Source organism: Crocuta crocuta, unplaced genomic scaffold (assembly GCF_008692635.1).
Source record: "Crocuta crocuta isolate KB4526 unplaced genomic scaffold, BGI_CrCroc_1.0 scaffold80, whole genome shotgun sequence".
NCBI classification, from domain to species: Eukaryota; Metazoa; Chordata; class Mammalia; order Carnivora; family Hyaenidae; genus Crocuta; species Crocuta crocuta.
Genome location: NW_027527559.1, coordinates 3,487,039 through 3,559,127, shown reverse-complemented (window position 1 = coordinate 3,559,127; position 72,089 = coordinate 3,487,039). Strand labels below are relative to the sequence as shown.

The following is a 72,089-nucleotide window of genomic DNA, read 5'->3' as shown; positions in this document are numbered from 1 at the left end:
CTAGAGAGTGAACAAGTGTGAGTGAAATAGGCAAAGATGTCAGTGGACTTGGAGAAGCAAACAAAAACATCCCAAACAGGTGATTCTATATATACATGACCGATCAAGGCAGTAGAACGTATTAAGGACAGCAAGCCAGATGGGTCCAGGAAGGCTGAGTGAAAAGTCTGCAGTAGTAAATGCAATAGGAAGTCATTACCTTGAATTGTAAAGTATGGCTGAGGGGATCATAAGAAAAAAAGAGAGAGGAGAGGGGGCAAGATGGCGGAGAAGTAAGGAGCTCCGTACTTGCACTCGCGCCCATACGTCACACAGAAAAGATCTGAAGCCACTGGAAACCTTACAAAACCTGAGAGATTGGGAGAAAAAGGACGCAGAATCCACTGAGAGAGCCTTCTAACGTGAGTGCGAACCGGGGAAGATAAAATCGGGCCGGGATTGGAGACTCCAGGGTCGGAGGCGATCCCCCTCTGCCCTCTACGGGGAGTGAGAGGGGAAAAGGAGAGAGTCCGAAACAGGAAAACCTCCGCTCAGGGGGAAAAACCTCTGCTCAGGGCATAGAAAGACCGTACTTGCCAAATACCTGCACGCCAGGTCCCCTCGCGCCAACTGGTCCCGGGGTGACTGAGCGCACAGACTGCGTCTTTGTGCTGCTCCCGGCGGCTGGACTTCAGAGCAGCGGCGCGCCTGCCGCCATTGTCCTCCCGGGCGGCTGGGGCCCTGGAAGGGCCGCGGGGACACCCGGCGTCCGCCCTCCTGGCTGCCTGGGGCTCTGGAGGGAAGGCAGAGAGCTGAAAACTGGGAGGTTTGCCTGTGAGTTCGTGTTTCGGGTGACGAGCCATAGAAGGACCTGGATTTCCTCACTCCAGTGGGCTCGGCGCCCCCGGCAGGCAAGCCCCGCGCATGCGCACCAGCCCGACCGGAGAAGGAAGCAGCGATTCTGACTCCGCCCCCAGAGCGCGGCAGGGGGCCTGGAATTGCCCGAGGGGGCTGCCTGGGAAGCTGTGTCTAAGGCAACTTCAGCGGGGCACGTGGACTGGGATCTGGAGACTGGAACTGGCCTGGGCTGAAGAGTGCAACCAACTTCGGCTGCGCCCCCGGGGAGATTACACGCCCAAAAAAGCGAGGTGCAGCGCTTGGTTCAAGAAGGGACTGGAGCACCGTCACTCTCCTCCCCACAACCGCCAGGGCAGAGCTCCCGCCTGAGGCATTGGATCACGCCACGCCCATCCCTGCCTGAGAGCTGCCCTCCTCCCTTTTTTTTTTTCTTTTTTTCCTTCTTTCTCTTTTCTCTTTTTTCCCCAGGACACTGCCCTGATTAACTCTGGTCGCCGGCTTGCTTAAACAATCCCAACAAGTTNTGGATGTCGGGGGAAGGGAGGATGGGCATGGAGGAGGACACTTGTGGGGATGAGCACTGGGTGTTATGTGGAAACTAATTTGACAATAAACTATTTGTAAAAAAAAAAAAAGAGAGAGAGAAAAATGAGAGAGAAAAAAGTTGGAGCATGAGAAGAAGACAGGGAATGAAATGGGAAAGGGTTTTAACATAGTGGGTCATAATACATGCTGAGTTGGGTCAGTCAAAAGGCCCCTCCATCTGTGGACACCATCACGGAAAGTAGAATCAAATGACAATTGAGTAGGTGTTCTCATGTTTATTATGCCATCTTTACTCTCCGTGAGAAGTGTGCCAAGTCTTAAAATATGGTACAACCCTGGGAACTAAGAAGTAGGGACTAATATGAAATATATAATGAGAAGGAAAATGACAGAATTTGAAAACCAAAAATAGAAGAAATTGAAACATACAAAGCATGGTTTATAAATATGTTCAATTTTTGCTGCTATCCAAGATAAGCATTTGTGTGGCATTATTTAGGATGTTAAGCTGTTTATCTCATGGAGCCAGAAGGGAAGGCCATCTTGCTGTTATTATAGGTTTGTAAGTTCTGCTTACAGTATGATATAGTTAGTTTGCAATAGGCAGACATTAGGGCAATTTCTGTTGTTTGTCGAATAGAAATTATGGCTTTTTTTTCCTTTGATTAAGAAGAGTTCAAACTTTTGGCTTGAAATTCTGAATAGCAATTGATGTTGTTTCATTAGCACTTATAATTACTGTTTTAAAACATGCAGCATTATTAAGTGTTTGAAATCAACTGAGATTGGTGTGATTCTAAAGGAAAAATGTATTGCAAGCTTTGTCAAACATTTTCTTGTATGTATTAAATAATTTTCTTATTCTGTCATTCAATACATATTTTTTTCTTTGGTCTAATTGTTAATTATTTATAAATACATACAATAAAATGTACAAATCTTAATTACATAGCTCAGTGAATTTTTATGTGTACATTCATGTAACTACCACCTCAATTTGAAAAATTGTATAGAACATTTTCATCCTAATCAAAAATCATAACAAATCAATTTGTTTGTCCTTGACCTTCATCTAAAGGGAATCACATCTTATGTACCCTTTTGGCTTCTTCCCCTAATTATAATGTTTTGAGATTCTTCCATACTTTTGCATATACCAGTTGTTTGTAGTATACTCACACCATTATCCATTCTCCTGTTGATGAATATTAACCTGAAGCAAGAGAGGACATCAGTCATTGACACTGCAGGACAATTGTCCTGAGGCCCTAGAAAGCAGTAAATGCAGCCACCTCTGGTAGACGGTGTGTCTGACGTGCCACAGAGCCTGCAGGCTGAGTGCATGATCACACTAGTTCTGGTTCTGAAGAGTTTCACAGAGTAAAGGATGCCTACTAACACCCTTAGCTTTTCCAGGTGTTATAGAGAAGGTAGAATCTTGGTGAGAACACAGATGATAAGAGCCCATGCATAAGCCTACAACACAACTCAAGCCCTAACATGTCCTGTGTCCAGCATGAGTGGAAGTAGCTGCAAATCAGTGTGTCAGCTTGGTTCCGCTGGTCTAATCTCAAGGCTGGCTGGAGAGATCCACTCGGCAGATTGGAGTCAGAGGTGGCCTCCTGGGATAAGGGTTCTTACAGGTGTGAGGTAGCATGAGGGCTCCCGAATCTCTCTATAGGTGCAAGTTTCAGAGCTTCTGGAGGCAACAGATGGAACCTACATGTGTTGGGTGGTTCATGGAGAGAAAAGGGGGTTGGAGACCATGTACATCTCAATCTGGGCTTGATATAACCTTGTCAGCATGGCACTACCTGCCCAGGCTTGTCCCAGGCACTTTGGGGAGATTTAGAAAATTTCCCAGGCAAATACTTTTAGTGGGGTCTCTTGAGACAAAAGTCTAAGGAAAAGGGTCACCCCATTTGCCTAGGTCTAAAGCTGGCACTGGAGATAAAACTAACATCACTTAAGATGGGATATGGGAGTTGAGGGGCGCCTGGGTGGCTTAGTCGGTTAAGCGTCCGACTTTCGCTTAGGTCATAATCCCACGGTTCGTGGGTTCGAGCCCCGCGTCGGGCTCTGTGCTGACTGCCAGCTCAGAGCCTGGAGCCTGTTTCAATCTGTGACTCCCTCTCTCTCTGACCCTCCCCTGCTCACGCTGTCTCTCTCTCTCTCTCCTAGAAATAAATAAAACATTAAAAATTAAAAAAAAAAAAAAAGATGGGATATGGGAGTTGAGAAAAACTCCTGGTTTTTTGGCTTGAGTGATTGGATGAATGATGTCATTCACTGAGATGGGAAGCCTCCAGGAGAACCATATTTTAGGGAAGGAGTGATTAAGAGTTTCATGGAAGTAAGGGAAATAGGAGAGGTTGGTAAAAGGGTCTACACTTCTGGCCATAAGTTGAAGATCTAAGGTAAAACATGGTGACTATAGTTGATAACACTATCATGTAGTTTCATGTAGTTGAAACCTGTGAAAAGAGTAGAACTTAAATGTTCTCTCACACACACACACACAAAAGATATATCAGGTGATGAATGTGATGGGTGTATCAACTAACTAGATAAGGGGAATCCTTTCACACTATATATGTATATTAAATCACCATGAGGTACACTTTAAATATCTGACAATATATATCAATTATATCTCAGTAGAGCTGAATTTTTAAAAATGAGTTTTATGTTTATCATTTAAATTTGAGATGCCTACTAGATACAGAAATAGGGATGTAGAGTAGGCTATTGGGCACAGAAGTCTAATATTTAATAGAGCTGTCCTATGTAGGAATTTAATTTGGAAATCATTAGAATATCATGATATTTAAATTAATGGAGTTTAATAAGACTGATTCTGGAAAAGATATAATTAAAGAAGGAAAGAAGGCTCATGACTCAGCTTCATGACTGAAGCATTACAATATTAAATGTTAAAGTCAAAGAGCAGAAATACTGTAAGGAAACAGTATCTTTGAACAACACTTTAGGCCACATGGACATAACAGATATGTATAGAACACTTCATCCTAAAGCAGCAGAATACACATTCTCTTCCACGGCATATGGAATACTCTCCAGAATACATCATGTTGGGCCACAAAAGAATTCTCGTTACATTCAAGAGGATAGAAATCATATGATGCATCTTTTCTGACCACAACAGTTTAAAACTAGAAATAAATCACAAGAAAAAGTTTGAAAAAATACATACATGGATATTAAACAACATGATACTAAACAACCAATGAGTCAATGAAGAAAACAAAACTCCATGGAGACAAGTGAAAATGAAAACACACTGGTTCAAAATCTCTGGGACACAGCAAAAGCAGTTCTAATAGGGAAATATACATTAATACATGCCTACCTCAAGAAACAAGAAACAATTTAAATAAACAGCCTATGCTTACACTTAAAGGAATTAGAAAAAGAAGAACAAAGCCTAAGGTGAATAGAAGGAAGAAAATAATAAAGATGAGAGAAGAAATAAATGACAAAAAGACTTTAAAAAATGGAAAATAATCAAAGAAACAAAGAACTGGTTCTTTGTAAAGATAAATAAAATTGATAAACCCTTATCAAGAGTCATCAAGAAAAAAGAGAAAAGATCCAAATAAGTAATATCAGGAATGAAAGAGAAGTAGCAACCAATACCATAAAATACAAAGGATTATGAGAATTCTATGAAAAATTATATGCCAACAAACTGGACATTCTAGACAAAATGGATAAACTTCTAAAAAACCTACAATCTTTGAAAACTGATTTAGGAAGAAACAGAAAATCTAAACAGAGCAATTATTAGTAACAGGACTGAATCAGTTATCAACAACTTCCCAACAAACAAAAAGTCCAGGAACAGATGGCTCACAGGTAAATTCTATCAGACATTTAAGTAAGAATTAATATCTATTCTCCTCAAAGTGTTCCAAAAAATAGAAGTGGAAGGAAGGCTTCCAAATATCTTCTACAAGGTCAGTATTACCCTTATATTGAAACCAGACAGACACCACAAAAAGGAAAACTACAGGCCAATATCCCTGATAAACATAGATGCAAAAATCCTCAACAAAATCTTAGCAAACTGCATGCAGCAATACATTAAAAGGATCATTTACCACAATCGGTTGGACTTACTCCAGTGATGTAAGGATGGTTCAATATTCACTAATCAGTCAATGTGATACACCATATCAACAAGACAAAGGACGAAAATTGTATGATCATCTCAATAGATGCAGAAAAAGCATTTAACAAAATTTAACAATCGTTTATGATAAAAACTCTCAACCAAGTGGATTTAGAGGGAATATACCTCAACATCCTGAAGACTATATATTAAAACCCCATAGCTAACATCACACTCAATACTGAAAACCTGAGAGTTTTTCTTCTAAGATCAGGAACAGTACAAGATTGTCAACTCTCACCATTTTTATATTACATAGTACTGGAAGTCCTAGCCAACACTATCAGACAATAAAAAGAAATAAGAGGTATCCATACTGGTAAGGAAGAAGTTAAATTGTCACTATTTGCAGGTAACATGATACTGTATATAGAAAACCCTAATGACTCCACCAAAAACCGATTAAAAGTAGTAAATGAATTCAGTAAAATTGTAGTATACAAAATTAATACCCAGAGATTAGTATAGGAATAGAGTTCCTATAAACTTATAACAAAGTAGCAGAAAATTAAGGAAACAATTCCATTTACTATTGCACAAATTAGAATAAAATACCTAGGAAGAAACTTAACCAAGGAGATGAAAGACCTATACTCTGAAAACAACACTGATGAAAGAAATTAAATACAAACAAATGGATATTCCATGCTCATGGATTGGAAGAATTAACATTATTGAAATGTCCATACTATCCAAAGAGTTATACCGACTCAATGCAATCCCCATTAAAATACCACACTGAAGGGGCGCCTGGGTGGCTTAGTCGGTTAAGCGTCCGACTTTCGCTTAGGTCATGATCTCGCGGTTCGTGGGTTCAAGCCCCGCGTCGGGCTCTGTGCTGACAGCCAGCTCAGAGCCTGAAGCCTATTTCAGAGTCTGTGTCTCCCTCTCTCTCTGACCCTCTCCTGCTCACGCTCTCTCTCTCTCTCCTAGAAATAGATAAAAATATAAAAAAAATACCACACTGAAACCAATGTAATATTGTGTGTCAACTGTAATCAAATTTAAAAAATTAAAAAATAATAAATGTTAAAGCCAAAGAGAGGAGTCCAGCAAGTAATTCTTAAAAGGATCCATTCCTGAAGCTGTTGGAACCCAGGGCTCAGCCTTGTGTTCTCCCANTATCTGATATGTCATTTGCAACTATCTTTTCCCATTCCGTTGGTTGCCTATTAGTTTTGTGGGTTGTTTCCTTTGCTGTCTGCACACACTTCTAATGACACATTTGCCCATTCATGTCCCCAGGCTTGGGTGTTCTTGACCAACTTAGAAAGAAACCTAGTTTGTGATGACCTTTAGGGCTCGATTCCTGATTGTTAGTGCTTCCCTACATCCCCTTATTTGCTCCAAATTTTATGAGCTTACTATAAGCTACCAACAGTCTTGGTGTTCATGAAATCTAACCCTTGCTAAAAGTATTACCAGATAGTGACTATAAAACTAACAGTAATGAGCATTTCTTTTAGTGGTTTTATTTGGGGCCTGAGGTGGTGATGCTGAGACATTATGTGTTAAGCTGACACTAGCTTAGAAAGTTGATCTCTTTGAGAAAAAATTATAATTAGGGGCACCTGGGTGGCTCAGTCGATTCAGCGTCAGACTCTGGCTTAGGTCATGATCTCAGTGGTTTGCAAGTTCGAGCCCCACGTTGGCTCTGTGAAGAGAGCGCAGAGCCTGGAGCCTGCTTCAGATTCTGTCTCCCTCTCTCTCTGCCCCTGCCCTGCTAGTGCTCTCTTCTCTCTCTCTCTCTCAAAAATAAAATAAAAACATTTAAAACATTAAAAAAAGAAAAAAATTATAATTAGCCTTTTCTTTACTAATATTTAATATTAGGATAAGGTAAGTGAGCTATGTGTGTATTCAAAATATCCTACACAAAGCTGTTTATATTCTGAAAAGTGTTTTTACAGTTGCTATTTATAAACATATATTCATGGCAATTTTTAAAAATAATTTCTGTTATATTCCAGAACTTTTGAAGATCTATTTTGGTATAATTATTTAGATTATACATATTTTTTGCTCTAATTTGATTATACCCATGATTTCAATGTGTTTCTAGACTTATCATAACATTGGAACTGTAATGACTCAGTGGACTTCTAGGATTCATGTCAGAGGTAGCACTTGATCACTACCAACATCTTACAACACATTGTTCCCCTCTCCGCCCAGTTCTCAGGGCCACCTGCCACCCAAAGAGTAAGGGCTGTTACTGAGTTAAATGATGATTATGGTGGGCAGCCTCTGAAATGGCCTCCAAGATCCCTCCCTCCTGTATTCACGCTGTGTGTGACGCTCTCCCCTGGAGTTTGGGCGGGACCTAGTGACTTGCATCTAAAGAACAGAATATAACAAAAGTGACGGTGTATCAGTTCCAGACTCAGCACCTGTGACGTTCACCTCAGAAACTCTTTTGTGAACACTCACTTGTTCTTTCTTGGATTGCTCGCCCTGAGGGAAGCCAGCTGCCATTTATGGGAACACTCAGGCAGCCCAAGGAGAGTCCATGTGGCGAGGTACTGGACAATGTCCAGTGAGGACGTGGCCTGCCAACAGGCACAGAAGTGATTTGGAGGTGAACCCTTCAGCTCTGGTCAAGTTTTGAAATGACTATTATCCTAGGCTACTGTTTAGCTATAACTGCAGGAGAGAACTCAGGACGGAGACACCTGGCCAGGTCACACAGGATTCCTGATCAGGTAATAAACATTCACTGCTTTAGGCCATGTGAGTTTGGGGACATGTTGTTACACATCTGCAGATAACTAATGTAATGAGTAAACATAGTCATCCTAAAGGACTGTTGACTTCCTCTCTAAAGCCTTCCATAACACTTAATTTCTTAAGGGCTTACAAGGGCATAATGCTTAGTCAGGAGTAGAAGTCTAATGGCCTGCTGGTGGTCCCTAAGTCCAGCCAACCCTGCATGTATCCACTGTATAGAATGCCTGCAGTTAATTCTTTTTGCATTGAAAACCTCAGAGCAAGGGAAGGTACAGGTAATACAAATCATGGATTAAGAAATTACCTTATTCATTCATTTATTTGTTTGTTTATTATTTGAGAGAGAGAGAGCATAAGCAGGAGAGGGGCAGAGAGAGAGAGAGAGCATGAGCAGGAGAGGGGCAGAGGCAGAGAGAGAGAGAGAGAGAGAGAGAGAGAGAGAGAGAGAGAGAGAATCCCAAGCAGGCTCTGCGCTGTCAATGAAGATCCCACTGTGGGGCTCAAACTCACAAACCATGAGATCATGACCTGAGCCAAAGTTGGATGCTTAACCAATTGAGCCAGCCAGGTGCCCCTGAAGTCATTAGATCTTTAAAATGGTAATTTGTCAGGGCTCCTGCGTGGCTCAGTCGGTTAGGCGTGGGACTCTTGATTTTGTCTCAGCTCATGATCTCACAGTTGATGAGATCAAGCTCCATGTTGGGCTCCACGTACTGACCGCACAGGGGATTCTCTCTCTATTTGCCCCTGCCTCCCTCTAAGTAAATATTTTAAAAAATATTGTTAAAGATCTAATGACTTCAAAAGACTATGAACAATATAAATACTCCCATGTTACCACTCTCTACCTGCAATTGCAGTTGGCTAACTTCACTCATGAAGTGATAACGACCCTTGAGGGTGCTGGTTTCTTTTTCTTATGATGAAGTATACATCTTGATATCTTGATGTTTATATCTTGCTATATTTTCTTTAATTTTCTTAAAATGTTTATATATTTTTGAAAGAGAGACAGTGTGAGAAGGGGAGGGGCAGAGAGAGAGGGAGACGCAGAATCTGAAGCAGGCTCCAGGCTCCACTCTGTCACCACAGAGCAGGACACAGGGCTCAAACCCATGAACCGTGAGATCGTGACCTGAGCCCAAGTCAGACCCTTAACCCACTGAACCACCAGCCACCCCTATAACTTGCTATCTTAACATCATTGATGCAATCTGCATCCTGGGGCACTAGACCATTAGTCAGGTTTCAGTTATATTGCCCAGCAGGCCTTTATTTTTGTAGATATGAGTCTCAATGATCAGTTAACTGTGAATGTCACCTTAAGAGCTTTTTAAAGACCTAACCTAGTTTTTGGCCTGGAACAACTGAGGAGGTCTAGCGTTGGTTCAAGTGATACAGTATCAACGTCCTCATGCAATTGGTGTTTCTGATGTTGCTCCTCTGTTCAGGTAGATGCTTTTCTTTTCAATTTGCACATAAAAAAAAAAAATCTTGCTACCCTTAGCCCTAGTCTATGTACCGCTAACTGCTTCATTCCACACATTCCCCCACACTTGACCTGCCCTGTCTCACTGGATTTAGACTTTGGTCCTATCCTCTTAGCTGGGATGTGCCAAATTTTCAATGTGATATCCCCTCCAGGTGGCCAGGATTTACATGCATTCATCTCTTTGACTCATTGGTCACCAGCCTATCCAGAGAGTCCATGGGTCATCCCACGGAACCAGCCTAGATCAGCTGCCGGTGTGTTTCTATGGAAACCATGCTATTCTGGCCTGGCTGGACTGCCCCTCCTCACCTCACTGCATCTGTTATCAAGGAGCAGCCAGCTCTGTTGGATTGTCTATTACCTTAGGGTCAGGTCTGACGACCAAATCAGCTCTCTTCTACTTGTTGACAGCATCTCACAAATTCTCTATTCCAAATACTATGTTCTCAGGATAGTTAAGACTTCCATCTGTGCTCAAATCCAAACTCTATCCAGGCTATACTCCTTTAGCCCTTCCTCCTGCCTTCCCATTCCTTTCTCTTTCCTTCCTTCCTCGGTCTAAGGATTCACCCTTCACATTTGCTGTATCTCTCTGGGTTTCCCCTTCCCCCATGACTTGAAGTGTTCCCTCATTTCCTTGCTCTCTCTTCAAACAAGGTCTCATTTGCATTAATAACCTATTGCATCTCAACATAGGAAAATAAATGTAGGAGTATCTCTCTCTCTCTCTCTCTCTCTCTCTCTCTCACACACACACACACACACACACACACACATCACACACACACCCCACTGGTATGTGACATGGATTCCAAAACTTTCACAAGGTGTTTATAATAGTCATCCCCCTTTTCTACTAGAGGACAGATTGATTTTGGCCAAACTTTATTTTAGCATCTATTCCTAGATTCCTTCGGTCATGAAGAATCAGCATATTGGAGGAATGAAGAGGTCAGTTTGGATAAAGTATGAAGAGTGACTGTACATACGAATAAGATGAGGTTGAAAAGATGAACAGGGGCCACTTTAAGCAGATGTTAAAAATCACCTTAGAAGTTCAGATTATATTTATCATGCAAAGGAAGACACTAGAGGCTTTAAGCTGAGGAATAATAGGCTCATGCTAGATGCCATACGAAAAGTAGACATGGAGAGCCAGTGGGACGTCAGGAAGAGTAGCAGGAATAGAGGCTAACACAGTACTTACACCAAGTGGTGTCAGTGCGGATGAGCAGAAGCAAGTAAGCGGAGAGGTACCGTGGTGGTAGGAAGTCTAGTACTTTCCGATAGAGTGGACAGGGAGAGTAGTAAGAAGGAGGAATCAAGCAGGATATCAGAGCCAATGCTCCAGAACACTTCGGTAGATTATAATGACATCTATTGTGAAGGAAGAGACTAGGGGAGAAATAGATGGGGGTGGTTTAGGGAAATTTATTTGTGGTTTAGGAGTCCAGCTTTGAACACACTAGGTGTGAGATACCCAAAGAGTAGACTAACAGGCAGCTGCCTACAGAAGTCTGGAATGCAGAGGCAAGTTTGGTCAAGAATGGAGACCCGTGAGCCACGTGGAGCGACAAGAGAGGAGGGGTCTCTGAGGAGAAGAGGAGCAAGTACCCAGCAGATGCAGGGAACAGCTGGCGTAGAGTCATAAACACCAGGAGAGGACACTGCTGAATTTTGTCAAGTGCGTTTTTTGCATCTATTGACAAGATTGTATACTTATCCTTTATTCTGTTTAATGTGGTTAATAACATTGAGTTTTTATTGTTAAACCAACATTGCATTCTTAAGGAATAACGAGACTTAGCCATGTGTTGCCTTTTTTTTTTTTTTAAATAATAATGGGCTGGTTTGCTAATACCTTGTGAAGGCTTTTCACATTATATTCACTGCTCACGATAGATATTGTTCTATAATTTTCTCTTGTCATGTGTCTAGAAAGTTTTGTTTTTCTAATTAGGGTTGTACTGGCCTCATAAAACCAGTTTGGCATTGTGACTCCTTCCTATAGTTTGAAATAGTTTGTATAAAATTACTATTCTTTCTTCCTTACATGTTTGTCACAATTGAAACAACTAGGTCTATAGTTCTTCTCTTTGTTAAGAATTCTGGTCAAAAAAAATTCAGTGTCAGAAAGATAAAAGGTTATTCATATTTCAATTTCATCTTGTGTCTATTTTGAAAAATTTTTTTCAAGAAATTTTTCTAATTCAGTGAGTTGTCCAACTCATTTTCAAATTTATAGTTATTTATGCTAGTCTCTTTTTTACCTTGTTAGGTCTGTAAAGGTGGTAGTTAAATTGTTAATACCAGGAATTAAAAAGGAGATATGTGTTTCATTTTGTTTTTTATTTCTTTCTGGATTTACCTGACCAGATATTTAAACATATATTTTATTAATCTCTTTAAAAATGGACTTTTGGTTTTGTTAATTTTATGTTTTGTGTGTGTGTTTTCTATTGATTTGGCTTTCATTTGTACATCTTTTTGAAGCTTTTTAAGTTGGAAGGTTAAAAAACAGGTTTAAAATTAATGATATACAATATAAGCATTTGCTGTCACATGTCACAAACTTTACTCAGCACTATTTTTGCTGCATCCAACAGCTTTTATATATTGTTCTCATTTATCTTTAAATTTTGAATACTTTTGGGGCTTCTGGGTGGCCCGGTCAGTTAGGCATCCAACTCTTGATGTCAGCACAGGTCTTGATCTCAATGTCGTGAGTTCAAGCCCTGCTTTGCGTTCCACACTGGGCATGGAGCCTACTTTTTAAAAAAAAGATTTTAAATCTTTTAAATTCTCCTTTGTTTTTCCTTTTATGCACAGGGTATTTATTTTTTTAACTTTTTCAGTTTATTTTTTGAGAAAGAGAGAGAGAGGGAGAGTGAGTACAGAGGAGGGGTAGAAAGAAACGGAGAGAGAGAATTCCAAGCAGGCTCCACACTGTTAGAGCTAGAGCTCAACATGGGCCTCGAATGGAGGAACTGTGAGATCATGACCTGAGCCAGAATCAAGAGTTGGATGTGTAACCAACTGAGCCACCCAGACACCCCTATCCACAGGGTATTTAAAAGTGGGCTGCTTAATTTCTCCTTTTTTGGGCTTTTCTAGACAATTATTTTTTTTAATATTTATTTTTGAGAGAGAGAAAGAGAGTGCAAGTAGGGGAGGGGCAGAGAGGGGGGCTGAGGGGAAAGAAGATCCAAATTGGGCTCTACACTGACAGCAGCAAGCCAGATGCAGAATTTGAACTCACAAACCGTGAGATCATGACCTGAGCTGAAGTTGGACTCTCAACCGAGTCACCCCATGCCTCTAGGTAATTAGTTTTCAATGATTTTTAATTTAATGTGATTTTTGCCAGAGAACACCCTCTGCAAGAATCAGTCTTTTTTAACTAATTAAGGATTTTTTTATGGCTCAGCATATAATCTTCAATGATGTGTGTATTATGTGTGCTTGAAAGGGGTGTGTATGTATCCTTTTGTTCTGTTTGTTGGTCTATGCACATCAGTTGATCACATGGCTGATTATGCTGTTAAACACATTCTAGATTCCTGCTGTTTTGTTGTCCAGTTCTCCTGCTAATTAAAGAGACAAGGATGGTAAAATCCCACACTATGATCTTGGATTTGTCTGCATCTTGATTTGGTTCTGTCCNTGTACATATATATATATATATATATATACATGGTTATGTCTCCCTGATGGGTTCTGTACACATAAATATACATGGTTATGTCCTCCTGATGGGTTCTGTACACATAAATATACATGTGTATATATGGGTATATATATACCTAGTTATGTCTCCCTGATGGGTTATGTACATATATATACATGGTTATGTCTCTCTGATGGGTTATGTATATATATACCTAGTTATATCTCCCTGGTAGGTTATGTACATATATATACATGACTATATCTCTCTGATGGGTTATGTAATATATATACATGGTTATGTCTCTCTGATGGGTTATGTACATATATATACATGATTATGTCTCTCTGATGGGTTATGTATATATATATATACATGGTTATGTCTCTCTCATGGGTTATGTACACACATACATACATGACTATGTCTCCCTGATGGGTTATGTACATATATACACATGGTTATGTCTCCTTGATATGTTATGTACAAGTATATACATGGTTATGTCTCCCTGTTGGGTTTTCCCTTCTATCATTATGAAATGCACTGTGTTACTATTCTTGCCTTCAAGTCTGTTTTGTTGGTATTTAGATAGCCACACCAGCTTTCATACACTTACTTTGTGAATGCTGTATTTTTTCCACCCTTTTACCTCCTACATACATGTGTCTTTATAATGATAGTGTATTTCTTGTACACTACAAGTCACCCATATTACTTTTTTTTTTAAATAAAAAGCCATTTGATAATATCTGCCTTCTAATTGGAGTACCTACTTCATTTACATACAATTATTTATATGGCTCTGATCAAGTCTGTCATTTTACATTTTGATTTCTATTTGTCATTTTGATTTCTCCCCTGTAGCCTTTATTTAATATTAATTTAGCAACTGTATTATTGCATTTTAATTCCTACTATTTAGGTATACCTCTCCTTTTTAAATTGCAGCTCTAGGAATTATACCATGCACTTTAACTTGTCACATTCTACATAGAATTAAAATTCTATTGCTTTTTATAAAATGTAAGAATATTGCAATATTACAATTCATTTACTCCTTCTGTGTTACTGTTTTCGTATGTTTTGTATCTGCATAGGTTGCAAATTGTTTTGTTTTATTCTATTTTACTTGATTCTATGTATTTTACAAAACTCAGAAGAAAAATTAGCTTCTATTATACTTACCTGCCTATTTAAAGTCTTGAGGCCCACCTGGGTGGCTCAGTCGGTAAAGCGTCCACTTCGGCTCAAGTCAGATCTCACAGTTTGTGGGTTCTAACCCCGCATTGGGCTCTGTGCTGACAAGCTCAAAGCCTGAAGCCTGTTTCGGATTCTGTGTCTCCCTCTCTTTCTGCCCCTCCCCCACTCATGCTCTGTCTCTCTCTGTCTCAAAAATAAATAAACTATAAAAATAAATAAATAAAGTCTCGAGTGCTCTTCATTCCCAACCACAGATCAGATTTTTCATGTTGGGTAATTTCTTCTGCCTAAAGACGTCTCTTCGGTGTTTCTTGTAGCATCAGCACTGCTACTAAAGAATTTTCTCAGCTTTTACTTATCTGAGAAAATTCTTACTTGTTTTTACTTATCTTTATGTATTATAGAAGGATATTTTATTGAAGGAATTCAGAATTGACCTTTTTTTCTTTCACTATTTTTAAAGATGTTATTACCTGAGTTCTGGTCTCTGCTAGTTCTGCTGGGAGGTCAGCATATGATAGTCACCCTCTAAGATGAATCATCTTTCCTTTTCTGCTTTCAAGATTTTCTAACACTGATTTTCAGCATTTTGACTATCGTGTACCTAAGGACAACGCTCTCCATATTTACCTTTTTCAGAGCTGCTGAACTTTTGTTTTCCCACGTTGGGAATTTTCCAGCCATTATTTTTTTTAAATATTTTTTTGCCCCATTTTTCTCTTCCTTGTCTCTTTCTGAAACTACAATTATGTACATGCTCTATTTTTGTGACAGGATTCCACAGAGCCCTATGGTGCTCAGCCCTTACTTCTTCATTTTTTGTTCTTTCCCCTGTTCAGAGAAATATAGTCATCATCCAATTTTAATCTCAGACTCGCTCTTTTGTCATGCAGTCAATATGTTTAATATGCTATTAACTCCATGCCATGAATTTTATTTTAGATATGTTATATATCATTTATATTATCTCAGTATTTATTTTATACTTCATTTATTTTAGCTTAGAATCTCTACTGAGATATCTTGTTCATCTTCAACAAACTTTATGACAATTGTGTGTTCATTTTAAATACGTTTTGTAGTTCAGGGTCCAGTCACGAGGTAGAAAACACACCAATAATTTGAATAGGAAAAACATAATAGAAAGGATTATTAACTAGTGTCAGGGGATTAACTACTAAGAGGTAAAGAGTATTCTAAGGACTATATAAATAGCAGATATTGGGAGCAGCCACTGCCTCTAGGGCTGAGGCATGAATAAACAGAGGAAATCACTTCCACCCCCTAGGCTAAGATTCATACATCATTAGAGAGGCTATGGTGTTAACACATGGGATTACAGGTAAGTTCACAGTGTATCCCAGGCTACGGATGGTAAGCCAGAAATCACCTGCTGCTGTGCCTCCCCCCCCGCCCCCCCCACTCCATGGGAAGACGTGAGGGAAGCTATCTGCTGACCTGCTGCTGAAGCTCACAGGGAGAGCCACCTGCTGGGTGTCACACAGTCTTCTGGCTGCCTCATGCTGCAAGAGCCAGAATTCCTTTTTAATTAAAAGCACAACAGGAAGTGAAACTCCTTCCTCCTGCAGCATCCCCATTCAGTACCTTCTATTACCAAAGCTCAATATTGGGACAGCTGGCAAAAGAGAAATGTTGACAGACTCTTGCTCCAGTGTCACAAAGCAAGTCACAGAAAGGTAAAGTCAGAGCTGAGAAATGGTAAGTTGAGAATGTCCAGCTTGAGCACAGTTACAACAGATACTTAAAATTCTTGTCTGTTTGCTCCAACATCTATGCCATCTTAGGGCTGGTTCTTCTGACTCATTTTTCTCTTGACTGTGAGCCACATTTTCCTGTTCCTTTGCATACCTACTGATTTTTAATATGTACTAGACCCTGTGGGTGATGTATGGCAGAGACTCTGGATTCTGTTATCATCCTTGGGATGGTGTTGATTTTTGTTCTGACAGGCAGTTAAGTTATTGGCTGATCACACTGAACTCAGAGAGACTTGGTTTTATCCTTTTTGGAGTAGGTCTCATGGTTTCTGCATAGGCCTAGAACCCTATAGATGTGCGACACAGTCTTTGCTCCCACGACATCAGCCTTATGGGGTGTCTGTGAATAGGGTCAATTTACCAAGTCCTCCAACGTGGCCAGACTTGAATTCTAAACTCTATCTCCTTTCTGAAGAGCAGCAACTGAAATTTCTTTCAACCTTTCAGCTGTTACTTTCTGTTGGGTTTCCCCCATGTGGATGCAGATCAGGGGTTAGCCAAGGACTTCAGGGAACTTTATACACAGTTCTGAGACTCCTCTTTCTGTGACTTCCTTCCTGCCAGAATTTCTCAATTCAGCTTCCAGCTTCTCTAGTGGCTCCCAGCTCTGTCTTCAGATATCTCAAGTCAATAATGCAGCAGCCTTCTGCTTATTCCCAGCTGCTCTGTGCCTTTCAGACTAAACCCATATTAGAGTGTATCCTGTCCAGTGAGGCTTTCCTTCTTTAAGGGTGAAATCATTTACAGCTTCTATCTTGCTCTTTGTCACTCTCAAATTCCTGAGATAAGCTTCTCTGCTGCTACTGGAAACAGAATCAGACAAGATGATTTCTAAGGAACATTCTTATTCTAGGTGCTCTGGATCCAATTTTAAGCAGTAAATACACTGTAACATACATAGAAAACAATCTCTGCATTTATTGAAGAGCTATAAATTGTTATTTTCATAAAGTATGGTACTGTATGGTGTGTGGTACATCAGTACATACTGCTGTTCTGGATGGAGTATTATCCAGGAATATAATAAAATGGAAAACCAGGATCAATGTGCCCATATAATGAGTGGTCGGACTCCCTGCTTTCAGAGTCAGTCTGGAGTATTATGTCTTCATGATAATAAACTGTTTAGTAAACTGAGCAAAGTTAAGTGTAAGCACATAAAGAAGAGATCAGCACAATGTAAGAAGCCATGTCATTCTCAAACCTGCATAATCCTCCCCTTCGGAGACATAGAAGTGCTTCTGCACTGGTTCTCTGCTGCTGCCCCACGATCTGCTGAATATGGACGATCTCCTGGGCACCGGGTCACAGCGCACAGCTGGCAGGAGGGGAGTAATTGGGGAAAGGATTTATAGCTCAGTGACCAGCAGACATCTCCAGTGGCCTGTTTCTGACTCCTCTTATTAGTTCGTCTGAATTCCTATTTCCCTACGACTGTAAGCAGCTGTGCGTGGCTCCCTCCTTGCTCAGACAGACCTCTAATAAACCTGGTCTCAGGTAGTACTCAGTCCAGGTGCCAGAGACAAGGTTAGTAAGAAGGGCAGCTCTTCTCTGTGAGGATCAAGGCCACCAACCTCCATGTGCAGAAAGGATGCTTAGAGGCAGCCTGTCTGGATTTCTTTCTCCTTTATTAAGTACTTCTCTTGTTCTTCTTTTCTTACTTTAAGATAAACTCTTACACACTGCAAAAAATAATGCAGAAAAAAACATAATGAGCAAATTTTTGAAGATGGCCCTTCACCTTACCACCCGGAGGTAGTTATAAACGTTACGCTGTGCAAACTCATACACACACTCAAATGCACGTATAGTTTCCACTTTGCCCAGATGCACATCATCATTAGTTTTAGTGGCAGCATACTGAATGGATGCACCAAACATAATGTTAGCAACCATCTAGTGAGAGGTATTTTTTAAGACCCCAACATATATATTCTTAAATTTTTATTTTACTCATTCTTATTTTTTTTGTTGAAGTACAATTGACAGAATTGTAATATATTTAAAGTGTACAACATGATGATTTGGTACACATAGCACAATGTAGCTAATTAACATGCCCATCCCCTCACACAGGTATCCCTCAAGCACTTTTTAGGCATTTACTCTCAGCAAAATTTCGGGTATACAGTAAAGTATTATTAACTATGGTCATCATGCTACACATTAGCTCCTCAGAATTACTGATTCTTTAACTGAGCGCTTGCACCCTTCCACCACCCTCTCCCTATTTCCACCCTCCCCCCAGCCCCCAGCAACCATCAGTCATTCTACTCTGTGTTTCTATGTCTTTGACTTTTTGATTTTTTAAAATTCCACATGTAAGTGATACTTTACAGTATTTGTCTCTCTCTCTTCCTGGCTTCTTTCACTCAGCACAATGCCCTCCAGTTCCACACATGCTGTCACAATTGGCAGGTGTTGATTGACACTTAGGTTGTTTTCATATCTTGTCTGTTGAGAATAAATCTCAGTATGTATTTTAATTCTTCAGAGATGTTTCTTAGTTACTTAAGCTTAAGTTACTCATTAATATCATAGCTTATTTTAATTCCCTACAATGCCTCATGTTTTTATGTTTGCTCATTGATTTACTTGCTCACTGTGATTTTTTATAGATTATAAATGACAAGAGACTAAGGACATTCTTTTGTTCATCCCTCTATCCCAAATACCAAGAATAGTGTCTTGCACAAAGAGAGGTTTCATAAATCTTATTAGTGTGAATGAAAAGTTATACTGTGTTGTCCTAACTGCTCTGAGAAGAGAGGGTAGGAATACTGGCCAATATGCCTGTAACTTCATACTTGGAACCTGTGGGCCAACATTAGAGCAGACAGATGGCCTGGAGGGTGGGACAGGATAAGGCAATCATCTATCAGAAAACTGTAGTTTCAGGGAAGCAAATCATTTGTATAATCTCCAACAACAGTGGTGGGAACGTAAGGAGGAAGGATTTCAGGCAACAGCCACAGACAAAAGCATGGCAGCAGGAACCCCAGGCAGCTCAGCAGAATTCTCATCTCTCTTCCCTCCCCCTCAGCAGCCATGTCCCTGGGGGCTCAAAGCCCTATATATTCCCCCAAATATTTCACCACTGATTGAAATTCTCACCCAAGTTATTTTTTTGGCATTGACAAAATAAGGTCCCAAGACTGTTGCTTGAGACCTAGTCTTAGACTTGTACTTGTACTGGAATATTCTCTGAGGAGAAACAAACACAACCTGAGCACGTGAGGCAGGTTGGCATCAATAAGATCCAAGAATGTTAAAGCCAGTACCCAGCTCAGGTCTTCACCGAGTACTTATTATGTGCCTGTGCTAGTATTCCTGGTTGTCTGACCTCGGCACAGCCCAGGCAACGATGTAAGAGTGCCAGGCTGGGGCTGTGGTAGACAGGATGTGACCTAGACCCAAACAGTGAGACAAGGCAGGCATCAGGGTGAGTCCCAGCTTTAGATGGTAATAGGAGCAATATGCTAACCAGGAACATAGGGACAGAGAACGGGATCTTCCCACACAAGGACCTGGCATCAAAGATGCAAAAGGGAGTGATCGGTGTCCCAAAATGGAGCCAGCACACAGTGATAGGGATTCCAGAACAGGCAATAAATCACTGAGTAGAAGGGAGACAGGCACTGGGCCAGGACTCTGACCCAAGAGTTTTGGGAACCGAGGGAGGAGATGAAGGGTGAAATCAGTCAAAACAAGTCCCGAGTACTGTTGATTGATTCACTGCACATGCTACCAAGGCAGGAACTCTGGCAAGTCCACATATGGAACTTTCCATGGTGAAGATGCCTCTGCCAGCACAGGCAGGAATCAACATGTTTTCCCTGCTTAGGATGGCTGGCAGCCGGCCTCAGAGCATGGTTTCCTTAGGAGGTCAGTAATGGACAGGGCACTTCAGCATTTAGTTGCAGCAAGCCTAAAGGAGCTCCCAGGGCCCGTTGGGCAGAAGCAGCAAGTTATCACCCTTCCTTCCTTCATAAAAGAACCCCTAATTCATCTGGGCAACAACAGCTCCAGTTAGGAACCGCATTTCCCAGCCTCTCCCTCAGCTGTGTGTAACTCCGTGCACATGGCCCTCAACAACACGTGTGGTGCGTCCAAACCTCGCCCAGCTCTGCGGGCCCTGCAGGACGGCTGTGGGGGCTGCTCCGGCCCTTTCAACTTTTCCTCTGTCTGCTCTTCCTCCTTTATGTTGCCGATGGCTGTAACTATTAACAGCCGTGTTGGGCCATGAGGTGACCCTAAGACTAGAGGCTGTGCCTGGAAGATGTGCTAAAACTTGCACAGAACGAAGAGAGAGGGGAGAGGCCCCAGAAGCACAGGGGGAGCTGCCAAGCCCGTCATGTCACGCCTTCCTCCGAATTTATTTTGTTTCCAGGAGAAAGAAATAAGGCTTGTTTAGCTTTAGTCGCTGGTTTTTTCCATTATATGCTGCTCTCCCTATTCTGCGTTGATACGGACCAGTTAGGGGTAGGGTGAGCGGGCTCTGGGGTGGACCCATGATCCCCACCTTCTAGCACTCAGGGCCTTGTACACCTGTCTTCCCTTGAGTGTGGGCAAAGCCTGGCCCTTGCTTCTGTCTAGTAGAGAAGAGCAGAGGTGAAGGGAGGCACTTCCATGTTTACATTACGTCCCTAAGACTGTGTTTTGTTAGCAGAGCCACTCTAGAGGCGGTCTCCCTAGCTTCCTGTGAAGAAGTGGCCGTTCTGGCACGGCACCTCCCTGGCACAGGGCTGAGGGTGGCGTCTGGGATCTGAGAGAGGTCTGCACCCAATAGCGGCAACAAACCAGGGTCCTCAGTCCTACAACCGAAAGGAAATGATTTCTGCAGCCAACCTGAGTCAGCCTGGAAGTGAATTCTTCCCCAGTCAGCCTCCAGACAGTAACACCACTTAGCCAACACTGTGATCACAGCTTTTGGAGATCGTAAGCGAAGAACCTAGGTAAGCTGCTCCCAGACCTCAGGCCTCCAGACACGGCGAGATGATGAACGGGTGCTGTTTTCAGTCCCTGGGTGTGTGGATGCAGCAGGAAATTGCTAATGCAAGGACTCTAGGCTTCATCTGTGGGTCTCAAAAGCTTCCTGAGGCTGCAGTTTGCCTTAGCCTACGAGTTTATCACTTCATTAGCTTGCAGAATGTGTGGATGTGGAGTTCACAGTTACTTGGCTTCACCTATAAAATGACAAATATTAAATAAACATTAAAAAGTAGAAGTGTGATCTTCATCCCCAAGAAGTCTGTGAGATGTTTTTGCATGTTCGCTAACATCATCACCAAGTGCAGGCAGGAAAGTCGCAAGGGCCCATTTAGTCCCGAGAACAACAGAAGGTGAGAGCCTCTTTTTTTGGCACAATATGCCACACAAATGCGATGCTGGACAAAAAGTGGGCATTTTGAATCAATGCACTTTTTATACTTAAAAAGGAAAAAGCAAAAAACAGAGACTCGCTTCTCCCTGAAGACAGGCAAACACTGAGATTTTCAGACAAAAGCATGCTATGGAAGTGAGGAACGTTGTTATTAATTAACGTAGTTGTAAAATTTTGAGTTTCAAGGAGAGAAAAATCTTGGAAGCAATTACAAAAGTCATTGTATAACATTTAGATTAAATAAACATTTCTCTTAAGGAAAACAAAACATTGAATTTTCCTTTGATTTTCCAAATATGAGTAATCCAGTTCGCCACCTCTCACCTAACACTCAGTGGTACTGAAAAACTTGCAGATGACCCAGTAAACACAAAGCTCCTAGCAATATCACCCCAATCAAATATATTACGTTAAATCAAACATAATTGCTCCCCGTGTCATAACAGGATAACATAAATGTCACAGAGGCAGAGGGAAAGGACATGCATTCACTTCCTCTTGACTTAAAAAGTGAATAAATTCTACATAATAAAGCAACCTGTGAGCCAGTGTTTTCCCACACATTATTTTGGGGGAACAGGCATGTATGAGAATGAAGGGTGTTTGTATTTAATTTTTTTTTACTTTTCAAGAACTGGAGGTTCTAAGTATGTTAATTATCCACCTTCCATGCCCCAATTAGAGACGAAATACATGAAGAGCTAGTTATCAGACCAATATTTATAACTAAAATAAATCTTTTGACATGCAGCTTAATTATCTAGGTCCAAAATATTTTTCCAACTAGGAATTTTACAACTGCAAGTTTGTCTCATATATGACATACATCAGTCTTTGCTTCCTCCTCCTTCCCCACCCCACCAAAAGCAACCAAATGCTAGAAAAATTGCTATGCTGATCCTAAGTGTTCCACATGATTCTGTGGAAATAAAATTTTTTAATGAAAAAAACATGTCAGCCAACAGCTGTAAATCTTAATTCTTTTCCATACGCCTTATGGTTGGTGGGAAAGTCCTCCACATTCTGGAAACAGACTAACCATTCTCAGCTATTGGTGATGGTATGAGCTGTCAACATTTTGTATCTTTGAGAGAAATTATGTACTGGGAGGGCCAGGGAAATACCGTGGGGACTGAAGCTGGTGGTGTTTGACTCATACCAACAGAAGTGGGATATGAGATTGGTATTATAAAAATTAAATTTCCACATGCTTCTAAGTTTCTGACAAATGATAACATAGAATCCTCATGTATTTTATGCCAGATTACTCCTCTTTCCTGAGCTTGGGAATCTGGTCCCTTTTTAGCATGATGTTTCATGTTAAATAATTGTCTATATTAATGATAATAGTTTATTGTTAAGTCTTAATTTATAAAGAGTTTTTTTTTTAATGTTTTATTTATTTCTAGGAGAGAGAGAGACAGCGTGAGCAGGGGAGGGTCAGAGAGAGAGGGAGTCACAGACTGAAACAGGCTCCAGGCTCTGAGCTGGCAGTCAGCACAGAGCCCGACGCGGGGCTCGAACCCACGAACCGCGAGATCATGACCTAAGCGAAAGTCGGACGCTCGAACCCACGAACCGCGAGATCATGACCTAAGCGAAAGTCGGACGCTTAACCGACTAAGCCACCCAGGCACCCCTCTTATTTATTGTTTTGAGAGTATCCTTTAACATTGCATTTCTTTATTTACTTATTTGTACTTATGGTAGATCTTTTCTACACATTTATTCTGTGGAGACCCTGAAGGAAGAGACCATGTATCCATCATTGCATCTCACACAAAACATGGAACATTGTAGAAACTATACTATTGATGTTAGCAATGGGCCTAAGGGCCCCCAAATTTCTGTGTGTGTGTGTGCACATGCATGCACATATGCACATACACATAAATACAGTGAAGGCAAAGTAGAGTCTCAATAAAATTCCAGAAAGAAACCCCTGCATTACTACCAACCCCTTGACTATGTCCATGCTCATAATCATCCTACCTAATATAACAAGAAATGCAGGAAGGGCCTGGAGAACTCAGAGCTTCACAGTTTGGGAGAGACTATCTCATAGGCCAAGTATGTAAGTAATGAATAAGTAGCAGAGCCTAATCTGAGTGTTCCTGAGCAGTGTTTCTCAAAGCTTACAGATCCTAGATTAGTAAACAGTCTGCGAGTTCTAACGAGCTTCCAGGTGGTGTTGACGTTGCCAGTTCCGTGCATCGCACACTTTCATCAGCGGAGTTTCAGACCAGATACCGTGCTCTTTCCATTAGTACGTGCAGTCTCCTCTCTCCTTTCCACAGCTGCTGTCATTTGTACCAATGTTTTGTCACTTAAATATGTCATCTGTTGTGTGCATTACTTTTTTCTATTTTCTCACGTATAAACATATCACTCTTCAGTAAAGCATCTAATAAAGTTCTCTTGAATAAATAAACTATCTTGTAAGAATCTGAAGGGTATAGTTTGTGTCACATGAGCCTTTGACTTCTTCAAGGCTGACATATGACATAGACTATATAAAATCTGAAAATCAAAATTAAAAATGTTTAAATAAAGACCTGATATAAAATTTGAGCTGATGAGATATTCAGGGAAGTAGAAGAGAGCCTTGGACTGAGAAGAGCCTGGGCTTTGAGGTAGAGACAAAGAACAGAGCGCACCTCTAGGTCAGAGTCAGGATTCACAAGGCTCATGAAGCTGCAACCCAACCTCTCATTACCCACCTGCCGTGGTTTGTCACTTTTATCAATCCTGACAGCGGCAGGAGGGCAGGAAGGTTTCTCATCAAGGTTTCCACCAAGACACACGACACAACAGACTCTGTGTGCCTGAGGGAGGCGCCCGAGCACCACATGCAGTCTCCTGACCCCTGGACTCTTTACCCAGCGTTTCTGACACCACCTCAGGCCTCGGTAGTGGGCCTGCCTGAAACAAAGATTTTATTTTGTGTGTGACACAAGGAGACAATTCACCCTGCTGTCTGTTCAACAGATTAAATAGTGACAGACACTAGGAAGATTGTGACCCTTTTATAACCTACAAGTCACCTTTGTGTAGGATATCCTTCGTGCAGTCTGGGTGGTTTGGGCTGAATTTAACAGGGCCGTTGTGAAAGCACTTTGGACTACTCACAACGAGGACAAAATAAGGGGTGAAGGGTGAAGCTGTGATGTCATGCTCATCGGCCCAGGAAGGGGCTTCCCATCTTGGCAAAGCAGGGAAGCAGGTCATGTCACACCACAGGTACGGAGAACCAGGGTGGACGCCCGAAGCTCTTGCCTCTTGGGCCACTGAGCGAACACTAATCAGAAGATTGATATTTTAAAAGTGTTCTAGCAGCTAATAATTTTTAAATTTATGACCTAGTTTTTCTACTCAATGTGGAAATCTTACTGGTTTAAAATGAACATACCCAAATGACTCACAAGATAAATTAGCCTCAGAAAGATGCACTGCCTAAAATGGACAAATGCTGGAAATGTTTACATTTTATGCCCTTGTGATCCATTAGGTGCGCTGTGTGGAGCAGCATTTTCCTTTCCCGCAGGACATCAAAGCAAAACATCTTGAAAACAAAGCAATGATAAATAGGTATTTGGCAAGATGATACTGAAAAAAAAAAAAATAACCGAGTCAGTTATTTCAGATGTTTTTTGGACTAACCCAACTGCTCCCTTCGGTGATTCCAAGTTACTACTTGAAATATTTACATATTTATCAACTTGGATTTAGAGTTGACTCTAAGTTGATAAATTTAGTTTTAAGCCTGTATTTGCATACAGATATATGAAAGATGTAAATGTTCAAACAAAGAAGTATTACTTCCCTAAAATGGACTTCCCTAATACATGGAAGGTATTAGCAATATGATTTAATATAACTACTCAGATTCTCTCATTTTAAGAGGAAATAGTTCAAATCATTAGTTTCTTTTTCACTGTGAAATACAATAACCATTCTGCATATTGTAACTTATTTTGAAGAGACCATGCCATTTTTGGGGAAAAGACCATTTTGCTTAAGTTTCTTGGTTAGACAGCAATGCTGACCATCACCAAACATGTTAGAACAAATTATACTGATGGGAATTCAAGAAAATGGAAAATAAGGCAAATTTAGACTTAAGTAGATTTAAATTATCAATATTTTATTAAAGAATAATAGGAAAAATCAACTAAGAATAAATAGCATGTTCTCTATTTTTAATTATTTGGAATAGTAATATTAAGGACGTTTCACTGTATACAGTATTTTATGTGTAAGATCAGATGGTTGAAGACAACTCTTATGAATGTTTTTGCTTGAAATAAACTCCTTACATAAGAAAAAGAGCAAAATACGAAATTTTATTTGATTTTTTCCTTAAAAGAAGTTATTCTTATGATAAATTTTCAATCCATTTTAATTAAAGTAGGTACTTCTAAATTACTTTATATGATACTTGGCTCTATATTATCAGGCATTCATTAAAAATGCATTTGACATATCACTGATATCAAGATAAATATCTAGAAGGGAAATAAGATTAACACAAGGAACTACAAGCAAAGTGCTGAAATCCATAATGGAGATTCAATAATTAATATGGAAAACAAGAAAGAGATACTAGTGTAGGCAAGTCTGATCACAAAGAGCTTTCTTACAGATTCGTGCCCAAATCACTAAGTTATTCTACCTTCGATCTGTTCTTTTTATAGATGTGAATAATCTATTAAACCTACTTTAAGTTAAACTTCTCTTTCAGAGCTGACAGTATTCTGCACAGATCAAAGTCACTCCCAGCACCACATGCCTCTGCATGCGAGCCACCTAGTTCATCACCTGGTTAGTATGCAGAGGTGCTCTGGAGCACCACAGACACCTCTCCAGCTGTTACTTGTGTCATTTGTTAATTCAAGCTTCTTTAGGACAAAGGGAATCCTGTACTTAATCATCCATTTTAATTTCCCGGATTCTCTTACTTTTGACTTGCTGGTGGGAAGAACAATAAAGGACAGCCTCTCTGGGGACCACTCCATCCGCAGGGTCCTTATTCAGCTCCTCCCTGTACCTTTTGCTATTCTTATTTTCCATATGTTCCTCCTTCCCTCCCTCCCTCCATTCCCTCCTTAATTCCCTTTTTTCTCCCAATCAAATACATGGCTGAGCACTTTCAGAAATGTGAGTTTGGGAATTGGAAAGGTAGCAAAAAAAGTCTTGGGAAAAGCCCTAGGTTTGAAAATCACAAATAGGTACTATGGAGATTCTATTATTTACTAGCTGTTTGATTCTGGCCTGGTCTTCTCTTTCCTCATCTATAAAATGAAAATAATAAAAGTTTTTTATAAGCTTCTTATAAATATTAAATGATAAGACATATCTGAAAACACTCTTGAGACTTTAAAAGCTTATACAAATTAAGGAACTATTTTAAGTTGCATATGCCCTCAAAGTAGGTATTAATTGGCCCTTGATGCCTAGGATGTTTTTTAGGACGCCATATTTGCCTTAAAATGCCTGGAGTTGTCACTCTTGATGTTTACTTTTAAATGAAAGCTGGAAGGGAAAACACCTTTTAAGATTCATAAGTAAACTTAAGTTTTTTCAACAATGTTGTCTAGTAAAAGGCAACCTATCTGCTTACTAACATATTAGGATTGTTTTTTTTTTTATCATTTCAGAATGAATAGCAGACTCTGAAAAAATAAGATGGAATTAGGTATTGATAGAAGAGCAAGAAGGGTGGCAGATGTGAGAGAGTAAGCCAAGAAGAGAAGTCAAGGACCACGAGAAGACTCAAGATTTAGACAAACCTGGGAAGGAAAGGGAGGGTCCCAAAGACTCGGGCTTTGATTACAAACCACCTCCCACAATATAATGTAACTTCCTGTTCACTGTCTGTCTCCCTAAGTAAAATGTAAGCACCCTGCCTGCAAGAATTACATTTCCTAACTTTGTGATCCTGTATATAATTGGCAAGGAACAACTGAGTAAGTCAGACAAAAGTCTGTTCCCATTTTCTGAGACCTGCCCTTCCACCCAGCTGTCCATCATCTCATCCTTCTTCCCTCATCACCTTCTGAGCTCCCAAGCACGTTCAGAGTGAATACCAGGAGGGGACAGTACAGTGAGCGCTGTCACCTAAGCGGAAGGAACGCAGGTCCTGTATAAATGGAAATTTGCACATTTCAGAAATCACCTAAATTTCACTGAAATTACTGATGTGGAGTACACTGAGGACTTGTTACCCCTTGTGCAAAACTGAAATTGGGGCACAAAATAATCTGCTCCAATAAGATTTCGATCTACGAATGACTGTAGATGAGGATTAAAGACGGTTTGACAGATGGACAGTTCTTCTTTTCCAGTGACTAGTTTCAGAAACGTCCATCTCAGAGTGCTCAGGCCCAGACGGCTTCCTCAGGCCAGGGAGTTGGGTACATTACAGTTTGCTTACCTGGTCAGAGGAGAGTTAGTATGTTTGGCTGCCTAGTACTGCTATGTGCATGGTTATTTGTTAAGTGTAGTTAGCATCCCTTCACAGTGAAACTCATTTCCAGCAACTGTGATAGATGGGGGAAATGCCTGCAGCTTGGACAGATGCCCACCATGTGTCTTTCCCTAGGACAGTGATGAATGACTTTGGCTTTGAGCCAGGCTCACTGGCATGCCTGAGAAAATGCTAGAACAAATCATGGTGAAGTCAATTTGCAAATGCATCTAGAAGAACATGGCTCTATGAAGAACAAAGGTTGGAAAATTAATCTTATTTGCTGGAGTCCAGAGTGACATGAGTTTGGTAGTTTAAGAAGATCAGTTGTAGTTAAGTCTATAAGGTTTCGACCCTTCCTGAATGAAACTACCAGCCCACTGGAAAACTAATGGAGATGAGCCAGGGAAACAGAGGTGTGCCCTCCTCTGCAGGGATCCAGTGAAATCATGCTGTAGACTCCAATAACACTGTATGTGGGACATCTGGTCCCAGGGGGAGATAGTCCCAGTCAACCCTGCTCTCTGGTGCTACACAGGTACCTCCACACCGTCACAAGCAACGTCTTAAGTTTAAAAACACTTCTGTGACTGCACTTCCTCCTCTGGCTCCATTTTTCTGATCGTATTTATGAAAATTTCATTCAAAGGGTTGTCCATAATCATTGTCTCCAATTCTTCTTCTGTTGCAGAATAAGCTACATAATTAGCTGAGGCCGGTGCAAAATACAAATGTAGACCTCTTATTCAAAATTATTAAGAATTTCAAGACAGTGATAGCAGGGCATTAGGCTACATGTGAAGTTCTTCTGAAAGTGGGGCACTGACTGGTTGACTCAGTCAGTTCAGCATCTGACCCTTGATTTCGGCTCAGGTCATGGTCCCAGGGTCATGGGATGGAGCTCCACGTTCAGCGCAGAGCCCGTTTGGGACTCTCTCCTCTCTCTCTCTCGGTCCCTCCCCTGCTCACACCCTCTCCCTCTCTCTCTTGCTCTTCCTAAAAAAAAGTGGGACACTGTGTGACTGGACGGGTCATCCATCCATGCAACTGGCCTGCTCTACTGTCCTCCGAGCCTGAACTCCAATCAGGCTTTCATCTGTCACCAGTTCCAACAGAGTCTTGTCAGCGTCAGCAATGGCTTCCATTCATGTAAACCTAATAGTCACTTCTCACCTTCATCTTCCTGGATCAATGAATTTAGCAGAGCGATTACTCCCTTCTTCTTGAAGCACTGTCTCTAACTCGTTCTTTATTTTGAACTTCTGACTTCCAGTACAGCAAAACACTGCCTCAAGCCACTGAATTTGTGGTAATTTGTTCCAGCGGTGAAAGTAGCACACTGGCCTCATCAACACAGTCTCCATATGTTGGTCTGCCTCAGGCTCATGCCTAGGACATCCTGCTCCTCTATCTACATCCATCCCCAAGGGCTTTAAAATACTACCTACCAAAGTGAAAATCAAAACCACAATGAGATATCACCTCTTGTGTGTCAGAATGGCTAGAATCAAAAGGACAAGAAACAGGTGTTGGTGAGGAACCAGACAAAGGGGAAACTTCTTGCACTGCTGATGGGAATGCAAACTGGCGCAGCCGCTCTGGAAAACAGTTTGGAGGCTCCTCAGAAATTTAAAAATAGAACGAATATGATCTAGCAATTCCATTTCTGGATATATCCTATAGCCTCAGATGTATCCTTGGCTCCTGTCTTTTTCTCCCCTCCACCAGTTTGGAAATCCTGGGCTTCCACACTAAATCCAAAATCTAGCACTTGCCACAGCCACTGGTTCCACTTCTGGATGAAGCCACCATCACAGTCAGCTGGAATATTACAACAGCCTCCAAACTGGCCTCCCAGCCTCTAACTGTCCCCCACAATCTAGGGTCAACCCCACAACCTGAGCCATTCTCTTCCAATATTTGCAATGCAGCCTCACTTTTCTGAAAACCTCTTTTAATGGCCTTTCATTGCACTCAACAGGCGTAATCCCTACAATGACCCAGAGGCTCTATGTGATTTGGTGTTTTGCTGCCTCTTTTCACCTGCTCCACCGCACCACCCCCAACCTGACTCACCCACTGTTGCTTCTGCAGCCTCGTTGCTCTTCCTGGAACATTCTCAAGCAAGCTCTTGCCTCAAGGCAGTTGTTTTTCCTTCTGCCTAAAATGGAAATGCAGATAATCTGTCTTCCTTCCTTCCTTTTTTCAGGTCCTCTGTTCAGCTGTCATTTTATCCCTGTCACTGTCCCTGAAGACTTTCCCCACTCCACTCCTTGTCTTTCACATCCTGTTTTGTCTCCATTGCTCTTTGGCCATGTAACACCCTGTAAGCATGTTTCTGTAATGTTTAGTTCCTGCTACAAGAACATGGGCTCTGTTACGGCAGAGCATTGATTTGGTCTCTAATATGTTCCCAGTAGTGGAAAGGTAACTAGCTGATAGAAGACACTTGAAAACACTTGTTGAATTAAATGAATGAATGTGGCACAAAGCTAGTAGTACTGGCCTCACCATTTGCCAATTTCTTTTTTTTTCTATTTGCCAATTTCTAAATCTTTTTTAAATGTTTTACTTATTTCTGAGAGAGAAAGAGAGAGAGAGAGAGAGAGAGAGAGAGAGCATGAACAGGGGAGGGTCAGAGAGACAGGGATACACAGAATCTGAAACAGGCTCCAGGCTCTGAGCTGTCAGCACAGAGCCTGACACGGGGCTCGAACTCATGAACCGTGAGATCATGACCTGAGCCGACGTTGAATGTTCAACTGACTGAGCCACCTAGGGGCCCCTCCGTTTGCCAATTTCTAACATATCAGTGGAATTCCATGAATAAACCATAGCCCATCCCACATTTTGAAATGAAAGTGAGAAAACTATGACTAAATTCTGAAGTGTCTATTAATTTCAAGACAGCCTGAGACCACTGTGACCCAGGGACTGACTTGATGACAAAAGTAGCTAGCTTTCTCTCTCCCCTAAATGCACACATCATGGCAGAGCTATCTTGTAAATCAAGAATTTTCAAGTGGAGGTGATTCTTTCCCGGAGGGAACATTTGGCAATGTCTGGAGACATTTTTGTTTGTCACAAGTGGGGGAAGGTCTTCCCAGCATTTTGTGGGTAAAGGCCCAGGATGCTGCCAAACATCTTACAATCCACAGTCCTACAGGGCAGCCCTATAAGGAAGTATCTGATCTAAAATGCCGTAGTGCCAAGGTTGAGAATGTGTATTCTATTGTTTGGTAGAGTGTTTCTAAAATGTCAGTCCAGTCACACTGATCAATAGTGTTGTTCTAGGCTTCTCTGTCCTTGAACTTGTACTGTCGGTTGAGACATGGTTGGTGGCTCTTTGACTATCATTGGATATTGATTTCTCCTTTTAGTTCTATCAGGGAGGCTTTATGTATTTTGAATCTCTTGTTATCAATATACAAACATTTAGAAATGGAATGTCCCCTGGATGAAGCTACCCTTTTATCATTATCAGATCACCCTATTTATTGTTGGAAAGATTCTCAAATCTACTTTATAATAAATATAGCTGCTCCAGCTTTCCTTTGGTTAGTGTTACAAAGTCTGTCCTTATCTGTCCTTTTACTCTTTATCTGTTTGTGTCTTTATATTTAAAACAGGTTTCTTGGGGCACCTGGGTGGCTTAGTCGGTTAAGCGTCCGACTTTCGCTTAGGTCACGATCTCGCAGTTCGTGGGTTCGAGCCCCGCGTCGGGCTCCGTGCTGACTGCCAGCTCAGAGCCTGGATTCTGTTTCATAGTCTGTGTCTCCCTCTCTCTCTGACCCTCCCCTGCTCACGCTGTCTCTCTCTCTCTCTCTCTCTCAAAAATAAATAATAATAAAGAAAGAAAAAAAAAACAGGTTTCTTTTTTTTTTTTTTTTACAAATAGTTTATTGTCAGGTTGGTTTCCATATTAACAGCCAGTGCTCATAGACAGTACATAGCTGAGCCTGTTTCTTTGCCCAGTTGAACAATCTCTACCACTTGACTATTCTGTTTAGATCATTTAAATTTAACGTGATTTTTGATATGGTTTGGTTTAAATCTACCATCTTGCTATTTGTTTTATATTCACCAATCTCTTCTGTGTTCACTGTTTCTTTTTCTGTGGTGGACAGGACTTGCAAAGATGACGGAACTTCTCCCCCATTATTAGGTTACACAATGGTAAAGATGAAGAGGTTTTGCTGCAGTTAGGGTCCTTGATGATTTGATTTTGAGTTAATCAAAAATGAAATTATCCTTGGTTGCCTTAACCTAATCAGGTAAGCCTTTTAAAAAAGTATCCAGTTCTTCCTTGAAGAGGGAGATTAGAAAGAAGAAAGATTCTCTTGCTGACCCTGATGGCGTAACGATGTAAGTTCCTATGAAGGGAGCAGGACTGAAAAGAGCACAGTACGAACGTAAGGGCAGCCCTGGGACTTGAGAGCGGTCCCTAACTGACAGCTAGTGGCAGAGGAGGGGGGGGGGCGCCTGCAATGAATTCTGCAACCTGAATGAGTTTGGTAACAGATCTTCCTTCATCAAACCTCCAAATGAGAATGAAGCTAAGCCAACCCCTCAATTTTAGCCACATCGGATCCCAAGCAAAGAGCCGAGATAAGCTGTGCCTGGTTTCCTGACCCACAGAAACTGCTAGATACTCAATATGGTTGTTTAAGCTGTTAAATGTGTGGTAAGTTTTATACAGCAATAGAAAATTAATACATCATTTTAGTTCCTTTACTGGCTTGTTAGAGACACCTGTTTTTTCCCTATCATTGCTTTAGGGGTAATAGTGTACACCTTTACCTGAATCCACTTTTGAGTGGTTTTATACCACGTCATCTGTAATATAGGGACTTAGAGCAGGCTACTTCCTTTTAACCAATCCTGATCCTTGTGCCATTGTCTACAGTTGACTTCTACATGATAGAAACCTATAATACTCTTATTATTTTTGCATTAAGCTGTCAATAATCTTTGAGTTGTTTTTTAAACAACAGAAGGTCTCTCTTATCTGCACCTATTTTTACCATTCCCTGTGCTCTTCAATTACCATATGGTGTCATTTTTAATTTTTCTGAAGGACTAACATTCACATTTCTTGTAGTGCAGGTGTTAAATTCTTGTACATTTTGTATATATGAAAAAGTCTCTATTTACCTTCATTTTTAATGATCCTTTTGCTGAGTATAGAATTCTAAGTCAGCAGACGGGTTTTTTGTTGTTGTTTTGTTTTTCCTTCAGACCTTTACAGATACTGGTTCACCGTGTTCTTGTGGGCACGGTTTCTGATGAGAAGTCTGATGTCACTCTCAGCTATTCCCCTCTGGCTGTTTTTAAGTTTCCCTTTATTACCTACTTTAAGCAGTTTATTATGGTGACTTGGTGTAGTTTTCTCACATTTCCTGTTTGTGGCTTACTGAGTTTTGAGGATTCGTAGATCATTTATAGTTTCCATGAATTTTGAAAAATTTCAGCCATTATTTCTTTCCTTGTTATTTTTCTGCCATTTCCCAAATTCTCCTCTCGTCACACATCTTAGGCAGCTTTCTGATGTTCTGTTCATTTGTTTTCAGCCTTTTGCTTAATTTGAGGCCATTTCTATTATTTCTTGAAGTTTGCTAATTTTTTCATCTGAACTGTCTTACCTGAGATTAATACCTTCTTAGATATTGAATATATCATGTCTAGAAGTTTGATTTTGATCTTTCTGTTATGAAGTATCTTCTATATCTTTTATTAATATCCCCATGCTTTCCTCTACCTTTTTTGATATAATATTTTTGTAATAGCTGTTTTAATGTCATTATCTAACAATTCTATCATTTGCATCATTTCAGACTCTATTTTTATTAATTTTATTTTTTTTTCTGATATGGATTATATTTTCCTGCTTCTCTTCATAACTGGTAATTTTCACTGAATGGCAAACCCTGTGAATTTTACATTACTAGGTGTGAAATTCTTTTTATTTCTTGAAGTACTTTTTTATCTTTTTTCCGGGGACCCAGCAAAATTATTTGGAAATAAATAAGCTTCTAGGCTGCTATAAAGATTTGATAGGGAGCAGGGAAGGCTCAAGTCTCTGGGCTTTTTAGATCTTCCTGGGGTAAAATACCCTCTGAGTACTTTACCCAATGCCATAGGTATAATGAGATTCCTCTACTCTGGCTCTTGGCCACATGAATTACTCCAACCCTGTGCGGGCTCCAGGAATTTTTCACCTGCTTCTTCACACTGGTTCCTGTCCTGGACCCACACCATCTCCTCATATGCATGCTCCAATCAGCACGTGGGTGAAGATGGAGAGAAACCCTCCCTGGGTCTCTAGTGCTGTGTCTTTCCAGGTATCCTCTCCCTGGCATTCCTGCAGCCACCTTGTTCTCCCTGAATTCTCTTCTCTGTCTTCACAACTTGGGGAGATCACACACTCTATTTTGATTCCTCCTCTCTGCACTGTGGCCTTGGAAACTCCCTCCAGATAGTAAACTGAGGCAATCATAGACTTCATTTCATCCATTTCCCTTCTCTCAGGAATCACTGTTCTATGCTGCCTGTGTCCAGTGTCTAAAAACCATTTCCTATAATTTCATTGCTTAAGGCAGGAGAGAAAAAACCAATCCAGTTACTCTGTCATGACTAGAAGCAGAAATCTGTATCTAAGTCAATTTTGTAAGAGAATAGAACGGGCAACTGGCTTCACCATATATCTAGCTAATCTTATAAGACTATAACAATTTAAAGAATGTAATAGCAGTGGGGGGCCTGGGTGGCTCAGTCAATAAAGAGTCTGACTCTTGATTTCGGCTCACCATTCGTGAGCTCAAGCCCCCATCAGGCTCTGTGCTGATCACACAGAGCCTGCATGGGATTCTGTGTCTCCTTCTCTCCGTCCCTTCCCCACTGGTTCTCTCTCTCTCTCTCAGAAAAAAATAAATAACCTTAAAAAAAAGATAAGCCTCTCTTTTCCTCAAAAACTTAAAACTAGAAGTACCATATGACCCAGAAGCCCCAGTTCTGGGACTTCTTTCAGGAGAATTGAGATCGGAGTCATGAAGAGATATCTGTGCTCTCATGATAGCCAAGACATGGAGACAGTGTACACAGCCCTTGATGGATGATGCATAAAGAAACCAGAGTACACATGCATACCGTGGAGTATTATTCAGCCTTTAAAAAGAAGTGGATCCTGCAATATGCAGCAATACAGATGAAACCTGGGGACACAAAGCTGAGTGAGATCTGTGGTTAGGGAAGGACAAGGGACGATATGACTCCACTTCCATGAGGCGCCTCGAGTGGTCAAACAGGAGCAGAGTGTAGACCGGTGGCTGCAGGGGGCTGGGGGACGGGAGTGGACTTGCTCTTCTTACAATCTGTCCAGAGGGTAGATCCCGTGTTCTGTTCTCAGCACAAGTGGTTTTAGGAAAGAGCTCCTCTCCTATACAAGCTTGAGTCTACCATCAGTACGACTGTGCCCCTTGTCCCAGACTTCTCTGACGTGCCTTCTGAAAGCCTGCGTCTAGAACAGCTCCCAGGTCATCATTCCTCAGAGCTGAGCGGATACTGCCTTTATGCAATTGTCGAGCCTCCTGTCATCGGTATCACTGTCACGTGACAAACATCCGCTTGCATGTGCTCCCCTTCTTCTTGCACGTGCCACCCTAACTTTCGGTCTGAAGCGCAGATGCTCGGAAGCAGGAGCCATGTCTTTGTCTCCACAGTGCCAGACACGCCAGAGATGCTCACGAATGCGTGTCAGACGATTGGATCTGTGACTTCAGGAGTCAGCTACGCGGCTACCCACTGCCAATCCACCTCTAGCTTAGAACAGTCTCACCTTTATCTCCGGAACTGGGGGTGGCTGTTCTCATGGACAGCACAAGGGATCTTTTAGGACACGAGTGCAAGGAAGACTATTAATTTTAAGTATCTGGGCTCCAGATCATGAATTGCTGATTCATTAAAAAATATAATACACATTTGAACAACTTTTTACCTTCTATACACTGTACATTCAGACTGAAGAATGTCGACACAGATAAAATCATAGCTGGTTCAAGTAAGGATACTTACACTCAGAATATGGTACAGTTTTAATATCCAGATTTTCAAGCATCCATCCCTATATTCTATGATGACAACAGGGAATTGCTGAAGGCATTTAGGTAGTACTTTGTTGTTACTCTAAGTCAAGAACTATTTATTGTATGCTTTAGTTTCATATCACTTTCGAAAATTAAATGAGAAAATACCTCCAAGGCTCTACAAAGACTACTTGCAGGGGAGATCATTTCATTAGCATTTTACAGCTGAGGCTGTCTAGGCTTCTAGAAGGGGTGTGCCCTGTCCAAGATCACATAGAAAATAGCAGAATTTGAACTAGAACCTAGATCCACCATCATTCCCATGGCTTATTGCATTTTAGCTCTGTCCAGTCTCTCCACCAAGATGATAACAACACTGGAGCTGGGTCTGGGGTGTAGGGCTGTCCCCGGGGGAGCCTGGTGGGGCACAGTGACAGGATGTCATTGCATGGCTCTGTCTGCGGCCAAGGGTAAGGTAGCAACTGAGAGCTGGGGTCGAATCAATAGATCATCATTAAGAGACTCTGAGCTAGAAAGCCAGGCATACTATCCAGCCAAGCCTCTGGTCCGCAAAGGGCTCAGCAAAGAGAAGAAACAGACCACAGGCTGGAGAGGTAAGAACAGGTGGAAGCTCCAAGCACAGGCTTTGAGGCCACACCTGAGGGTCACTCTCAGTGGGAGGACACAGCTCTGTGCTTCTGGCAGTGGGCAGGTGGCTACCACGGACCAGCTAATGTCAGAGGCCGGCTCCGGCAGGTCCAGGGGTCCCTGAAGGATGGACGGTGTTGGCGAGAGAGAGAGTGAGAGAGCCCCGAGATTCTTTCTGGTCACCAGGCAGGCATCTCTGCTCTGACTGGGGCTCAACTTTATTTTATAAGTGTTTGGGGGATGGCACAGAAGTGGCATTTGCCTTAGACAATGATTTCTGATAACAAACTTCTTTGATATGTAAGAATTTCCCAGAACATAGATTTGTAGAAGACTCCTGCATAACCTTTATCAATAGTGAGATAGGTGATTTAGATGCAGCATGTCAAAGAATGTTTTTAGCATAAAAGAGTGAGGTTACTTCTCTGTGAGCAGGGGTCAAACAGGTCTTTCAGGAAACACCTTTGCTCTCATAATCACAAAAGAAGAAGTTCCTCAATAGGTTCCTCCACAGGGAGCAATCAGCATATTCAAAGTCATAGTAAGTCACTCCAAATACTCAATAACAAATGCCTTGAGGTGGGGGGCATCTAGTGCTCCAGGCAGAAACAATTGGGTGGGGGTGGATATCTGCCCTTAACTCTAAATTAGGCTCTTTGCCTCAGGGCCAGACTCAAGCCCCCTTTAGTATGTAAGTCTTAGATCTGCAAGGCCCTTAAGAAGAGCCTTTTGACAATCATCCATAATGCTATCATCTGAAGTCTCTTTGGAAAGGCAAGGACATGCCTTTCCTTATGAGGAATCTGTGTGGGGAATATCTCGGTCTGATCTGGAATATTGTGAGACCTGGTCAATACCAGCAGCCTCATTTCCAACATGAGCCAGTAGTAGCAGAAGGATATACCAGTTTTCGTTTCTCATGGCAGGAGCTGTGCAAACGCTACCATATCCTTGCTGTGACTGTCAACCAGCGAGGCCAGTGCGGCTCCCAGCAAGCTAACCTGCAGATAAGCTGCTCCCCTCCACTGTAGCTGTCCCTCACAGGACACTTAGGGGGAATGTTCCTCTTAGCTGCTTTGAAACCTCACACTCCCCAAAGTAGACAGACTGAAAAGCCACATTTTCGTTCCGTGTTTGGCTGCCCCAGAGTGCAAGGTAAAGGGTGCAAGCATAACAGAGGGGGGAAGTAATTCCCTCAGGACATATTTTCTAGAAAATTTTAAGTGAACAGTTAGTGGTCTACCCTCGTAGCTTATCACAGATTACACCCTTCCACTAATGAACTTGAACACATCAAGGATGAATTCAAATATTATAAAGGGAACTATCAAATACATTTGCAGTGGGACATTAGAATGGGATTTTCTTGCATGGCTACCACTCAACTGTAGTTTGAGTATTATTGGCCTGAGACCAGCTTTAATTCAAAACACTGTTTGAAACTAGGTCAGATGACATGTCACAGTAGTGGGATTGGTCTCTACTTGTCTGTTTCACGTTCTGTGACAAGTTGGCACACATTTTATGTCTAGTGTGTCTGACTGTCACCTTCTGCATAATTTACAGTTTCCTCAGTCAGAACAACATGGCGCTATCTGTGTACTGGGTTATGTAACTGTTCATATTCTATTTTATAAATAAAAATTTTGCTGACATTCCAACTCAGAAGACACTCCCATCCTCAGTGGGAAGGAAATGTAGGTTTGGAAGAGCTTTGATATTGTGTTTCTCAAGCAAAATCCTGCACACAAAGCAGTGAATGAAATTTATAGACTTCAAAGTGATTTTGCCAGGGACAGGGAGCTGACATGTTTAAGGAATTGAAGAATAAACACTAAAGTGAGAACTTAGTGAGGCCAGAAGTCTGTTTTTTAAAAAATTTTTAATGTTTTATTTATTTTTGAGAGAGAGACAGCGTGAATAGGGGACAGTCAGAGAGAGAAAGGAAGAGATACAGAATCTGAAGATGGGCTCCAGGCTCTAAGCTAGCTGTCAGCACCGAGCCTGATGCGGAGCTCAAACCCACAAACTGTGAGATCATGACCTGAGCTGAAGTCGAACGTTTAACCGAGTGAGCCACCTAGGCCCCCTGAGGCCAGAATTCTATAAATATTTTTTGTTTTATAACAAAACAAAATTCTTATTTAAAAATTTCAATAACCCTAAAATATAGTTATACTTATATCTACTTTTAAAATGGAAACAAAAAAACAAACAAAAAATCCCAAGCCTCCTAAAAGTTAACTAATTTGATCAAGTTACCTGGAAGGATGAAGTTTTATTCAGGGCTTGATCTAGATGTGCCTGGCTTCATGTGTGTGACAAAGCGGTTCAAGGTGACATGGGAGACATCATAGGCCACCTACTAGCACCCATCCTCTCCCTTCCTTCTTAGTAAAGCCCAGTGTTGGTAAGGTGTCCCCCCCCCCACTTCAGTGCGCAGGTCGGTGCATCTCCATCTGTCACTTGAGGCCATCTGACTGGACGGTCCTCACCACTCACCTTGCAAGGCAAGTGTAGAGTGGGAATGCNGTGAGGAAATGCTTTGAGGTAAATGTTTCCTCTTTCTTTAGAGAGAATAAACAAGACACAGTGGTCTTCATCTTTGGGATATGGAGTTGCTGGAGCTGCTGCTGACACCTGACGCCAGCCTGGGGGAAGCCTCTGCTGAAGAGGGCAGGTCAGAGGAACAGATCTCTGCCTTGGAGCTGATCTCTCAGGTAATCCTACAGAGCACTGCCCTCCCGGACTCCTCTTCATGACATCACATATGACCTGCATTCAGCAGTCAGACCACAAAAAGAAATAAAAGTCATGCAAATCAGCAAGGAAGAAGTTAAACTTTCACCATTTGCTGATGACATGATACTCTATGTAGAAATCCTGAAAGACTCCACCAAAAAAATGGCAACACTAATACATGAATTCAGCAAAGTCACAAGATATGAAATCAATGTGCTAAAATCTATCGCATTTCTATACACCAATAATGAAGCAGGAGAAAAAGGAATTCATCCCATTTGCAATTGCACCACAAACAATAAGATACCTAGGAATAAACCTAACCAAAGAGGTAAAAGATCTATACTCTGAAAAATATAGAAAGCTTATGAATGAAATTGAGGAGGACACATAGAAATGGAAAAGCATTCCATGCTCATGGACTGATAGAATAAACATTGTTAAAATATCTATCTTACCCAAAACAGTCTACACATTTGATGCAATCCCTATCAAAACAACACCAGCATTCTTCACAGAGCTAGAACAAACAATCCCAAAATTTTATATGGAACCACAAAAGACCCCAAATTGCCAAAGCAATCCTGAAGAAGAAAAACAAAACTGGAGGCATCACAATTTTAGACTTCAGGCTATATTACAAAGCTGTAGTCATCAAGATAGTATGGTGCCAGGAGCCGCACTGGCCTCTCTGGATGGCAGTCACATCAAGGAAATGGCAGTGTTTGCACAACTCCTGCCATGAGAAATGAAAACTGGTATCTCCTGCTACTACTGGCTCATGTTGTGCTGGTATTGACCAGGCCTCACAATATTCCATATCAGACCCATATTCTGAACACAGATACCTCATAAGGAAAAGCATATTTCCTGCCTTTGCAAGAGAGATTTTAGGTGAAAGCTCTGTGGATGATTGTCAAAAGGCTCTTCCTATGGGCCTTGCAGATCCAAGACTTAGGGGGTTAGGAACACAAGAATTACAATTGAGCCTGGCCCCGAGACAAAGAGCCTAATTTAGAGTTAAGGTACAGATAAGGGCAGAACTTAAGTTAATACTTACACCTTCTCCTAATTGGTGATGGATGGCAGTCCCTTCCCCAAGGCCTACTTTCTGCAAACACCCTCCCTTACAGGTGGCTAGGATGAGGATAGATAAGAGTAGCTAAAACATTACCCACAAACAAAAGGCTGACACATTTAGGGCCTCCATGGTGTTCACACATTCAGCATCAAATAGGTTTCCACAAACAACTTATTAACCAACTCAAAAACATTCATTTGAGAGCCAGACAGAATGACTCTTAGTCCATCTATACACTTAACCTATGACCTAACCTTAGCGTTATTAACTTAGAACAAATATGTATCCTGTCTTTTACTAAGAATACCCTAATTCTTTAGTTATAAGATTTACTTAACCTCACTATAATTGGAATAGTTCTGCAAGAATATTTCTGTAAAACCTGCTTCTGTACACTTTCCAAAGCATCTTATCACAAAGAGTTATCCATTGTAAAAATTCCTTTTTCTGATGTCATGTTATCATTTAACCTATAAATAAAGACACCAAAACCGACAGGACAGAGATGCCTGCCTGGTGATCAGAAAGAATCTCGGGGCTCTCTCACTCTCTTTCACCGACACCGTCCATCCTTCAGGGACCCCTGGACCTGTCAGAGCCGTCTCGGCCTCTGACAGTATGGTACTGGCACAACAGCAGACACTCAGATCAGTTTAACAGAACAGAAAACCCAAAAATAGACCCACATATATATGGTCACCTAATCTTCGACAAGGCAGAAAAGAACATCCAATGGAAAAAAAGATAGTCTCTTCAAAAAATGGTGCTGGGAAAACTGGACAGAGACATTCAGAAGAATGAAACTGGACCACTTTCCTACACCATACACAAAAATGAAATCAAAACGGATGACAGGCTTGAATGTGAGACCAGAAACCATCAAAATCCTAGAGGAAAACACAGGCAGCAGCCTGCTTGACCTCAACCAGAGCAACTTCTTACTAGACATATCACTGAAGGCAAGGGAAACAAAAGCAAAAATGAACTGTTGGGACTTCAAGATAAAAAGCCTCTGCACAGAGAAGGAAACAATTAACGAAACTAAAAGGCAAACTATGGAATGGAAGAAGATACTTGCAAATGACATATATGAAAAAGGGCTAGTATCAAAAATATATACAGAACTTACCAAACTCAACACCCAAAAAACAAACAACCCAGTGAAAAAATGGGCAGAAGACATGAATAGACACTTTCCTAAGGAAGACATACAGATGGCTAACAGACACATGGGAAAATGCTCAAAATTAGCCATCATCAGGGAAGTACAAATCAAAACCACGGTGAGATACCACCTCACATCTGTCAGAATGGCTAAAATTAACAACTCAGAAAATAACAGATGTTGACAAGGATACAGAGAAAGAGGATCCCTATTGCACTGCTGGTGAGGATGCAAACTGGTGCAGCCACTCTGGAGAACAGTATGGATGTTCCTCAAGAAAATTAAAAATAGAACTACCCTACAATCCAGCAATTGTACTATTAGGTATTTATACAAAGGATACAAAAATGCAGATGTAAAGGGGCACATGCACCCCAATGTTTATAGCAGCATTATCGACAATAGCCAAAGTATGGGAAGAGGTCAAGTGTCCATCAACTGATATATAGATAATGAAGATGTGGTACGTATATGATGGAATATTACCCAACCATCAAAAAGAATGAAATTTTGCCATTTGCAATGAGGTATATGGAGCTGGAATGTATTATACTAAGCAAACTAAGTCTATCAGAGAAAGACAAATTTTCACTCATATATGGAATTTAAGAAACAAAACAGATGATGTTATGGGAAGGGGATGGAAAGGGAGAGGGAAACAAACCATTGGAGACTCTTAAATATGGAAAACAAACTGAGGCTTGATGGAGGGAGGTGGGTGGGGGCTGGACTAGGTGGGTAATGGGCATTAAGGACAGTGCTTGTTGTCATGAGCTCTGGGTATTGTATGTAAGTGATGAATCACTGAATTCTACTTCTGAAACCAAGAGTGCACTGTATGTTAACTAACTAGAATTTATGAAAAGAAAAGAAAAGAGAGAAAAGAAAAGAAACGAAACGAAAAGAAAAGAAAAGGAATAAAACATGTTATGTTCCCATCAGAGAAAAATAAGTCACTTTAGGCATTATATAGGCCCTATAATTATAATGTTCAGTAAAAGCTCTCTTAATGGAGTATCCACTCCCTCACTCCATGTTCTCCTGACTCTTGCACATGCTGAGCTCTCAAAGTCAGCATGATGCTCTCCAGGACACTCCAGCATTAATGGTCCCAACAGTTGAGTAATGTTTACAAGGCTTCAGCGCTGTTTCCCAAGTTTGTGCATGCCAGCTGCACTTATTATTGTTATGCTGTAACTTAATTAACTAGTATATAAATAGTTGAAATGGGAGCAGGGAAACAAAGAAAACTGCTGTTTCTAAGAACCAAGCTGAAGCTTTTGAAAGGACTCCATCAAATCTAGTCAGTTAAAGGAAGGAAGGGAAGAAGGAAGAGGAAGGGAGGTAGGGAGGAAGAGGAAGGGAGGGAGGAAGGAAGGCAGAATTTGCCTTACTATGTGAGGCTAACAATGTAAAAGAAGGGGGTGCAAGAAGGATAAAAATATGGAAAGATTCAGCACTCCCATTACTTTGTGTGTTTAAGTTCTCCAACACCCTGAAGATTAATGGATGCTGAAAGAGTAAATGCTGTCCTATTGGTATGACTTATTCAAGAAAAACTGTGAATAACCCAGTCAACGGGCCTGTACCAAGAGAAGAGATATGACCTGGGTCCCATATCAAAAGATTGGTGAAAAATGCACAGAGTTTTAATTTAAAATAAAATGTTTAAAATCTATGTTTTTGTGTATGAATTCCCAGCCCAGATTTTTCACCAAAACTGACAAGAATATTGGACATCAGCCACATCGTGCTGTGAACGTCTCATGTTTAGTCTGGATTATGGTACAGTGTGAAGAACACAGGATGGGGTCTTGTGACCTCGGTTATAATCGTCTGTCTCTCACCCTCTAGCTATGGACTTCTGTGCATTGGGCACATCTCTTAACCACTCGACCTTAATTTCCTTACTTGTAAATGGGAACTTTGGGTAGAACATGAATTCAAAATCCATTTGCACTGAAATAACAATTCTATTATTTGTAAATAAACATTTATAAAGTAATCACTAAGCTGACAACAACAGAAAAGCAATATATTTCAATGATTTATGGTATACAGTATCCAATTAAAAGTAGCTTTGCAGGGAGAATATATGAAAGAGGGGTATAAATTTAGCTATATTACATTTTTTGCAAAGGAGAGAAGCAGAAAATCACATTTATAAACTTGAATGAATACAATAAGTTCATATGTTCAGTATTAAAAATCATTGTTGGGGCACCTGGGTGGCTTAGTCGGTTAAGCGTCTGACTTTCACTTAGGTCATGATCTCGCCGTTCGTGGGTTCGAGCCCCGCGTCGGGCTCTGTGCTGACTGCCAGCTCAGAGCCTGGAGCCTGTTTCAGTCTGTGACTCCCTATCTCTCTAACCCTCCCCTGCTCACGCTCTCTCTCTCTCCTGGAAATAAATAGAACATTAAAAAAAATTTTTTTTAAATCATTGTTAAGATTTTGGGAAATGCATCTCCTCTAAATTAAATCTGGTGTGAAGCTATTTTATTGTTAAATAATTTAACACAACTGAATTCTGAATGCAGATGTTTCTGAATTGCTTTGGTACCCAGAAAAGTCTCTCAATCATAACTTGCAAAGAAAATATCTATTTTGTCTTTAACCCCCTGCCCAAGCCTACCCTAGGGTGTATGAATAACTGAAGAGTTTGTGGGAACATGTTCCATAAATTAACAATTAATCATTATAAACTTGGCAAGGAAGCCGAGTGCCTGGAGTGATCTCCATTCACGGACCCACTGACCACAATGGCCCCACTGACCACAAGGGCCCATAGGGTTGCTGTTAGGGCCTCAGAATCCTGCCAAATTTTCTGTCCACAGCAGAGGATGAAAACCATCCACCCTAAAGTAGTTCAAATGTCCTGGGGGTGGGGGTGGGGAGGAATGCCCCAAATATCCCCATCACCAGTTTGTTTTATATAAAGAGCCAGTCAAAGGCAGTCCTCAAGCAGTTGATCAGTTGCTCCGCTGATAGCAAAGTTCAGACTTAAAACTGAAGAGGCAGAAAAACACGTTCAAGTAAAATCATTCCAAACATTTTCATTCAGGTTCACCTCATCCAAATGCATCAAGTATGAACCAGTGTAGGTATTGAATGCAGGGGACCCCAAAATGATGTGTATTCCACTTTCACATGACACGTCTGTGTAATCATCTTTCACGCTATGCATTTTGAGAGGTAGCAGCGACAGTGGAAAGAACCCGGAACCTACAAAGGGGCTTCGAGTCAAGTTCCTTGTTTTCCGGTTGTGTTACTTTGGATAAGTCACTTGACCTGTTAGAATCCCAATTGTGTACGAAGAAAGGTGGGACTATAGTAGGTATGTTGCCTGCATTCTAGTGATTAGAGGAATCAAAGACAGAACATAGCAAGTGCTTTGTAAACTCTAGAGACTACCCATCCGTTTCTGTACCAAGATTAGTAAGTATTCAGTTATAAGTAATTTGTGCATATCGCTTATTTCCTTTACAAATTATAACCTCCACAACATCTTATACAACTTTCTATATTTCAGAGAAGAAACTTAGTTTCTTTTTATTTGTGTCTATGTGCTTGGTTATTTATTTATTAACGTAATGAATACCATGAATACCGCCTCTTCCCTGCTCAGTTTAACACTTTCCCTAAACTGCTTATACTCATTCTTTTTTTTATTCTTCATATTTATTCTTAATAACATTTTATCATGCACATATTTTTTAGGAATATGCTGTTTAAGTTGCTTTTAATTTTTTTTTTTTTTTGAGACAGAGAAAGCGGGAGTGTACATGGTGGAGGAGGGGCAGAGAGAGAGGGGTAGAGAGAGAATTCCAAGCAGGATCCACACTGTCAGCACGGAGCTGGATATGGAGCTCAAATTCACAAACCCTAAGATCATGACCTGAGCCAAAACCAAGAGTCAGATGCTTAACTAGCTGAATCACCTAGGTGGCCCAAAGCTGCTTTTAATTTTTTAACAGTATATCCTGCTATATATATGCAATCTGCTAGAATTCACTCAAAAAGCTACAGGACTCACTACGAATGCTATAGTAATTAAAACAGCACAGGCACAGAGAAATTGACCAACAGGACGGAACAGAGTTTTCATCAGATCTATATAAAACTAAAATTTTGTTTCTTCATTTATAAGAATTTTTACTATAAGATCTCTGAGCTTCCAACAGATGAAGTGATTGGCCCAAGGTTACAGAAATACTGAATAGTCCATTTATGAGATTCATACTTTACATGTGCAAGTTTTTATTATAAAAATATATCTGTCTTTCAAAGTCTACTTTGTTGTGGTGGTAGTGGTTGTTTTAACATCTTTATTGAGCAGTTTCCATATCACTAAGTTTATCTGCTGCAATTGTAGAGGTCAGCAATTTTCAGTAAATTCACAAAGCTGTGCACCCTACACTGCTAGTGGTCTCAGAAATTTCCTCACTCCCCCCTGGCCCCCTTCCACAGAGTTGCTAGGTGGCTGTTCCCAATCATTACTCACTCTCGTAGGTAACCACTGATTCACTTTCTATCGCTTATAGATATGACTTTTCTGGAAATATGACATAAATGGAATCACACAACATAGAGTCTATTGTGTCTGGCTTTTTCAACTAGTGTAGTATTCTTGAGGTTTTGCCATGTAGTAGCAGGTATCAGTAATTTGTTCCTTTTTACTGCCAAGTAGTATATCATTTATGGCTACATCACATTCCATTTAGCAGCTGATGGATATATGGGGGTTTCCAGTTTGGGACTATGATAAACAATACTGCTATAGATATTGGCAAATAGTTATTTTGGGGGACATATATTTTTATTTATTTTGTGCAGATACCTAGGAATAGAATTACTAAATCATACAGTAACTTATTAAAGAAACTGCGGACTATCAAAAGCAGGTGTACCATTCCATTCCTCAGGATTGTATGAGGGCTCCAACCGTGAGTTTGGTCAGGATGACTGTAACCATTCCAGTGGATGTGAAGCTGTACCTTATCGTAGTCTTAATTTGCATTTTCTAATGACTAATGATAATGGAACATCTTTTAATGAGCTGTATTAGTTATTTGTATGTCTTCTTTGTAAAACTCCTATTCAAATCTTTTGCCAATTAATAGAAATTTCTAGTTGATTTAATTGGGTTGTTTGTGTTATTATTCAGTTGCAAGCATTCTTTATATATGATGAATATAAATCCTTTATCACCTATATCATTTGTAAACATATTCAACAAGTTTTTAGCTTGTTTTTTTTCATTTTCTTAACTGTATCTCTTAAAGAGCAGAAGGTTTTCACTTTGATGAACCTGGTTTATCAGTTGTTTACCTTTGGCTCATGCTTTTAGTGTCATACCCAAGAAATTTCTGCTTATCTCAAGGTCTCCTTGGATTCTCCTATGTTTTCTTCCAGAAGTTTTATAGTTTTCATTTTTACTTTTGGGTGATGATCAACTTTGAGTTAACTTTTTGCATACGGCATGAGGTAAGAATTGAAGCTAGTTTTTTTTTCTTTTTAAACACAAAATACCAAAATTTTCAAGTCACATTCGTTGAAAAGCCTATCCTCTTTTCATTAATTTCCTTGACAGCTTTGCTGAAAATCAACTAACCATAAATATATATGCTAGTTCTGGAATTTCTATTCCATTACATTGACATAAAAGTCTATCCTGATATCAATACCATCAGTCTTGATGATTGATATCATCATACATCGTATATTGTATGGTAAGTATAAGTCCTCCAACTTTTTATTTTTCTATATTGTTCTGGCTAATCTAAGTTCTTTGAATTTCCATGTAACTTTTAGGATCACCCCCTGAATTTCTATTTAAAAAGTCCCATCTGGGGCGCCTGGGTGGCTTAGTCGGTTAAGCGTCCGACTTTCGCTTAGGTCATGATCTCGCGGTTCGTGGGTTCAAGTCCCGCGTCGGGCTCTGTGCTGACTGCCAGCTCAGAGCCTGGAGCCTGTTTCAGTCTGTGACTCCCTCTCTCTCTGACCCTCCCTTGCTCACACTGTCTCTCTCTCTCTCTCTCCTAGAAATAAATAAAACATTTAAAAAAATAAATAAAAATAAAAAGTCCCATTTGTTTAGATGTTCTCTAAGTTCTCTCATATTTTATAGTTCTTAGTACATAAGTCATTCACTTCTTTTTTATCCTAAATAATTTACTCTCCCTCTATCCTAAATAATTTATTCTTTTTGATGATCCTGTGCATGAAAATATTTTCATAACTTCTTTTCTGAATGGTTCATTGATAGTATATAAGAAATGCAATTTATTTTTGTATGTTTACTTCGTATCCCCAAAGTTATTTTTGTTCTTGTGTTTATTTAAATTCCACTTAATTAAAATATAGTGTAATATTAGTTCCAGGTGTACAATACAGTGATTCAACACTTCTATACATCATCCAGTGCTCATCACAAGTGCACTCTTTAATGCCCATCACCCATCTAGCCACCCCCCACATCCCCTCTGGTGACCATCAGTGTGTCTCTGTAGTCAAGTGTCTGTTTCTTGGCTTGTCTCTCCTTATCTTTTTCTAATTCTCTTTGCTTGCTTGTTTGTTTTGTGTTAAATTCATATTTAACACATTCATATGTTAAATTCTACATATGACTGACATCATACAGTATTTGTCATTCTCTGAGTTACTATGCTCAGCATGATAGTCTCTAGCTCCATCCATGTCATTGCAAACGGCAAGATTTCATTCTTTTTGATGGCTGAGTAATATTCTATCATATATATACCACATCCCCTTTATCCATTCATCAGTCAGTGGACACGTGGGCCGTTTCCATAATTTGGCTGTTATTGATAGTGCTGCTATAAACATTGGGGTACATGTGTCCCTTCAAATCTGTATTTTTGTATTGTCTGGGTAAATATCTAGTAGTGCAATTGCTGGATTATAGAGTAGTTCTACTTTTAACTTTTTGAGGAAACTTTATACTGTTTTCTACTGTGGCTGCACTAGTTTGCCTTCCCATCAACAGGGGATGAGGGTTCTTTTTTCTCCACATTCTCACCAACACCTGTTGTTTCTTGTGATGTTGATTTTAGCCATTCCGGCAGATGTGAGGTGATATCCCATTGTAGTTTTGATTTATATTTCTCTGACCACGAGTGATGTTGAACATCTTTTCATGTGTCTATTGGCCATCTTGATGTCTTCTTTGGAAAAATAGCTACTCATGTCTTCTGCACATTCTTTGTGCATTATTTGTTTTTTGGGTGTTAAATTTGATAAGTTCTCTATGGATTTTGGATACTGACCCTTTATCAGATATGTCATTTGCAAATATCTTTCTCCATTCAGATTATTTCCTTTACTGTGCAGAAGATTTTATTTTTTGTAGTCCCAATAGCTTATTTTCATTTTTATTTCCCTCACCATAGGAAATATATCTAGAAAGAAGTTGCTAGTCTAAGTCAAAGAGGTTTATTGCCTATTCTCTCCTAGGAATTTTATGGTTTCAAATGTTACATTTAGGTCTTTAATATGTTTTGAATTTATTTTTGTGTATGGTGTAAGAAAGTAGTTCATTTCATTTTTGTGCATTTTATCTAACACTATATGTTGAAAAGACTGTCTTTTTCCCACTAGATATTCTTTCCTGCTTTGTTGGAGATTAATTGATCATATGATTGGGGTTTATTTCAGGTTTTCTATTCTGTTCCATTGATTTATGGGTCTATTTTTGTACCAGCACCATACTGTCTCGATGACTACAGCTTTGTAACATAACTTGAAGTCCAGAATTGTGATGCCTCCAACTTTGTTTTCCTTTTTCAAGGCTGCTTTGGCTATTTGGGGTCTTTGTGTCCCACACAAATTTTAGGATTGTTCTAGCTCTGTGGAAAATGCTGTTGGTATTTTGATAGGGATTGGATCAAATGTGTAGATTGTTTTGGGTAGTGTTGGGAGCCATTCTAAGCTCACTAGTCAAGAAAACTCCTTGTGAGGTTAAGGCAAGTTTGCATGGTCTCTTGCCATCAGATGATGACCAATATCCACCTCCACTTAATTGTTTCTGCTTGAGCACCAACCCCCACCCCAGAAGCACCTTGTTGACTGGTATTCAGATGACTTATTCTGGCCTTGATATGCTGACTGCACCTTGTGAAGGAACTTATTGTAGGAACTTCTTTTGTGATTATGGGAGCAAATATTGCGCTTCCTGAAAAACCTGTTTTTCTTAATATTTCCCCTTAAGCAAAGAGGCTATTGACCCCTGCTCACAAAGAACTAACTTTTGCCTTTGCTATGCTAAAAACATTGTCTTGCTTATATTTGAATGCTAAAGATATCTTCCTTCTCACCTACCTCAATCACTATTGATAAAGGTTATGCATAAGTCGTCTACAAATCTGTGTTCCGGGAAACTTTTACATATCAAAGAAATTTCTCAACAGCAATCATTGTCTAAGGCAAATGCCACTTCTGTGCCATCCCCCAAACACTTAATTATATAATAAAACTAAGTCTCAGTCAGTGCAGAGATGCCTGCCTGGTGACCAGAAAGAATCTCGTGGCTCCCTCATCCCTGTCTCATTGACACCGTCCATCCTTCAGGGACCTCTGGACTTGCTGGATCCCAACTCCGGTAGGGTAGTGTAGACATTTCAAGAATGTTCGTTCTTCCAATCAATGAGTATGGAATATCTTTCCATTTCTTCATGTCCTCTTCAGTTTCTTTCATCAGTGTTTACAGTTTTCAGGGTTAATTCCTAGGTGTGTTATTGGTCTTGATGCAATTATAAATGGGATTGATTTATTAATTTCTCTCTCCTTTTTCATTATTGGCATATAGACCCAAAGTTGATTTTAATACATTGCTTGGTTCTATTTAAATTAGTGAACTTCAAGTTTATCTCATTCATTTCCTATTTCCCATTATTTTTTGCTTCATATTTTTTCATATACTTATATTTCATTTTATTAGAATCAATTAAAGCAACTCCATGCAATTGTACTATATTTTATACAAATATTTTGAATAAATGTGTATTCTTTTTTTTTTAATGTTTTTTATTTATTTCTAGGAGAGAGAGAGACAGCGTGAGCAGGGGAGGGTCAGAGAGAGAGGGAGTCACAGACTGAAACAGGCTCCAGGCTCTGAGCTGGGAGTCAGCACAGAGCCCGACGCGGGGCTCGAACCCACAAACCGCGAGATCATGACCTAAGCGAAAGTCGGATGCTTAACCGACTAAGCCACCCAGGCGCCCCAATAAATGTGTATTCTTAATAGCTTTTTCCTTGGGTGTTATCCAAACAGTTAATTCATATCAATTTAATTTAGAAAAATTAAAGTCCTGTGGAGAAAGACATCAAACTTAATACTGTTGTTCAATATCATTACAAATATAAATATGTACTAAAAAAAAACAAATATAAATATGTACTTATTTTACTGTCAAAATCAAACTCAATAAAATGTGCCTTTTTTTGAGAATCTAATTATTTGTGCTTTCTCTAGTGTTTAAAATAAACCGATGTACAACTTGATAACTTAGTTTAACTTAGAGGTTATATTCAAACATGCTGTGCTCTGTTGATACACATATAAGTTTGTCATAGTGTACTGAATATATTCTAATTCAGCATTTCCCAAACTGTTTGATAGAATGTTTTTGGTTACGAATAAAGAACACCTTAAACAAATACATTTGGAAAATTACAGGATAGCAAAGGTAAATACCTCATGTTTCTGAGGGACTTCTCAAAGCATTTAATTATTAATATATACCACATCTCTCAAAAGGAAAATGCATCCTGTTTTTTCTTGCCATGAACAATTTCAAATTCAGCAAATGTTATTAGACAAAAAGCAGCTATGCCTTAGTGGCCCCTCAGTCGTCAACTTTGTTCTCCAGCCTCATAAATCTAAACTAAAATATTTATTGATTTCTCTGCACCTAGTACCTTCCTCTTCCCAGCCCAAGTCTGGGTTCCATGTCTTGCCCCATCCCACCAGTCAGCACAAACCCTGAGAATGAAGTGTCTCAGGAAAGAACATCAGCTCAGTTCACTGTGACTCTTCCTTCACCTGGATTTTGTCCCTTCCAGCCATCACTGGGTCAGTAGCCATTTAGTGCTGAAATTTGTTTTTAAATCATCTTTCCCAACTGTTTTTATCACAAAGATTGGGTTATCACAAGCTGTGGCACACTATTCAAAATCTTAAGTCTACCCAAAGCATATAAGTGAGGAAAGTAAAATAGCACCTATAAATATTGAAAACTAGGAGAAAAGCTTTAATTTCTGATGATATTATTTTGAAAAAAATCAATAGATTTAACTAAAAAACAACTGGAAATAATAAGGTAGCCAGTTAGAAAAGATGCAGGCTGATCTGTCTCCCACATGCCGTCCCTGGTTACAATAACCGTAAGGGACTAAAACCATTTATAAGCAAAACAAGGAAAACTCAGCAAGACACACATGCATTCTTTAAGAAGAAATTAAACTGCTGCACTAAAGAAGCTAAAAGCTTTTGAATAGAAGTAATAAAAAGGGACTAATGGTCTACATGTTAAGAAGCATTTGAATATAATGTGATTTAAATAGATATTTCTAGGCCATGTTTAATATTTAGCACATTTATTTATTTAAAGCATACCTAGGTATGTATGTGAGTTAAAGATTTGGAAAAGGTGCTAAAATTGTAGAGTAAAAATAGATTCTCCATAAATGTAGTGTGGCCCCTCTGTTTTGAATGTAATGCCTTAGAATTCAAATAGGTTGAGACTGAACAGATGTTTCACATAAGAGAAAAAACAAATTTATAAAAAAGTATAAAGTGAAATATTTTCATTAGTTATCAATATTATAAATTGAATAAATTAATAGTAAGATACTACTTATTATTTATCACCTATCAATTTAGCAAGAATTAATTTAGCACATATAATACTATACATACATGAATGCGTGTCTGTGTGAAATGGTAAGAATTTAGAGAAATTAAGCATTATTAAACACTCGGTTACTGTGTACATTTTACAAATTATTTGTGAAGCAATTTATACATTGAGCCACTTAAAAAATATCTCCCTTACTAATTATCTTGGGCAACAGTCTAGTTTTTTAAACTTTATTTATTTTGAGAGAGAGAGAGAGAAAGCAGGGGAGGAAAGAGAAGGAGAGAGAGAGAGAGAAAGAGAGAGAGAGATGTGTGTATATATATATGTGTGTATACATTATATATAATATATATATATACATTATTTTGCAGAATAGGTTTGTTGTCACTTATTTAGCCATTTAAATTTTTCCAAATGATCAGAATATGAAATTCAGTGACAAATTTCAAACAAAAGACCAATAATTTGATCAATTCAGTAACATAGACACAACACTTGAGGCAGTAATCTCTGCATACAAGCAGAGTACTAATGGTTTCTTAAATAGAAGGTCTGTTTTCTGGTAGTATTTATACCATATCTTTTTTTTTTTTCTGAATCTAAATAGTAGTCAATTTAAAAATCTGGATTACAGGGGCGCCTGGGTGGCTTAGTCGGTTAAGCGTCCGACTTTCGCTTGGGTCATGATCTCGTGGTTCGTGGGTTCAAGTCCCGCGGCGGGCTCTGTGCTGACTGCCAGCTCAGAGCCTGGAGACTGTTTCAGTCTGTGACTCCCTCTCTCTCTGACCCTCCCCTGCTCACGCTGTCTCTCTCTCTCTCTCTCTCCTAGAAATAAATAAATAGAACATTAAAAAAAAATCTTTAAAAAAAATCTGGATTACAGCTGGAATCCACTGGGAAATAATCTACCAAATGGGTCAGAGTAGTTTTAGATCAGATGAAACCTGGCTTAAAATACACACATTCTTCTCCAGTCAAAAATGTCCAATATGCAGCAGGTGTATCAAGTTGCCTGATAAAGACATGACCATATGTGCGTCATTAACTATAAGAATATTTTTTTCCTAGAGCATATGTGGATACCCTTTCAGCAGTCAATGCCACTAAACTGATATTTTTTCTCTAGTCCTTACAATATAACTATAGACTAGTCCACAATCTCGAGAAGAGTCAGTTCTGCGGGAGGAAAGCCCTAGAAATAACTAAGGAGGCACACTCAGTTTACTCTGTGTGAAGGTGCTATTCACATCAGTAGAAATGGAAATACTGTTGCCATTTTATTTCTCAGAATAATGCTTCTGTTCTCAAGGGATTTAGTTGTGAGTAGCTCTTGGGAATTGAAGAGTCTTTAGGACTGTTCTAATTATAATATTCTATATTTTTGCAAATAAGCCACAGAGTTTAGTCTTTTAGTTTACATAGACATCTCTCAATGACCTTACCTATTAAGTTTCCTTTGTAGACCATATACCACCATCAGGATCACTCAGTTCAGATTAGTAAAATGTTGTGTTTTGTCTTTTTTTTTTCATCATAAGTGTATTCTTTAATCCCATCACCCATTTTCCCGATGACCCCACCCTCCTGCCGTCTCATGACCATCAGTGTGTTCTCTGTAGTTAAGTCTGTTTCTTGGTTTGCCTCCCTTTTTTTCCTTTACTTGTTTGTTTTGATTTTTAAATTCCACATATGACTAAGATCATATGGTGTCTGTCTTTCTCTGACTGACTTATTTAATTCAGCACTATATTATACTCTTTAGCTCCATCCAAGTCGTTGCAAATGGCAAGATTTCACTCTTTTTAGGGCTGAACAACATTCCATTCACATCTTTATCCATTCATCTATTGATACACATGGGCTATTTCCATAGTTTGCTATTGTAAACAATGCTGCAATAAACATCCAGGTGCATATATCCCTTTGAATTACTATTTTTGTACTTTTAGGGTAAATACCCAGTAGTGTGATTCCTGGATCATAGAGTAGTTCTATTTTTGATTTTTTACAAAACCTCTATACGGATTTCCAGGGTGGATGTGCCAATTTGCATTTCCACCAACAGTGCAAGAGGGTTCCCTTTCTCTGCATCCTTGACAACACCTGTTGCTTCCTATGCTGTTAACTTTAGCCGTTCTGACTAGGTGTGAGGTGGTATCTCACTGTAGTTTTGATTTGCATTTCCCTGACCCTGAGTGATGTTGAGCATCTTTTCATGTGCCTGTTGGCCATCTGGATGTCTTCTTTTGAGAAATGTCTGTTCATATTTTCTGCCCATTTTTAAATTAGATTATTTGCATTTGGGTATTGAGTTGTATAAGATCTTTACATATTATGGATACTAACCCTTTTAGAATATATCATTTGGAAATTATCTCCTCCCATTCAGTAAGTTGCCTTTTAGTTTTGTTAATTGTTTCTTTCACTGTGTAGAAGACTTTTATTTTGATATTAGTCCCAATAGTTTATTTTTTCTTTTATTTCCCTTGCCTCAGGAGACCTATCTGGAAAAACGTTGCTACGGCTGATGTCCGTGAGTTTACTGCCTACGCTCTCTTCTAGGATTTTTATGGTTTCAGATCTCACATTTAGGTCTACAATGAATTTTGAGTTTCTGTATGCAAATGGTGTAAGAGAGTGGTCCAGTTTCTTTCTTTTGCATATTGCTGTCCAGGCTTCCCAGCACAATTTGTTGAAGAAACTGTATTTTTCCCTTTGGATATTCTTTCCTCCTTTGTCAAAGACTAACTGACCATAAAATTGTGGGATCATTTCTGGGTTTTCTGTTCCAACACTGATCTACGTGTCTTTTTATGCCAGTACCATACTGTTTTAATTACTATTGCTTTGTAATATAACTTGAAATCTGGAATTGTGATACCTCCAGTTTGGTTTTTCTTTTTCAAGTTTGCTTTGACTCTTCAGGAATCTCCTGTGACTCCATACAAATTTTAGGATTGTTTGTTCTAGTTTGTGGAAAATGCCATTCATATTTTGATAGAGATTGCATTAAACCTGTAGAATGCTTTGGGTAGTACTGCCATTTTAACAATATTTGTTCTTTCAATCTATGAGCATGGAAAGTTTTTACATTTCTTTGTGTCCTTTTCAATTTATTTCCTAAGTGTTCTTTAGTGTTCAGAGTATAGGTCTTTCACCTCTTTGGTTAAGTTTATTCCTAAATGTTTTATTGGTTTTGGTGGAACTGTAAGTGGGATTGTTTTCTTAACTTCCCTTTCTGCTGTTTCATTATTAGTGTATAGAAATACAACAGATTTGTTAATGAAAGTTTGCTCTTTAACAATATATACAGTTTCCGGGACAAAGTTCAGAATAGAAAACAAGGCGAGTACTCTGAATTAGACTAACTTTGAATTCTTAATTTTAGTTCTGTGGTCAGGTCCCCTCCCTAAGGAAAGAAAACCCCTCAAGGCAAACTGTCTACATGCATACAGGACTACATCCCTCATGACCCTGTAACATGAGACCACATAATCAGACTGCATATTTGTGTGTTACCATATATGGGAGACAAAGAAGAAATATATTTAAAAACTATGCCACATGGTGTTCGGGGCTCAGTTCTTTGGGTACAAATCCAATTGATCAGTGCTGGCAGGAATAAAGTTGCTTCCTGAAAAAAAAAGCCTTGGTGTCATGACTCTGTGTGAGAATCCTGCTACATTACTTGGGGGTTCGTCCAGGATTCGGAGATGGTGCGTTTCCACCTCCTTTACCACTAGGGATGGGAAGCTCGGGGTGCCTGGAGAGGCGGTCTCGTCTGGCCCTAGCGGACCACTTGATCCACAGGAGATGCTCCCTGCCAGCGCGCTAACAGAACCCATGAGGCCCAGGAACCCACTCAGGCAGACCTGCCCCTAAGAGGCAGAAGGGGAGCCTGCTCACCTCCCAGAGTTGCACTAGTAAGCCCACAGTGAAGAGGACGAAGCTGCAACTCTAAGGCCTTGGGTGCTGGGCACTGGGCGGCAAGTTGGGGTCGCAGTGTAACTGTGTATGGGGACATGTCTCTCATTCATTTTCTGGGTCAGTGACTATGATAATTAGAGTCAACAGTCTCTCATTATTCTACCTCAGAATGGGGACTTTAAGGAATATTCCCAAGCACCTACCAAAACTCCTTTCATTTTGGGGAAATTCCCTGTCTTCTCTGGACTGACATGGACTGCTTAATTCCACTGGTGGAGAACAAAACAAAACAAAAGAAACCTAGAGTCTGCTCCTCCGTGTCTCAGCAGACAAGATTTAAAACTGGGAATTCTCTTTCTCTGCCTTCTGCTGGCCCCTGCCTCTTCTGCCCTCCCTTCCCCCCTCCTGTTTCTGCCCCACCTGGTGGGGGGAGGGCAGCCTGCAAAATTGGCTCCTCAAGGCCTCAGGCACCATCAGCTCCTCCTCCCACCCTAGAGGTCTTGGAACAAAGACCACCAAAGTCAGATTTTCCCATTAATGTTCCAGGTAAAAACTTAATCTTGGGGAACAAATGGTCTTACATGGACTCAAGGAAAACGTATTCAGTGTTTAAGCTAATTTAAGTTTGTTGATTTGAGATGGACAATGTTTATCAACATTATAAAAAAACTTATTCTTCGTAGATTCGCTGAAAGTCAAATAAGCTCATGTTATCTCTGTTCCAATTTGTTAACAAAAGGATGGCTTAAAGTGATGGTTAATTTTGTCTCAAAGTTTTCATAGGTAATTGTTAAGATAGCTTTCAAAGTCTTTGGTAACCTAAAACAAAGTTTTGCTTGCATAATAAATTGAGTTGATTTCACTGGATACCTAATGAGATAAGAAGCTAAAGCACTAATTACTAGACGTAGGTTTGTGCTCCTGACTTGTTGCACAGAAACTAAGGATATTTGGATCTGTGGGAAAACATGCTTTACGCTTAATGGATTCATAAGTTTGCGATTTAAAAAATTCTGATGTAACAGAGTTCACAATTGGTTATTACTTAGTTTTCACTGGAGACTAAGGTTTCTAAGAGTTAAAGTTCTGCTAAATGTAGTTAAAACTGATAAAAATTTAAAAAGCAACTCTATATATAGAAAAGTAGGAGATATAAAAAAGATATAAGAAATGGAAATTTATTTTTGTTAAAAGTAAAAGAAAGTAATTTTGTGTAAATGAGACTGGTTATTTGGAGAGAAATGGCCTAGGACAAAATCTAAATGCAAAGAAAACTTGTAGAAGATTCATGAAGAAACCTTCTTTGGCAGGGGAATAAACCTTGACTTTGGCTCTTTAACCCTCTCCCTCAATGGCCAATGATCAATATGTAAGTTACTGTTGGGCCAAAATAAAATTAGTGCATGCTATGACAACCAGTAAAGTCTTGCTTGGTCAAAGCCCATACCCCCAAGGTTCTGCAGGGGAGAAACAGAGGGGTCAGAAAAAAAAAAAAAAACAGAAAAGACCAGGTCAGCTCTAGGAGGTAGGGTCAAGCCTGGGTAAGAATGGCTGCTTCTAGCACCTCTTGAGACTGATAGGGCTTCTGGCTGCCAGTCACACAGCCAGCCAAAACCAGGGGCCAGGAGATGGGGTTTCCCCTGCCCAGCTATAGGAAATTGAGATAAGGGACAACTTTCTTTCTTTTTCCTAGAGATGAGTAATTCCCCAATCAAGCCATTACTCTTGTGGAATGCTGTATGATTCATTTTCTTTTGCACAAAGGCTTGGTCCCAATACAAATTGGAAGAGGGAACCTGGCTACCAGAGGAAACATCAATGACAACACTATCCTACAATTGGACTTGTTTTGTGAAGGAAATGGGAAGAATTCCCCTATGTTCATTGTTTTTGGGCCTTAAAAAACAATGAGATATATGTAAATAATGTAAGGTGAATCCTACTTTAATGGCAACCCTTTCTAAAGTCCAGCAATCAGGAGGGGAAACAATTAGAAGTCCCTTACCTGTATCCAAAACAGACCTAGAAAAGGAGGAAAGGAAGTCTTCCACCTCAACCTCCTCCTCCTAGGGTCCTCCATCTACACTAAAAAAAAAAAAATACAATTCTGCTCCTGCTACCCACCTTATCCAGGCCCTCCCCGTACTCTAACAGGCATGTTTACGTTATTAGGTTTAAGGCAGGTAAAAGGAGATCTAGGTAAAATTTCTCATCAGCTCAGTATATAAAGGCTTTTCAGAATATTATGTATGTGTTTGAGTTGACCTGGAAAGATACAATCTTTTGTTAAATCAGACTCTTAATGAGACAGATGTTTGGGGGGGAGGGGAGGAAATCTAAGATTTAGCCCTTAAATTATGCTAAATTAGCCACTATTTTATGAACACAGAATGAGAGCCCAATGGCCTTCCTGGAGAGGTTGAGGGAGGCTCTCATTAAATATATGGCTATCTCCCCTGACACCCCTAAGGCTGAGATGATTTTAAAGGACAAAGTTGTCACTCAATCAGCCCTAGATATTCAAAGAAAATGAAAAAATTGGCTGTTGGCCTTGAAGGGACCCTGGAGAAGCTCTTATGAGCTGCCAACTGGGTATGTTACAAACAAGATCAAGAGGAGAAAACAAACAAGCAAACCAGAAAAGGAGGCTTTAAAAAAAAATCTGAGGCCTTAGTTGTGGCCTTACATACTATGTCAGACTGGACTTCCTGAGGTCCTGGCACCAAGCGCCATATAGATTGCCATTGAGGGCACTAAAATGAAAACATCCTCAGAGGGGACCACCAACATGAAAACCCCATAAGCCATGCCCCTTACGTGGAGATGTGGAGACGGTCACTAGAGATCTGAATGCCCTCAGGGACCTCCATCTGTGAGGGCTCAGATTACCAATGTCCCTGGAAGGGACTAACCCAGGCCTGGGGCTCTTCACGGTGGCTGCCCTAAACCAACTGTCTATCAGAAACCCAGAACCTCTGTAACTCTAAATAAAGAAGGAAAACTGCTTGATTCCCTTCTTAACACCAGAGCTCCCTTTCTGTCATCTTTCCACTCCAGGCCAACTATCCAAATGCAGCATGACGATTAGAGGCATCTCCAGAAAACTAAATTTTTCTCTCAGCCTCTGGGAAGTATATGGGGAAACCTAATTTTTTCTCATTCTCTCCTGATAATGCCAGACAGTCTTACTCCCTTGCTAGAAAGGGACATTTTAATGAAATTAGAGACTATGGTGCTACTAACTCCAGGAGAGATAAACTATTATGTGAGTTTTTGAAAATTACTGGAAAGGCTGTAGATAACAGGGTTCAGGAAAAGAGTTTGCTTCTATATTGATTACTAAAGGAGACTCAATCCCACCTGCTCTCCCAAAACAAAACAAACTAGGGTCTGACTTCTAGACACTGTCTCCAGCCCTTGGAATGTTACAAACAGAGCAGGGCAATTACTATCATCAAGCTCACGGAGCTAAGATCATTAAAACACAGCATTAGGCGTTTCATTAAAGGAGAGATAAAACTTATCAAATGGCCCAAAGGATGTTTACTGGAAAAAATTTATCAAGGACAATTCTGCAAGTAGTATCAGGCTGTGAAGTATGTCTTAGAAACAATCCTTTCAACCACAAACTTGCTCTCCCAGACAATCAAGGAACTGGAGATTATCCAGGAAAGAGTAACAATTAGATCTCACTCAGATGCAAAAGTCAAAAAGAAAAAAATTCTAACATCTGATGATATGGGTTAATGCTTTTATAAGTTGGGTAAAGCCTTTCCCCTACAAAATAGAAAAGGCACAAAAAGGAATTTACAAAAATCTGCTTTATAAAATAATACCCAGGTTTGGCTTACTTAAAAATTTACAAATTAATAATGGTAAATGGCTGCCTTGACTGTTTCTCTAGCAGAATTCCTGGCTCTTAAAAAAAATTTTACACATCAGAACAAAGCAGACTGTCTGCTTATACTCAGCAAAACTCTAAATAACACCTCACAAGCATTAGATGCTTGAAAAAATTTTTTAATTAAGTTGGAGCCAAACTCATGGAAATAGAGCCACCACTGATTGAAACGTACAACGCCCTCTATCAAAATTGCTTGGCCTTAGATTACCTGCTTGCTTCTGAGGGAGGTGTTTTTGTGAAAAATTTAACCTGAGTAACTGCTGCCTACAGATAGATGATGAGGGAAAAGTCACAGAGAAGATCACAGATCAAATAAAAAAGGTTGCTCATGCCCCCGTCCAGATCTAGAACGGTTGGAACTCTGGGGAGTTATTTGGAGGATGGTTTTCAACTCTCAGAGGATTTAAAGCCTTTATGGGAATTATCCTCCTAATTTTGGGAGGGAGCTGAATCTTACCATGCTTGCTCCCCTGGTTGTACGGTCTGATTCCAAACTCACTGAGGCCATAATTTAAAAAAATATATATTTATATTTATATATTTTTTATTTATAAATCAAGATAATGCTCTTTGACCCTAAATAAAGGGGTCCAAGAATCAAAGAAGGGAATGTGGTCGGTCCCCTCCCTAAGGAAAGAAAAAAACCCTCAAGGCAAACTGGCTTTGTGCTTAGAGGACAACATCCCATATGCATAAAAAACTAAGCCAAGGGGCGCCTGGGTGGCTTAGTCGGTTAAGCGTCAGACTTTCGCCTAGGTCATGATCTCGCGGTTCGTAGGTTCAAGCCCCACGTCGGGCTCTGTGCTGACTCCCAGCTCAGAGCCTGGAGCCTGTTTCAGAGTCTGTGACTCCCTCTCTCTCTGACCCTCCCCTGCTCACGCTGTCTCTCTCTCTCTCCTAGAAATAAATAAAACATTTTTTTAAAAATTAAAAAAAAAAAGAAAAGAAAAAAACTAAGCCAAGTGTTGTTCAGGGTTCAGTTCTTTGAGTACAAACCCAACTGAGTGGTGCCGGCAGGAATAAATTGCTTCCTGGAAAGAAAAGCCTCAGTGTCATGACTCTGTGTGAGAGAATCCTGCTACAGTTCACCCAAGGATATAAGGTGATCACCTTAAGGCATTTTTTTTTTAATGTTTTATTTATTTCTAGGAGACAGCGTGAGCAGGGGAGGGTCAGAGAGAGAGGGAGTCACAGACACTGAAACAGGCTCCAGGCTCTGAGCTGGCAGTCAGCACAGAGCCCGACGCGGGGCTCGAACCCATGAACCGCGAGATCATGACCTAAGCGAAAGTCGGACGGTTAACCGACTAAGCCACCCAGGCGCCCCTCTTAAGGCCTTTGACATTATCTTGTAATGTTAAAAAGTCACCTATGCTTCATCCTAGTAATTCTAATTATAGGTGTATGCCTGAAGGAAATTCTAGCACATATGCAAGAACACTTGTCCAAGAATGTTGATAGCATTACTCTTCTTACCAGCAAAATGGTGAAAACCAAGCCCCAAAAGTCTGTTGATAGGGGAAGAAATAAATAAGGTATGGTTTATTTGCACAACGGAATAGTATACAACAGTAAGAGTGAATGAACTACAGCTGCATGGAACAACGTAGAGGAATCTTGGAAGCATAATGTTGAGTGAAAAACACATTTCTCCAGGCTTCATATAGTATGACACCCTATTCTATAAAGCTCAAGAACAAATAAAACTAAACAGTACATTATTTAAGCACATATTTGCAAGTAATAAAAGCATAAGAAAAGTGATAGAATTATAAACCAAAATTTCAGAAGTCATTACTTATAGTAGGGGAGACAGGAGGCTGGATGAGAGAGGAACATGTAAGTACACAGAGTTACCGGCAATGATCCAGGACCTGATTTAGATTGTGGGTTGTGATTAGTTGTTAATCACATGCTTTATTTTGTGTATTTATTCTTTAATATGCATCAAATACTATATTAAAAATATATATATAAACAATTTTTAAAAAATTTTTAATGTTTTATTTACTTCTGAGAGAGAGAAACAGCATGAACAGGGGAGGGTCAGAGAGAGAGGGAGACACAGAATGTGAAGCAGGCTCCAGGCTCTGAGCTAGCTGTCAGCACAGAGCCTGATACAGGGCTTGAACCCACAAACCGTCAGATCACGACCTAAGCCGAAGTCAGAAGCTTAACTGACTGAGCCACCCAGGCGCCCCTAAATAATTTTAAGATATGATTAAAAATTGACTAAATACTATGGATTATCCAGTAAATATTATTCTCCTCTAGTAATTTTAAGAAAAGATGTAGTCTTCTCATTTACTTATTTATTTATTCCCCCTTTACTGTGGAAATACGAGTCAGGCACTATGCTAGGTACTAGGGATTCAAAGACAGTCAGTGTCCTTAAGTAGCTTATAATTGGGTAAAAGAAGTTTAACATCCAATTGTAATTTTCCATGAATAAATAAAATGTTGCATAAAAATGCTTAGAACATAGTAAGTACTTGAAAATATTAACTAGAATTCTTACTATTACTATTACTGTTATTTGAACGGGGGTGGGAGGAGTAGCCTTGAGGACACAGACGCTGAGCACTTATATTCTTCAAGAAGTATACTCTCTCCCTCGCTAACCCAGAGTGTATACAATAATGGATGTTTCTGTTTCATGTGGCGCCTCTGAGTAAGCAGAATCTGAAAGGTAAGAGAACAAAGCAAACCAAACACTATTTAATCTAAGCTCTACACCACTCTGCCTGTTCTTTTAATATTTACTCTCTTTATAAATGTTTGCCCTTCACGTTGCTCTGATAATTCTAAGAATGCAATTTCCCCACTGAGTTCTACTTATCTTTGGAAAAGCAAAACTAGACATAGTTTATGGGCCAAATGGGAGAACAAAAAAAACAATACATATAACATGAGAACTTTCAACTCTGCCTCCTGATCCACACGGCTCTGCAATCTGGTAGCTGCCTCTTAAAAGTCTTGGGGGTAAACTGAGGCCCCTTGTCAGATGAAGGAACCCAACACACACCAACTGATAGTGTTTTAGCCTGGGATAAAAATTGGGAGTATAAATACAGTCTGCTAAGTAAAGAATATTAAGGCAAAAAAGGAATTAAACTTTTTAGAGAAACTTACACACTTCTGTACATTCTTACACAGAACAATCACCATCGCTGTATAAACAAACTTGAAAGTAACTCATGGCCAAAATTATTTTATTCAGGTCTCAGTGGATGACAGTACCAAAGGCCTGAGCTATATAAAACCATGAGTTTAGATGCTAGATGCCCACACAAATCACACAGGTTTCAAGTCAAATCTTCAACCCAGTAATGCTATCACTCGAAATTCCAAAAGTATATCCACCAAATGAGTAACTTAAACAGAGAAGCAAACATAGCCCTTGGCAGAGGGTCCCTCAGGAGCAGCCCTGTGGGCACCATGCCACCTGCTGCTTCCTGTCTCAGGTTAACAGATGGTGGATGGAGACGAGCGGCTGATTCCACCACAGAGCAGCTCCCGCATGGAGTGACAGTCCAACCAAAGCGTGAGCGCTCAGATCCTCTGTTTTACTGGAGCCAGGAGAAAGACACGGCTCTTATTTCAGCTTTCCTATCTTTTCTTACCTTTCTACAAATAGCCCAAAACAAAAGGGAAATAATCCCTCTAGTGGTAAAATACATCAACAGCAAAGCACAGGCTGAGGTGGCCCAGCTAAAGTTGCCTGATTTTGACTGCAGAAGGTAGAAACCACTCACAACTGTGAGGCAGGCAGGCAGGACACTCACGCCGGTGATTTTCGTCATCAGATAAAATACAGATGTCCAGTTAAATTTGAAATAATGAATATTTTTTAGTGTAAGAATGGCCCATGCAATATTTGAGATATATTCATATGAAAATATTTGTTGTTGCTTATCTGAAACTCAAATTTAACCAGTCCTATACTTTATCTGCAAAATCTGGAAACAATACTAATAATGGATTTCAACAATTACAGCAGCAGTGTCTGACTGAGCTCCAAACAGAAATCCCCTGATAAGCATATAATCACCGAAAATGGTACAATACACACCCATGATGTATATGACCTCCCTGACACAGTCCAAATGCACAGAATACTAGAATTAATTCAGTTAGAAAAGGTTCATTGCACCTTCGAAGGTTATAGCACATAACAGGTTAAAATATCTCATCATTTCTATTGCTAGTATATTCAGATGACTTCTCTTTTTTGTTTAAAAAGTTTATTTTGCAAGATTAATACACTACATTATTTTGAAAGCTAGGAAAGACAGGCTAGAAAACAAAACTATTAAACACCCACATTCCCACCAACCTACAGAAACACTGATATCAGATAACTGTTCGACATAACAGGTGTAAGTACATGTCATTATTGTTTATTTACTTATTTATTTTGAAGGAGAGAGACAGACTGTGAGCAGGTGAAAAGGGCAGACATCGAGAGAGAGAGAGACAGAGACAGAGAGAGACGGAGACAGAGACAGAGAGCGAGCGAGAATCCCAGGCAGTCTCCACGTGGAGGCCCGATTTGGACTCAAACCTCCCAACCATTAGATCCTAACCTGAGCTGAAATTAAGAGTTGGATGCTCAACCTACTGAGCCGCCCAGGCGGCCTGCATGACACTGTTTACTGCTTTTCCACTAATATATTCATTCTTTCATTTATTTATTTATTTTTGAGAGAGAGAGAGAGAGAGAGAGGCAGCGTGAGCAGGGGAGGGTCAGAGAGAGAGGGAGACACAGAATCTGAAACAGGCTCCAGGCTCTGAGCTGTCAGCACAGAGCCCGATGCGGGGCTCGAACCCAAGAACCGTGAGGTCACGACCTGAGCCGAAGTCGGACGCTTAACCGACTGAGCCCCCCAGGCGCCCCAATGTACTTATTCTTAAATAGGACTTTACCCACATGAAGCTTACCTTCCAGCGGAAGGAGACAAAGTTACAAACAAAAATATGATCCACAAGAGGACCCGTGCGGTAGAGAAAATGACGCCAAGCGGGAGAGAGTGTGTTGGGAGACGGGGTGAAGCCTGGTGTTTACGTCAGATAGTGAGGGGCGATAACCACCCTCCCCCACCTTCCTCCTCCCCCCATATACGGACACAAGAGGAGGCCGGGAGTCAGTACTGCAAGCAGTCCTTGCAGTTTCGGGTTTTACCTGAGGGAACACCGAAGCTTCTGGAAGATTAAGTCCCACGCGTGCGCAGTTGTGNGGACGCACAACCCCAGCCCTCAGGGGCCTTCCTGCGGCGAGACCTGACGCTCCGCGCATGCCTGCCGCCGCCAGTCTTCTCCTCCCAGGGGCCTGCGCGGCGGCGCGGGACCGCCTGTGACCCCGCGGTGACCCCGGAGGGGCGCAGGCCTCAGGTTCGCTGGGGCGGGCTCTGCGCCGAGCCGGGGGAGGACTTCCCGCAGCCGAGGGGCCGCTGGGCTCTCACCTGGGCGGGCAGGTGCTCTGAGTGCGACGGCAGCGAGAGTGTGTGACCTGAGTGCCCGCGTCGGGCGCCCGGGGGCTCAGTCGGCCCAGGTCATGGGTTCAAGTCTCGCACTGAATGACCCCGCTGCTCGCTGGCTCTCGCGCTCTCTCTCCCCCTCCCCCATCTGCTCCTCATGGAATCTCTCTCTCCCTCTCTCTCTCCCCCTCTGCTCCTCATGGAATCTCTCTCTCCCTCTCTCTCCCCTTCTGCTCCTCATGGAATCTCTCTCTCCCTCTCTCTCCCCCTCTGCTCCTCATGGAAACTCTCTTTCTCCCCCTCTGCTCCTCATGGAATTCTCTCTCTCTCTCCCCCTCTGCTCTTCATGGAATCTCTCTCTCTCCCCCTCTGCTCCTCATGGAAACTCTCTCTCTCCCCCTCTGCTCCTCATGGAATTCTCTCTCCCTCTCCCCTTCTGCTCCTCATGGAATTCTCTCTCTCTCTCCCCCCACTCTGCTCCTCATGGAATCTCTCTCTCCCTCTCTCTCTCTCTCTCTCTCCCCCTCTGCTCCTCATGGAATTCTCTCTCTCTCTCCCCCCCCTCTGCTCCTCATGGAATCTCTCCCTCCCTCTCTCTCCCCTTCTGCTCCTCATGGAATTCTCTCTCTCCCTCTCTGCTCCTCATGGAATTCTCTCTCCCTCTCCCCTTCTGCTCTTCATGGAATCTCTCTCTCTCTCCCCCTCTCCCCCTCATGGAATCTCTCTCTCTCTCTCCCTCACCCCTTCTGCTCCTCATGGTCTCTCTCTCTCTCCCCCTCTGCTCCTCATGGAATCTCTCTCTCCCTCTCCCCCTCTGCTCCTCATGGAATCTCTCTCTCCCTCTCCCCCTCTGATCCTCATGGAATCTCTCTCTCCCTCTCCCCTTCTGCTCCTCCTCATGGAATTCTCTCTCTCTCTCCCCCTCTGCTCCTCATGGAATCAATCTCTCTCTCTCTCTCTCTCTGTCTCTCTCCCCCTCTGCTCCTCATGGAATCTCTCTCTATCTTCCCCACTCTGCTCCTCATGGAATCTCTCTCTCCCTCTCCCCCTCTGCTCCTCATGGAATCTCTCTCTCCCTCTCCCCCTCTGATCCTCATGGAATTCTCTCTCTCTCTCTCCCCCTCTGCTCCTCATGGAATCTCTCTCTCCCTCTCCCCCTCTGCTCCCCATGGAATCTCTCTCTCTCTCTCCCCCTCTGCTCCTCATGGAATCTCTCTCTCCCTCTCCCCTTCTGCTCCTCCTCATGGAATTCTCTCTCTCTCTCCCCCTCTGCTCCTCATGGAATCAATCTCTGTCTCTCTCCCCCTCTGCTCCTCATGGAATCTCTCTCTCTCTTCCCCACTCTGCTCTTCATGGAATCTCTCCCTCTCTGTCCCTCACTTAACTTGGGCCCTTTCTGTCTGTCTTTCTCTCTCTCAAAATAAAAAAAAGAAAAAACTTAAAAGTGCCAAGTTTGCTTCTCGGCTTTTTGGCAAAGATGGAGCGGAAGGAGCTTGGAGAAGGGGTCGTGGGGGGCATTTCTGGGACAGAGCTGCCCAACGTGGCTGAAACTAGGGGGCAGAAGTGGCACCCACAGGGGGTCCCTAGGGGGCTCAGTGAGTTAAGCGTGGGACTTTGGCTGAGGTCATGATCTCACAGTTCATGAGTTTGAGCCCCTCGTCATTAGGTTCTGTCCTGACAGCTCAGAGCCTGGAGCCTGCTTCGGATTCTATGTCTCCCTCTCTCTCTGCCCCTCCCCCACCTGCGCTGTGTCTCTCTCAAAAATAAACATTAAAAAAAAAAAAGTGGTACCCACACTACGGGAAACTTGTCCCATTGTAACCAATTTCATGTGATGATGTCTTTTAGGCAGAAATGAAGTATAAAGCAGATTGACAAAGAGACCAAACACAGTGCATCTGCACACGGAGCCGCGAGGCCTTCTCATGTAGAAGAGGGAGGATACTGTGCGCTGATCTGCAGGCAAGTGCATGTTACCTGACGGCCGCCACTCCTGTGGAAGACCGGGTTCGGCCCCTGACAGTCATGACTGATGGTGGTGGTGCTCGTGTGGCAGAATTCACCCCCTAGAGTTCAGAGGTACCAGAGAAGCCACAGCTGGGGTGGGGTGGGGACAGAGCATGGAAACACCACCGAGATTAGAGATGAATCACTCACTTCCAGCACAAGATGGCCTTTTGTTATTTTAAAGCGCCTTTGAGTAAGATATTCGGCTAATTCAAAGTTCAGTCTGTCCGTCAGGACTGTCGTTCCTCTCTCAGAAGGCCAGTCTTCCTCCTTCACAGGACAGATCCTGTGCACAAAAGAATCCTACGTGCTTGGGGGTTGGGAGACAAGGGGTCCAGCCCGTCTCGGGTGGAGGTCCAGATAGAGAGGACGTAGAGGTCATACACCTGCAGCCGAGTCCGCTGACCTCTGTCCTCACCACCCGACTCCCGGAGCCCTGGGCTGATGCCGCTGTGGCCTGTGCTGTCCTCATGGCACTTGGTTCTGGCTGTCACCCCCCACCCCTGCTCCGGCTCCCACATGTATCATCTGGGTCTCCCCGCTCTCTGCACCCGGCCTGGCTCCAGCTGGCCAACTGAGGCCTCTGCCCTTTGGCCCACACAGACCTCCCGAAAGGGTTCTCGCTCTGCTATGGTCGAGTCCTCCACGAGAGTGCTGGAGAATCTTCATCTCCCCGATGCTGGAGGAAGAAGCAATCTCTAGCATCCTCTCTGCCCACACGTGCCAGATCGCCATCTCGCCTCTGTTGTGTTCACTCCCGTTAAGCGGCCTCCCTCCTGAGAACCTTAATCTACCTGAGATTTCTCCCTTTCTTCAATATCTACCCGCAGACTTCTTTCTTTACATAGCTTTAGTGCTGTACGATTCACTTGCCATGAAATTGACCCATCATAATGCCCAAATCAGCACATTTTCGTGAATGCATAGGGTGCACAGCCATCACCGTGGGGCAGGGGCAAGCGCAGGCACTTGCACCTAAGGTTCCCTCGCGCTCATCTGTAGTGGGTCTCATTCCCACCAAGTGCCAAGCAGAAGCACTCCTGATGCCAGGATGTCAGAAGGGGCACTTAACCAGCTTTTCCACTAAGGCCAACCAAAAATCAGCACTAGGTGCGTAAGGAATGATAATCTGTATGAAAAGTACCAGACCAAAATGTAGGAACAGGTGGGAACCTACTCAAAAAAGGTAAGAAAGGTTCCCCAAACTGCTTTGGCCCTGAGGATATTTGCCCAAAGGAACAGACAGCCGTGAGCAGAACTGGGGTTTGAGTGGCTTCTTAGAACAAGGCAACTAAAGCAGCCAGTGGCCCACCTGTCAGGAAACCTGAGGAGCACCACTGTCCCCTCTTTCCTTTGGGACCCTCAGGAAAAGCTAACGTTTCTCCAGATTTGCAGCCCAAGTATTACGAGGAAGCTGAACCCTTACACTTGGGTAACCGGTCATACAAGACCATCAACATGCAAGGGAACAGGACAATGTGAGACGTGAGCGGGAGAAGCTGGAAACATTGGACAGACTCATAAACACTTCGTTTATTGAAATTATCATACATTCTGTGAAACTTTTTTAATCTTTAAAATAACTGAAAGGAATCAGACACTAAAAAGTGAGGAGACAGATCATAAAAAGAATTAACTAGCACCTCTTGAGCAGAAGACATAGTAACTAAAACTTAAATTCCTACTATGCATTTTATCCAGTGTTTTTGGTAACCTTTCCCAAATTCTCATCTTTCCTTTTATTCTCCCTATTATTCTATCCTCCAGCCTCACTAAATCTTGAATTGCAAACACAAGGAGCAGGGGGTACAGTTAATGTGTCTGCACATAGCTTCTTATTTGGTGGTTTATTAGTGCTCTTCCTAAAAATGTACATCGAAACTGTTTATTGGAAGGAAATAAAATAATCCATCTCAAAACCGGGCAGGGATTCTGCATTTATTAGGTTGCTTTCTGTTGTACATCACAAAAACCCATCTTGAGCTTAAAACATAAAAGAAAATCATTCTGACAACACCATATTCTCATGGAATCCAAGTACAGAATTGTTACGTGACCTCGGAATAAAACTTGGAAAATGGACTCAAATATTATTCCTTCTCTCACTCCCCTCTGTCCCCCACACTTGTTTCTCTTAGGTTCTCATCCTCACTGTCCTTTGGAGAAAGAAAATGACCTCATACCCCCTTATCTCAGATCCATCACCCCGGTCCTCTGGCCAGGGCAGGGGCTGTACTGTCCCCAGAGAGAGCAGGAGATGGGAAAACAAAATATTAGTCATTCACTATTGTGACAACACTCGTAAGTGTTAAACTCATAAGGTTCATCTGTAGTTTCTGTAGGTGTGAGAAATTGTATCCATAAAACCATAATCAGTCCTGGAGGAATACATAAAACTTCCAAAAAAAGAAGGGGAGAGGAACAAGAGACTTTTGCTTCTGGTTCCAGCCAACAAGTTCATTTTGATTAACCATTCCACCTCAGAGAACTAAAAAAGTAGAAAGAAATATTTTTTAATAGTAAAAACATGACCTGGCCTATGTAGATATAGGGTTGTTTGTTTTAATAGTAACTTGTTATGAATTTTTCTATCTGTGTATGTGTTATTATGGTTCACAATAAAAAGGTGTTTAAAATATCTAAATGAGGTGCACCTCATTTAAGTTAAGCGTCCTACTTCAGCTCAGGTCATGATCTCACAGTTCGTGGGTTTGAGCCCCGCGTTGGGCTCTGTCCTGACAGCTAGCTCAGAGCCTGGAGCCTGATTCAGATTCTGTGTCTCCGTCTCTCTCTGACCCTGCCCTGCTCGCGCTGTCTCTCTCTTTCTCAGAAATAAACAAAAACATTAAAAATTTTTTTAATCTAAATGAATTACATAATATATAAAGAAGTTTTATAAATAACTTTTATTTATTTATTTAGAGAGGGAGAAGGGAGAGAGAATCCCAAGCAGGCACTGCACTGTCAACACAGAGCCTGACCTGGGGCTAGATCCCACATACTGTGAGATCATGACCTGAGCTGAAATCAAGTCAGACACTTAACTGACTGAGCTACCCAGGCGCCCCATAAATAACTTTAAAAATATAAAAATAAGTAAGGAATCATAACAGGAACATCACAAAAAAGAAATAGTCAATCACCAGACAAAAATATACTTGCTTTCACTAATAATCAACATATGCAATTTTTAAAGAGGGTTTTTTTTCCTATCATCCAACTGTTTAAAAGTAAGGAGACAATATAACCAGTGTTGATAAGAATGTGAGGAATCTGACACTTTTAAATATGGTTCATAGAGTATAAACTAATATAGCCATATAGTGAGTAGTTAGCAATATTAAAAGTAATTAATTATTAAAATTGCAAAAATATAGGCCCTTTGGTCCAACAATTCAGATTTATGTATCCATTCCACATTTGACATTTTTAAACTCGTAAACATAAATGAATATCCGATAGTCACTACAGCATTGTTTATGACAAAAATTAAAACCTGCTATTTACCCACCAACAGAATAATTCAGTAAATGTTCTGACACCAAACTGCAACGCCAGTCCGCAGCACTCCAGAACGATGAACTGTATCTACATGCACCATCATAAAAAGATCACCAAATCACACTGTTAGCTGTAAAACATCAATTGTCAAATAATTGAAACCCCAAATTGTGTTAAGACAGGATGAGCAGAAAGAAGGGCCTGTGAAATGTGAGTCATAACCATCTGGCAATGGGGAAGGTGGTGAGGCCCTGGGGCAGGTACAAGGACCACAAATAGCTCAGTGTGCGAGGGGCAAAAGTCTGGAAGCAGCAAAAACAAGACCATACTCAGGCCATCAGCGGTTTGCCAGTATTAAGAGTATGTTGAAGGTCTAGGAACCCAGAT

General features: G+C 40.9%; 1 long non-coding RNA gene across 1 annotated transcript; it reads right to left on the bottom strand.

Moving 5' to 3' along the window:
- Nucleotides 1–17,340: 17,340 nt before the first annotated feature.
- Nucleotides 17,341–65,953, bottom strand: LOC144236201 (uncharacterized). The gene is made up of 3 exons (XR_013336442.1): nt 65,900–65,953; nt 21,291–21,628; nt 17,341–18,124 (listed from the first exon to the last, which is right to left on the bottom strand). It is a non-coding gene; the product is annotated as an uncharacterized LOC144236201 (long non-coding RNA).
- Between the last annotated feature and the right edge of the window lie 6,136 nt (nt 65,954–72,089).